The sequence below is a fragment of the Medicago sativa genome, chromosome 6 (genome assembly GCF_051527215.1).
Source record: "Medicago sativa cultivar Bolivia chromosome 6, Bolivia_mono, whole genome shotgun sequence".
Lineage (NCBI taxonomy): Eukaryota > Viridiplantae > Streptophyta > Magnoliopsida > Fabales > Fabaceae > Medicago > Medicago sativa.
The window spans coordinates 62,690,787-62,762,875 of NC_140754.1; the positions used below are offsets into that span (position 1 = coordinate 62,690,787).

Below are 72,089 nucleotides of genomic sequence, written 5' to 3' on the forward strand. Positions count from 1 at the left end.
ATAATTTAAGCTAAGATTTGTTCATTGTTTGTGTTATTCATGATGTTCCTTGCAATTTCCATGCTCTTATGTGATATCATGCCAAATCGAAATTCTGCACTTGGAGCTCAAGAAACTCGCTAATGGCTAACTTTTTACGCCATTAGCAAAATTTCCCAGAAAACTCCAGCAAGCTACGCCATTAGCGAAAATAGCAGCAGAGCAAAATTTCCATTTCGCTGATAGCAAAACAGTCGGGAAAAATTCTGGACTTTTCACTATTTGTAACCAATACGAATGCTTTTGCTATTGCTGATTCTAGTAACTTGTTGGGACATCATCATACTACTTGAGTTCATCTGTAAAACTTTCTTTAACCAAGTGTATAGCCTCAACACATGAACATATGAATTGCAACCCTAAACAAACTTTAATATGAAGGGAAACTACTTGGTATGAATAGCACATAAACCCTAGCTTTAATGAAGTATATTGGGAGGAACAATTTGTTTATGAAAGGGTAGTGGAACTAAGTATGTATGGAAAGATTAGAGCCTCGACCTAATGGTTGAGAATGAATGTAGGAAACACAACTTTGACGTATTATATATGATTACGATAATTGCTTGCGTATGTATGAAATGATGTAGGTGTAGCGGCTCTCGTTATCTACACTTGAGGGAAGCGAGTGGTTTCCTTATGAAAATGGGATAAGCTCTGTAAGGGGGCCCCCACGGCACTGAGGGAGTCCAATTGCCTTAGCTAGGTATTTTCGGATATGTATGGAATTTGTCTTCGGGGTTACTCCACCCAGAAAAATCCGTAAAACGAACTCAAATAATTGTTTGTTACACACTATTATGTTATTTATGAAATGATATTGCAAGTAAATGTATGTTAGGACATGATTTGAATATAGATGTAAAGAAGCGACCTAGTACCCCACACGGTCATTTAGGTTTATAATAAGCTCACACACGTATAATCAACCTATCGGTTGTAAAATAGGCACGTGGTGTTCTGGACCGACCCAAAAGATCTTTAGCCCATTAACTTAGTCCCAATATCTTCCAACGCCCAAACTCATCGTTTGGCAACATTGCTCGCAACATACCTCCTCCCCGCAAGGGGGGTGCACGAAGCAAACGAGACCAGTTGAAAAGAACTCCAACGTCTGTTTGCACATTCTGCACGTTCCCGCAATAAACTCCCTGGCGGTTACACTTGCCATGATTTCGTAACCGCCAGGGCCAGGTGTGCCACCACAACGGCTCTCCAGTCCTCCACCTCTATAAATAGGGGACTCAATGCAGTCCCCAAGGTAGAAATTTTTCCCCCTCTAAAACCCTCACTCACTGAATCTCTACTGACTTGAGCGTCAGAGTGCCTGCAGGTACACACCCCCCATCCGCTCCAACAAGCATTTCAACACATAACAACCACCGCATCTGGAGCACCGGCATCACCTTCTGGTTAGGTACGATCAGTGGTGCCGTCTGTGGGAAATACATAAGCTCCCCCATTTTTATACCCCTAAAAACCAAAGCTTTCTATAAAAAACTACCATGACTACCAACGGTGCTCATTCCCAGTTACGAAGTGAGGTGCACATTTTTCAACAGGACGACATGACATCTACACCTTCACCTGTGGAAACTAATAGGGAGGAACTAACTCACATTATTCCTCTCCAACAAAGGCCTCTATAGGGTCCCCCACGACCTACAGAGACACCCGAGGATGCCACGCCAACCAGCATCCTCTTCGGCAACCTGATCTGCACGGTTCAATGACAGACGTCGTTAATCGAGGAACAAAACCGACGCTTGTTGGATCTAGAGCAGGCGCGTCACATCGTCTCCACCATGCGAACTCCTTCCCCAACACATAACAGAAGGGGAACGAGCCCTCATAGGCCCCGTTCTAGATCCCCTCGGCGCTCCGTTAGCATCAGATCTCCGAGTTATACCAGGAGGTCATCAAGGAGATCACCAAGATGATCTCCCCCTAGGCGATCACCGCCAAGACGATCTCCTCCGAGAAGATCTCCCCCGCGAAGATCCCCGCCTAGGCGAGGCAGAAGCTCTTGGTCTCCTTCCGATTCTGAGGACACTCGGAACGTAACGCTTATGGTCCGTTCACGCGACGCATCCGGGAAGCTCCTATTCCTCGCGGACTGGAAAAGCCTCCGCAAATGGATTCATACGACGGGACGACCGATCTGGATGAGCACATCGAGAACATCGAAGCAGTTCTCACTTACAGGTCGGTGCGAGGCGCCGTTAAATGTAAGCTCTTCGTCACCACTCTGAGACGAGGAGCGGTCACATGGTTCAAGAACTTAAGGAGGAACTCCATCGACTCATGGATCGACCTCTGCAACGAGTTCACAACCTACTTCACGGCTTTGAGGACGTAGCCAAAACCGGTGGCATCCCTGGAAGCCATTGTTCAAGGAAGAAGCGAACCCCTGCGAGACTACATCGAGAGGTTCAACAAAGAGGTCGTCCAGGTACGAGGCGCCAACGAGACGACGAAGCTATACCTCATCGCCAAAGGTCTGCACGAAGAGACCGACGTGAAGAAAGTGAAGGGATTTTAAGAGAGGTTTTTCAAAAATTTATAATCCTCTTAGCGGAACAAATCCCATTGAAACGGATCTTGATTAAATCATTAATCACAAATCAAACAGAACACATGCTTAAACACTTTAAGGATTCATGTGTTTACCTCTTGAAGCGCAGAACCTTTGTAGAAGAAATATCTCTGATCACGAGCAAAGCAAAGCAGCGATGCCTCTACTCAGTCCACACGAACAGAACTTCTCCGATGACCGGTGCTAGCCAATTCCAACGGAGATTCAGAGAGAACAAGGTTTAGAGAGTGGCGGCTAGGGTTTCACAACTTTTGTGAATCAGGTTAAGCACTCACAAAAAGTTAGTAATGCTTCAGCACAAGGGTTCTATTTATAGAACCACTTGTGTGGTCAGCAAGACATCACTTAAGTACACCGTACCTTACGGTGGACCACGTTTCTCTATTTTTCGTAAATTAAATAATAAAGTCATATTTAATTATTTAATTACTAATAAGTCTTACTTATTATTTTATAAATAAGTCTTACTTATTTATTTCTCTCTTCTATCTGTCCTTTGTGTGTGACCCTATAGGTTCTCATAACGTTGGCAATAATATTAAATCACATCTTTAATATTATAAACAGTGAGCGGTATCTAGCAACACATCACTGCTACCCAAGTGACGAGAATGACATGTGATCTGACGAAACCTTTCTGTGATAATGATCATGTGTATAATTACCCTTTTGCCCTCATGTCTATATTGAACACATGGCATAGACTGTGTCATCCTTGTCTAGTTCAATATTGGGCCCGTAGACATTTCTCCTGTTATGTGGAGGGACAAATTCCATCTAGGTCACTCATGTCCCTCATCATGATTCATGGAGTACCCATCAACCAACTTTATAGTTATCCTGTTACGGTCAACGTTTGAATGGTGACAAAGCACTCGACTCCAACATCTAGGGTACATAGTGGTTTCAGGTCGAAGGGTGGAATACACCACTATCACTATGAGAATATCTTATGACACTTTTCATAACTTTTACTATGTAGTATTCTCATAGCGGGTCAATCCAATATAAATATTACTCCTAATATTTATATCTATGTGAAGACTTGATAACTCTTTTATCCATGATCTGTGAGATGTGATCATCAGTCTACCCACATAATAGTCTCTATGCTTTAATGATATCCCATTTCTCAATAAAGCTTGACTACGGATACTTTAAGAATAATTTCCTTATGTTTAACGGGGTCTCACAATTAAGTTATACTTAATGTTCCATTAAACGGACTAACTATTCTAGGGACTTTAATATTTTGAAACAGAACAAAATCAATAAAGAAATGCCTTATTATTATATATTCACAATATATACTTATATCAATATCATGATACAAAGCCAAACCCAATCAACATAGATTGGCTATTAGGGCTTACTCCAACAATCTCCCACTAGCACTAAAATCCAATCAAATATTAACTCAATATTTATTGCTCAAGTGTTAGCATCAAGCACACTCTGGGCATGATACTATTCTAGTAGATAAGGAACCCTTTCCTATGTTGGTAGGCTACATTACTTTCAATTTACACTTTCGATTTTCCATCGAAAAGAAATTGAAGTGTCAAAGTATACATTTAGATCATTGGTGAGATCAAGTTTTCATTGCTTGCAGGATTTAAACCAATTTTACCTCAGACGAGATCAATGGAATCCGCAACGCAAGAAACACATGTTTTCACTCAGTTTTGAGCTAAACAATCCAAATCATACATATTTGACATCTGTAATAAAAACAACAACTATATGAAGCTTGTACTTTTACAAATTTCATAGTTGATATCCTAGCATAACATTTATTCCAAATTACGATCTGGATATACTGTACACCCATATGAAAGTCAACACCATTGTAACTCATTTACAGTGTTTCTTTCATCCGTGTTCAAGAAACAATCCAATGTCCTTTAAGACATCCAAGGATATTTTTTTGAAGGTATTCTAGTGTCGAACACTATAATCAATTTTGGTACATATTAGAAATAATTTTCTAACCATGTCTTACATATGTAGATAAATTGTTTTGGTGACTAGTATGTCATCTACATACTCCACCAAACTAATATCAATGCTCCCACTAATCTTCTTATTTGCACAAGATTTCTTTATTAAAAAAAGTTTTCATAAAACTTCGTTAATAAAATAAACAATTCAACTTTGAGAAGTTTTCTCTAATTCATAAATGAATTTTGTAATACATGTACCTTTCTAGCATCTATTGGATTAACGAAACCCTACATATATGTCAAAAGCATATATAAGGTCATTCTAATTAAAGAATTCAACGTCGTTATCCATCTCCTAGAATTCGTATTATACAACAATGACAAATGGGATTGTCAGATTTAAGCATTACGATGATGTAATAGTTTCGTCATGATTTGCATCATGAGTTGCATGAAACCTTCTACAATCAATCACATCTTAAAGGTATTCATAATACCATCCATGTCAATTTTCTATAAGAAAACTCACATTCATCTTATGAGTCGTACTCATTTGGATGATATAACCAGTATCCATATATGGTTTGTGTACATGGATTCTTTATAAGATCCCATGGCATCTAGCCACTTCTCAAAATCAGGCCATTTACGACCTTCTAGTAAGTCAGGTGCTTATCTTCCATGAGCATCATATCACCTTGTTGAGTCATGACAAATCATGTTTCTCATCCTAGTGTTATGACATATCAGACTCATCTAGATCATGTGCTACTCGAACTAGCGATTTACCAACAACGCTTTGTTGAAATGTATTTTGTGGTAGTTAACTTAATTCAAGTTCTACATCACTCCCACTAGCTCTTGTAGAGTTATACTCCTTGAAAAAGAATACTCCAGTTCTAGCGACAAACAACTTTTGTCAAGGAAGAAGATGTAGAAATAGTATCCTCTAGTTTCCTAAGGGAACCTCCACAAGTATACATTCATTTAATTTGAAGTTTAGTTTATCTAGTAAACCATATAACCTCAAATTATCATAAAGTCAAAAATAGGTACTCTTACCTCCATATCTAATATGGCGCCTTTATGATTGCTCAATTAGAACTTGTTGTGGGTGAAGAATAACTGTAATTTAATTAATTTAAAGAGTCTTTGAGTTATAATCAAACTATTTTAGATCGAGTCATGTCAAACATGAAACGATATAAATAATCATTATACTCATTAATCAAGTATTTACCATCACGACTAACTCGTATAGTCTTTATACTTTTCAAACTTATTCCTTTTACTTCATTGTTAAAATCTTTGAACAATTTCAAAGTTTTCTTGAATCGTGTCAAATACACTTTGCTTATCTACTAAATGATTTAGTAATGTTAGATGAAGTAATGGAAACAATATATCTAGCAAATATGTTTAGTTCTGCATATACATCTCATATGTATATAAACTCAAATAAATTACGTGTCCTTTCACCTTTGTTGGTGACCGGTATACTAATCTATTTTGAAAGATGGGGCTCACATCCTTCAAATGATGTAAAATCAAATGAGTCCAATAGTCCATATCCATAGATTTTGGAAATGTGAATCACACATGTTTGTACTAAACAGTAATGCCAATGATATACAAAAGGTTCAAATCTCATTTGATCCCTTTTCACATATGTTATAGATCAGCTTATCAAGATCATGGAACTCAATTCCATTATTTGATTAACACACTTTTATAGAAAGCATTATTCGGATAATAGGACAAAATTTGTCTTTTATTCAACTACACAATCCTTCTCTTGTCAATACAAAATTTAGGACGTAATGCTTCTATATTATATGGAATTTAATAACAATTATTTGGTTCCATATCAAATTAAGTTTAAGTCCAAGCATAAGCTCTTATAATCAATGAAACTATTTGTTCCGTTCTAGACGTAGGTGGACTTCACTTATAGTTAATGTTCTACTTCTTTAAAACTATATTTCAACAAATATAAGATTAATCATCAAGTATCATATACTTATGATGCAGAAGTAGAAATTTAACTTTATATAACTATATGGGTAAATAAGAAGTCTTACTTCTTTCTTATTTTGACTCTTACAAAATTACGAGCAATTTTGTTTTTCAACTTTTGAAATAATTGCTTCCCTATTTAGCAACCATGTTTAACCTTCCAAGGTAGAGAAACAAAGTTTGAATTTTATTCTTATCCATTTCCATCTACTTGATAGGTTGAAACTCTTTATCGTATCTTGCAGTTATAACATTGAGGTTAATGATCATATCATTATCTGTTGTCATTACCACTATAGGATATCTTATATCCACTCAATCGACCTGATGCTTCTGACAAGCATTCTTTTCGAATTTAAAGCTGCTAGGAAATGGTTGCTCGAAATTATACAGTTTTCCTTATTCTTAAGAACAATTCTTAATTTTGTACCAATTCAGAAACTCCTTTCTGAAGATTTTGTTCTTCATAAGAACATTTAACAGTATAATAAAAATGTATATGGCAAAGAAATTCTAAATACAGAAAATAAATAAATTAAATGTATCATGATTTAAAAACATAATTAATTAGGTCTTTAATTAAATATGCTCCCACTATTTTACTCAAATCAAATGACCTTCAACATTTGAATCGGAAAATCACATTGGAAGATTTTCTAGTGGGTTGAAATCCATATTTCACCTTGCTTTAAGTCAACGGGGGCTGTACTCAAAACTCAGTTATTTAGGTAGGAACTCCTTCCAATTGTATCTCATACAACTTTCAAATCATTTGAGTGAATAACTCCTTACTCTAATCTATCATATAGATGTTCCCAAACATTGCTTCTAAATTTATTTTAATCTCATTAAAATTAATTTAGTTAAGTTAAACCCAAAAGAATAACACTTGGGTAAATTGGATTACCGCACCACAACTTACTAGTATAAAATATGCGCTTCACGGAGGCAAAACCCACATATTCGATATTAGTCTTGAAGGGTGTTAAACTTTTGGAAAGCATTAAACTTAATATTTTATTTGAAGTAAATATATATATTTTAATCTTATTAAAATAATCTAGTTAAGTTAGATCCAAAAATAACAGTCAGTAAATAGAATTACCGCACCACAACTTACTAGTATAGAAAGTGCACCTCGCGGAGGCGAAACCTACACATTTCGATATTAGTCTTGAAGTGTGTTATACTTTGGAAACCAATTTACTTCATATTCTATTTGAAGGATTTTTATTTAGTTTAATCTCATTGACATGTGTATCTCATACACGCGTCTTTAAAGATGCATGACATTCATACTCATAGAAAGCAAGTATATAAAACATTTAAAACATACATGCTAACATACATCTAAAACATGTTAAGCATACATCTCATACATGCGCTAAATAAATATACATTTCATGCATCACATACATAAAATAATAAATAAGATTAGGTATATAGTTATGACCACCTAACGCGCGTAAGACAAAATAAAATAAAATAATTACAAGTCTTCGTTCTTTGAGTTGACTTCTCAAGCCTCTCCATTGACGTCCTTGTTTGGCGTTGCTTCCCGTCATCACGAGCAATTACAATTATTTAAAATAAATAAATATCACGACACGCAGGCCGTATTTTAAATTAAACCACGACACGCAGGTCGTATTTAAACAAAATAAAATAAAACGCCAAATACGCTCTAAGGTCATAACTATATACTTCTAATAATTAATTAATCAAAATTAATTAATTATATTGAATTATTTAGGCAGTTCACAATTTAAATTATTCAAAGCCTTATGGATTCAGTATATCGCACATATCAAAACAAATGCATCAAAATGATATCAATTAAAAGCCAAATCAATTTTAATTAACTAGCAAATCATGTAACATTTACGGTGATAAGCATTCAACTAAAAATTGATTTCTTTATTCAATACTGAACTGAAGTCAAAAGAAAATCGTTTTTTTTTTTTTTTCTTTTCTTTTCTTCTCGTTGGATTCAAAATTGGAATTAAAATAGTACTGATGCTTTTATATATATAAAAAAAAATGGAAACAATTTCGATTTACTTAATTATAATAATATTGACCCTCAATAAATATTATAACTAAATCTCTTTCAATGAAGTGACCTGATTTGTTTCTAAAACAAATAATCATGATCCAATCATCATACGACAGTAGTAGCATTTGTTGGCACTGATTTAGAAACAAGCCAATAAAATTGGAACAACTATATCGCAATTAAAACAGGAATTGATGGGTTCTAAAATTAAAGACCATCAATTACGTCGCCGAAAAGTTTCATTTTGAATTCTCTAATTCAAAATACCCATATCAAATATGTGTCTAAATATACCAAAACTTCACAAAGAAATTTTAATCCAAATTGAATTTGATTATAAATTGCCCAGACTATTAACTTTTGATGGAATAACCAATGATGTTAACTACCCAATTACTTGGCATCAAAATCTCTTTTAATGAAAATCAAATTGATGGCTACGTAATTACAGAATAGTGCATCGCATAAACATGTATTTTGGTACCTTTAAAAGAATGCATCACATACACTTCACAAGGCATATACACGAAAATCTTTGCAAAACATGTGATACTATTTTCACAAATAAAGTATACGAGGTTAAAATCGCTGTTGAAACCAAAAGGGACGTATAGATATTCTTTTAAGTTGAATCAAAATCAAGCCATTAAAACAACGTGCCTATCGTGTACCCGTAGTGTCAACACTTGACAAATACAAGCTCTCTTGAATCAAATTCAAAGGCAAAGGAAAATTGGTAACAACGAAATCATTCACGCATTTAAAAGATATGATCAAACAAATTTAATCAAACAGATGCGTATAAATCTTGAATACATCATCATGTAATCATCAACATGCATCAAACGATTTGAATATAATGATTTAATCAGAACCAATGCTCTGATACCACTGAAGGGATTTTAAGAGAGGTTTTTCAAAAATTTATAATCCTCTTAGCGGAACAAATCCCATTGAAACGGATCTTGATTAAATCATTAATCACAAATCAAACAGAACACATGCTTAAACACTTTAAGGATTCATGTGTTTACCTCTTGAAGCGCAGAACCTTTGTAGAAGAAATATCTCTGATCACGAGCAAAGCAAAGCAGCGATGCCTCTACTCAGTCCACACGAACAGAACTTCTCCGATGACCGGTGCTAGCCAATTCCAACGGAGATTCAGAGAGAACAAGGTTTAGAGAGTGGCGGCTAGGGTTTCACAACTTTTGTGAATCAGGTTAAGCACTCACAAAAAGTTAGTAATGCTTCAGCACAAGGGTTCTATTTATAGAACCACTTGTGTGGTCAGCAAGACATCACTTAAGTACACCGTACCTTACGGTGGACCACGTTTCTCTATTTTTCGTAAATTAAATAATAAAGTCATATTTAATTATTTAATTACTAATAAGTCTTACTTATTATTTTATAAATAAGTCTTACTTATTTATTTCTCTCTTCTATCTGTCCTTTGTGTGTGACCCTATAGGTTCTCATAACGTTGGCAATAATATTAAATCACATCTTTAATATTATAAACAGTGAGCGGTATCTAGCAACACATCACTGCTACCCAAGTGACGAGAATGACATGTGATCTGACGAAACCTTTCTGTGATAATGATCATGTGTATAATTACCCTTTTGCCCTCATGTCTATATTGAACACATGGCATAGACTGTGTCATCCTTGTCTAGTTCAATATTGGGCCCGTAGACATTTCTCCTGTTATGTGGAGGGACAAATTCCATCTAGGTCACTCATGTCCCTCATCATGATTCATGGAGTACCCATCAACCAACTTTATAGTTATCCTGTTACGGACAACGTTTGAATGGTGACAAAGCACTCGACTCCAACATCTAGGGTACATAGTGGTTTCAGGTCGAAGGGTGGAATACACCACTATCACTATGAGAATATCTTATGACACTTTTCATAACTTTTACTATGTAGTATTCTCATAGCGGGTCAATCCAATATAAATATTACTCCTAATATTTATATCTATGTGAAGACTTGATAACTCTTTTATCCATGATCTGTGAGATGTGATCATCAGTCTACCCACATAATAGTCTCTATGCTTTAATGATATCCCATTTCTCAATAAAGCTTGACTACGGATACTTTAAGAATAATTTCCTTATGTTTAACGGGGTCTCACAATTAAGTTATACTTAATGTTCCATTAAACGGACTAACTATTCTAGGGACTTTAATATTTTGAAACAGAACAAAATCAATAAAGAAATGCCTTATTATTATATATTCACAATATATACTTATATCAATATCATGATACAAAGCCAAACCCAATCAACATAGATTGGCTATTAGGGCTTACTCCAACAATCTCCCACTAGCACTAAAATCCAATCAAATATTAACTCAATATTTATTGCTCAAGTGTTAGCATCAAGCACACTCTGGGCATGATACTATTCTAGTAGATAAGGAACCCTTTCCTATGTTGGTAGGCTACATTACTTTCAATTTACACTTTCGATTTTCCATCGAAAAGAAATTGAAGTGTCAAAGTATACATTTAGATCATTGGTGAGATCAAGTTTTCATTGCTTGCAGGATTTAAACCAATTTTACCTCAGACGAGATCAATGGAATCCGCAACGCAAGAAACACATGTTTTCACTCAGTTTTGAGCTAAACAATCCAAATCATACATATTTGACATCTGTAATAAAAACAACAACTATATGAAGCTTGTACTTTTACAAATTTCATAGTTGATATCCTAGCATAACATTTATTCCAAATTACGATCTGGATATACTGTACACCCATATGAAAGTCAACACCATTGTAACTCATTTACAGTGTTTCTTTCATCCGTGTTCAAGAAACAATCCAATGTCCTTTAAGACATCCAAGGATATTTTTTTGAAGGTATTCTAGTGTCGAACACTATAATCAATTTTGGTACATATTAGAAATAATTTTCTAACCATGTCTTACATGTGTAGATAAATTGTTTTGGTGACTAGTATGTCATCTACATACTCCACCAAACTAATATCAATGCTCCCACTAATCTTCTTATTTGCACAAGATTTCTTTATTAAAAAAAGTTTTCATAAAACTTCGTTAATAAAATAAACAATTCAACTTTGAGAAGTTTTCTCTAATTCATAAATGAATTTTGTAATACATGTACCTTTCTAGCATCTATTGGATTAACGAAACCCTACATATATGTCAAAAGCATATATAAGGTCATTCTAATTAAAGAATTCAACGTCGTTATCCATCTCCTAGAATTCGTATTATACAACAATGACAAATGGGATTGTCAGATTTAAGCATTACGATGATGTAATAGTTTCGTCATGATTTGCATCATGAGTTGCATGAAACCTTCTACAATCAATCACATCTTAAAGGTATTCATAATACCATCCATGTCAATTTTCTATAAGAAAACTCACATTCATCTTATGAGTCGTACTCATTTGGATGATATAACCAGTATCCATATATGGTTTGTGTACATGGATTCTTTATAAGATCCCATGGCATCTAGCCACTTCTCAAAATCAGGCCATTTACGACCTTCTAGTAAGTCAGGTGCTTATCTTCCATGAGCATCATATCACCTTGTTGAGTCATGACAAATCATGTTTCTCATCCTAGTGTTATGACATATCAGACTCATCTAGATCATGTGCTACTCGAACTAGCGATTTACCAACAACGCTTTGTTGAAATGTATTTTGTGGTAGTTAACTTAATTCAAGTTCTACATCACTCCCACTAGCTCTTGTAGAGTTATACTCCTTGAAAAAGAATACTCCAGTTCTAGCGACAAACAACTTTTGTCAAGGAAGAAGATGTAGAAATAGTATCCTCTAGTTTCCTAAGGGAACCTCCACAAGTATACATTCATTTAATTTGAAGTTTAGTTTATCTAGTAAACCATATAACCTCAAATTATCATAAAGTCAAAAATAGGTACTCTTACCTCCATATCTAATATGGCGCCTTTATGATTGCTCAATTAGAACTTGTTGTGGGTGAAGAATAACTGTAATTTAATTAATTTAAAGAGTCTTTGAGTTATAATCAAACTATTTTAGATCGAGTCATGTCAAACATGAAACGATATAAATAATCATTATACTCATTAATCAAGTATTTACCATCACGACTAACTCGTATAGTCTTTATACTTTTCAAACTTATTCCTTTTACTTCATTGTTAAAATCTTTGAACAATTTCAAAGTTTTCTTGAATCGTGTCAAATACACTTTGCTTATCTACTAAATGATTTAGTAATGTTAGATGAAGTAATGGAAACAATATATCTAGCAAATATGTTTAGTTCTGCATATACATCTCATATGTATATAAACTCAAATAAATTACGTGTCCTTTCACCTTTGTTGGTGACCGGTATACTAATCTATTTTGAAAGATGGGGCTCACATCCTTCAAATGATGTAAAATCAAATGAGTCCAATAGTCCATATCCATAGATTTTGGAAATGTGAATCACACATGTTTGTACTAAACAGTAATGCCAATGATATACAAAAGGTTCAAATCTCATTTGATCCCTTTTCACATATGTTATAGATCAGCTTATCAAGATCATGGAACTCAATTCCATTATTTGATTAACACACTTTTATAGAAAGCATTATTCGGATAATAGGACAAAATTTGTCTTTTATTCAACTACACAATCCTTCTCTTGTCAATACAAAATTTAGGACGTAATGCTTCTATATTATATGGAATTTAATAACAATTATTTGGTTCCATATCAAATTAAGTTTAAGTCCAAGCATAAGCTCTTATAATCAATGAAACTATTTGTTCCGTTCTAGACGTAGGTGGACTTCACTTATAGTTAATGTTCTACTTCTTTAAAACTATATTTCAACAAATATAAGATTAATCATCAAGTATCATATACTTATGATGCAGAAGTAGAAATTTAACTTTATATAACTATATGGGTAAATAAGAAGTCTTACTTCTTTCTTATTTTGACTCTTACAAAATTACGAGCAATTTTGTTTTTCAACTTTTGAAATAATTGCTTCCCTATTTAGCAACCATGTTTAACCTTCCAAGGTAGAGAAACAAAGTTTGAATTTTATTCTTATCCATTTCCATCTACTTGATAGGTTGAAACTCTTTATCGTATCTTGCAGTTATAACATTGAGGTTAATGATCATATCATTATCTGTTGTCATTACCACTATAGGATATCTTATATCCACTCAATCGACCTGATGCTTCTGACAAGCATTCTTTTCGAATTTAAAGCTGCTAGGAAATGGTTGCTCGAAATTATACAGTTTTCCTTATTCTTAAGAACAATTCTTAATTTTGTACCAATTCAGAAACTCCTTTCTGAAGATTTTGTTCTTCATAAGAACATTTAACAGTATAATAAAAATGTATATGGCAAAGAAATTCTAAATACAGAAAATAAATAAATTAAATGTATCATGATTTAAAAACATAATTAATTAGGTCTTTAATTAAATATGCTCCCACTATTTTACTCAAATCAAATGACCTTCAACATTTGAATCGGAAAATCACATTGGAAGATTTTCTAGTGGGTTGAAATCCATATTTCACCTTGCTTTAAGTCAACGGGGGCTGTACTCAAAACTCAGTTATTTAGGTAGGAACTCCTTCCAATTGTATCTCATACAACTTTCAAATCATTTGAGTGAATAACTCCTTACTCTAATCTATCATATAGATGTTCCCAAACATTGCTTCTAAATTTATTTTAATCTCATTAAAATTAATTTAGTTAAGTTAAACCCAAAAGAATAACACTTGGGTAAATTGGATTACCGCACCACAACTTACTAGTATAAAATATGCGCTTCACGGAGGCAAAACCCACATATTCGATATTAGTCTTGAAGGGTGTTAAACTTTTGGAAAGCATTAAACTTAATATTTTATTTGAAGTAAATATATATATTTTAATCTTATTAAAATAATCTAGTTAAGTTAGATCCAAAAATAACAGTCAGTAAATAGAATTACCGCACCACAACTTACTAGTATAGAAAGTGCACCTCGCGGAGGCGAAACCTACACATTTCGATATTAGTCTTGAAGTGTGTTATACTTTGGAAACCAATTTACTTCATATTCTATTTGAAGGATTTTTATTTAGTTTAATCTCATTGACATGTGTATCTCATACACGCGTCTTTAAAGATGCATGACATTCATACTCATAGAAAGCAAGTATATAAAACATTTAAAACATACATGCTAACATACATCTAAAACATGTTAAGCATACATCTCATACATGCGCTAAATAAATATACATTTCATGCATCACATACATAAAATAATAAATAAGATTAGGTATATAGTTATGACCACCTAACGCGCGTAAGACAAAATAAAATAAAATAATTACAAGTCTTCGTTCTTTGAGTTGACTTCTCAAGCCTCTCCATTGACGTCCTTGTTTGGCGTTGCTTCCCGTCATCACGAGCAATTACAATTATTTAAAATAAATAAATATCACGACACGCAGGCCGTATTTTAAATTAAACCACGACACGCAGGTCGTATTTAAACAAAATAAAATAAAACGCCAAATACGCTCTAAGGTCATAACTATATACTTCTAATAATTAATTAATCAAAATTAATTAATTATATTGAATTATTTAGGCAGTTCACAATTTAAATTATTCAAAGCCTTATGGATTCAGTATATCGCACATATCAAAACAAATGCATCAAAATGATATCAATTAAAAGCCAAATCAATTTTAATTAACTAGCAAATCATGTAACATTTACGGTGATAAGCATTCAACTAAAAATTGATTTCTTTATTCAATACTGAACTGAAGTCAAAAGAAAATCGTTTTTTTTTTTTTTTCTTTTCTTTTCTTCTCGTTGGATTCAAAATTGGAATTAAAATAGTACTGATGCTTTTATATATATAAAAAAAAATGGAAACAATTTCGATTTACTTAATTATAATAATATTGACCCTCAATAAATATTATAACTAAATCTCTTTCAATGAAGTGACCTGATTTGTTTCTAAAACAAATAATCATGATCCAATCATCATACGACAGTAGTAGCATTTGTTGGCACTGATTTAGAAACAAGCCAATAAAATTGGAACAACTATATCGCAATTAAAACAGGAATTGATGGGTTCTAAAATTAAAGACCATCAATTACGTCGCCGAAAAGTTTCATTTTGAATTCTCTAATTCAAAATACCCATATCAAATATGTGTCTAAATATACCAAAACTTCACAAAGAAATTTTAATCCAAATTGAATTTGATTATAAATTGCCCAGACTATTAACTTTTGATGGAATAACCAATGATGTTAACTACCCAATTACTTGGCATCAAAATCTCTTTTAATGAAAATCAAATTGATGGCTACGTAATTACAGAATAGTGCATCGCATAAACATGTATTTTGGTACCTTTAAAAGAATGCATCACATACACTTCACAAGGCATATACACGAAAATCTTTGCAAAACATGTGATACTATTTTCACAAATAAAGTATACGAGGTTAAAATCGCTGTTGAAACCAAAAGGGACGTATAGATATTCTTTTAAGTTGAATCAAAATCAAGCCATTAAAACAACGTGCCTATCGTGTACCCGTAGTGTCAACACTTGACAAATACAAGCTCTCTTGAATCAAATTCAAAGGCAAAGGAAAATTGGTAACAACGAAATCATTCACGCATTTAAAAGATATGATCAAACAAATTTAATCAAACAGATGCGTATAAATCTTGAATACATCATCATGTAATCATCAACATGCATCAAACGATTTGAATATAATGATTTAATCAGAACCAATGCTCTGATACCACTGAAGGGATTTTAAGAGAGGTTTTTCAAAAATTTATAATCCTCTTAGCGGAACAAATCCCATTGAAACGGATCTTGATTAAATCATTAATCACAAATCAAACAGAACACATGCTTAAACACTTTAAGGATTCATGTGTTTACCTCTTGAAGCGCAGAACCTTTGTAGAAGAAATATCTCTGATCACGAGCAAAGCAAAGCAGCGATGCCTCTACTCAGTCCACACGAACAGAACTTCTCCGATGACCGGTGCTAGCCAATTCCAACGGAGATTCAGAGAGAACAAGGTTTAGAGAGTGGCGGCTAGGGTTTCACAACTTTTGTGAATCAGGTTAAGCACTCACAAAAAGTTAGTAATGCTTCAGCACAAGGGTTCTATTTATAGAACCACTTGTGTGGTCAGCAAGACATCACTTAAGTACACCGTACCTTACGGTGGACCACGTTTCTCTATTTTTCGTAAATTAAATAATAAAGTCATATTTAATTATTTAATTACTAATAAGTCTTACTTATTATTTTATAAATAAGTCTTACTTATTTATTTCTCTCTTCTATCTGTCCTTTGTGTGTGACCCTATAGGTTCTCATAACGTTGGCAATAATATTAAATCACATCTTTAATATTATAAACAGTGAGCGGTATCTAGCAACACATCACTGCTACCCAAGTGACGAGAATGACATGTGATCTGACGAAACCTTTCTGTGATAATGATCATGTGTATAATTACCCTTTTGCCCTCATGTCTATATTGAACACATGGCATAGACTGTGTCATCCTTGTCTAGTTCAATATTGGGCCCGTAGACATTTCTCCTGTTATGTGGAGGGACAAATTCCATCAGGTCACTCATGTCCCTCATCATGATTCATGGAGTACCCATCAACCAACTTTATAGTTATCCTGTTACGGACAACGTTTGAATGGTGACAAAGCACTCGACTCCAACATCTAGGGTACATAGTGGTTTCAGGTCGAAGGGTGGAATACACCACTATCACTATGAGAATATCTTATGACACTTTTCATAACTTTTACTATGTAGTATTCTCATAGCGGGTCAATCCAATATAAATATTACTCCTAATATTTATATCTATGTGAAGACTTGATAACTCTTTTATCCATGATCTGTGAGATGTGATCATCAGTCTACCCACATAATAGTCTCTATGCTTTAATGATATCCCATTTCTCAATAAAGCTTGACTACGGATACTTTAAGAATAATTTCCTTATGTTTAACGGGGTCTCACAATTAAGTTATACTTAATGTTCCATTAAACGGACTAACTATTCTAGGGACTTTAATATTTTGAAACAGAACAAAATCAATAAAGAAATGCCTTATTATTATATATTCACAATATATACTTATATCAATATCATGATACAAAGCCAAACCCAATCAACATAGATTGGCTATTAGGGCTTACTCCAACAGAAAGTTGTCCTCTTAGATCGCCCAAGGACCCTCAACGAGTTCCTAGCGATCGCAAAGATCTACATCGCCTACGAAGAGGCTCTGTACGCGAACAGCCTCAACAAAGTCAGGAAGGAGGAGCCTGCTGCCGAATCCTCCAAAAAATCCCTTCCACGAGAAAAAGAAGGAAGGCAAAGCTACTCGGGAAAGCAAGAGGCCCAACGGCCACTTCACCGAGTACACTCCTTTGGCCATGTCAAGGGAGAAAATCCTCGCTGAGATCGTTGTAGCCGATTTGGCAGAAGTTGGCATCAAGCCACCAAAGCCTCCATCTCAGGAGAGAAAGGGGATCGACAAATCAAAATAATGTCAGATCCACAAGTTCCACGGACACACCCCCGATGACTGCATCCATCTGAAGGATGCCATTGAACTCCTCATCCATAGGGGACGTCTCAAGCAGTACGTGAAAAATCCAGAAACAGAAATGAAAGTCGTCGAGCTTATCGGGGATGGTTCTGAACATGGAAGAACCATCGCCATGTCCGTGGAGCACCTCGGCGATTTCCCAGACAACGTGGAAATCACCCCCTACTCATGCACCTGGGAGCAGTTCCCCACCGCCAATATCATCACTGGAGGAACGCTGAACATCTCCATGGGAAGCATGAAAAGGAAACTTGAAGAGCTCATAAGCGTCAATACAATGGCTCCCTCTAGTCGAGGAGGAAGGCCACCATTGGCGTTCTACGACTCCGAACTACCTGGTGGGGCTTCAAATTCCGCCATTCCTTTGCTCGTGCAAGCATCGATGGCCAATACGGATGTCAGACGAGTCCTGATTGACACAGGGGCCTCTTGCGACATCATGTACACCAACCTATTCAAAACTCTCCAACTAATGGAGAAAAACCTTTCTCCCTACATTGGGGATGAACTCTACGGCTTCAACGGCTCGTCCACTCAACCATGGGGGTACGTGGAGCTACTGGTCACCTTCGGTGAAGAGGAGGCCAAGAAAATAATAAAAATCCCATTCTTGGTGATCGACTGCCATTCTCTCTACAATTGCATTATAGGGAGAACCGAGCTTGCCCAGCTAGGGGCCGCATGTTCAACCGCTCACCTGAAGTTGAAATACCATGCAAAGGATGGCATCATCGCCTCCCTCATCGGAGACATCGAAGCTGCTAGAAGATGTTTCATCCAAGCCAACAAATCCCAGAGCTCGGTTTCCAGTCTGGCAAGCCAGCTGAAGACAAAGGGAAAGCTGCTCCGAGCCCTCTGGAGGCCAACTTGGTCGAACTTGACCCCAGGTTCACGAAGGAAGACCTGAAGGAACAAAAAAGGGAGAAGAAGGATCCGCTCAACGCGAAACTTCTTAGACCTATTCCTGATGGTGAGTTCGAGCTGGTCCCTTTCGGAAGCGACCCCTCAAAAAATTTCAAGATTGGCAAGGATCTCCCTGAACTTGTCAAGAACCAGCTGATCGCCTGCCTCAGGGAGAACACCGATCTGTTTGCATGGAGCGCGGCCGACATGCCCGGAATCGACCCTAGCGTCGCTTGTCACCAGCTACCAGTAGATCCTGAAGTTAGCGTTGTAGCCCAACGACGTAGAAAGCAGTCTCTTGAAAAATCAGAGGCTCCAGAAAAAGCTGTAAAAGACCTCCTCGAGGCAAATTTTATTTCTGAGGCCAAATACACTACTTGGCTCTCCAATGTTGTACTTGTCAAGAAATCTAATGGAAAATGGCGTATGTGTGTTGACTATACCGATCTTAATAGGGCCTGCCCTAAAGACGCATATCCACTTCCTAACATCGATAAACTCATAGATAACTCCTCCTACTATAGACTTTTATCCTTCATGGACGCCTATTCCGGGTACAACCACATACCCATGGTTGAAGAAGATAAAATGAAAACAACCTTCATGACCGAATCATGGAACTATTACTACAATGTAATGCCCTTCGGTCTGCGAAACGCAGGGGCTACTTATCAACATATGACGAACAAAGTCTATGACAAGACACTTCTGGGCGACATTCTCGAGGTTTACATGGACGACATGATTGTAAAATCCCAACAAGATGTGGATCATGCCGCTCATCTCAAAAGAGTGTTCGAGCAAACTCGGAAGTACAACATTTGACTCAACCCAGAAAAATGTACTTTTGGGGTCCAAGTGGGAAAATTCCTTGGTTTCTACCTGACCGAAAGAGGAATCGAAGCAAATCCAGATAAATGTCGCGCATTTACCGAGCTTCGAACACCCCACTCCAAGAAGTGCATCCAAACATTCAACGGAATGCTGACTGCCCTCTCCAGATTCGTGCCCAAGTCTGCTCAACACGCACTTCCCTTTCTCAAACTCTTGAGGAAGGAAACGAAGCTCGATTGGAAAGAGGAATGCGAGAATGCTCTGAGGAACCTCAAGGACACCCTATCAGCGCCGTCCGTACTCTCACGACCCGACCAGGGTGAAACGCTATACTTGTACCTATCCGTCTCTTCTGACGCGGTAAGCGCCGTGCTCATCAGAGAAACGACGGAAGGACAAAAGCCAGTCTACTTCACCAGCAAAGCCCTACTGGATCCAGAGACGAGGTGGCAGAAGATCGAAAAGATAGCTCTCGCACTCCTCACAGCGGCCCGAAGGCTAATGCAGTACTTCTTAGCCCACACTGTGGTGGTCCGAACGGACCAGCCCATCAGACAAATCTTGGGCTGCCCGGATGTAGCCGGTCGGATGATGAAATGGTCACTCGAATTATCCGAGTTCGATATACATTACGAATCTAGAAAGGCACTTAAGGCACAAGTGTTCGCGGACTTCCTCGCCAAGATGACTTTCCCAGCAGAGGATAGCCTTGAGGATTGAACCGTCTTCTTAGATGGATCATCCAACTCCAAGGAAAGCGGAGCTGGGATAATCGTAGAAGATAACGAAGGTATCGTTGTCGAAATCTCCTTCGCTTTGTCTTTTCCTGTTACCAATAACACTGCAGAGTATGAGGCCTTCTTAGCTTGCTTGCGAACTGCCAAAGACATGGGTGCCCGAAAAGTGAAAATCTTTACCGACTCGCAACTCGTGGCTTCCGAAGTCACCAGACAGTTCCAGGTAAAAGAAGACCACCTCCAAAAGTACGTCCACTTGGTACTAGAGAAAATGAAAGAGTTTGAAACTGTCGAAGTAACCCACGTTCCTCGCGAACAGAATACTCGGGCGGACATTTTTTCGAAACTCGCAAGTACACGAACTGCGAACAGAAACAAAACAGTCATACAGGAGGTTCTCAGCGAACCGAGCATCCAGGATAGAGGAACTCTCCCTCAAGAGATCAATACGATCATCGGAATGGAAGACTGGAGGGGACCCATCTCTCGATATATAGAGAACGGGGAACTCCCTTCTGACCCGCAAGAAACGACAAGGTTGAGGAGAAGGGCCTGCTCATTCACTTTGATGGAAGGAACTCTATACAAAAGAGGCTTCATCATTCCCCTAATCAAGTGTTTGGACCCAAAGAGACCCAAGAAGTCCTTGCCGACGTTCATGGCGGCATATGCAGACAACACCTTGGTGCCAAAGCTCTCGCAAAGAAGGTTGTCGCGTCATTTTTCGGCCGGTCAAAGACCCACTTTTGATTTCACGACTGAACATTTAATTCTTTTCAAAAGAAAGTGGAAAAAGGTTCAAATACCACGTTTTTAAGGGATTAAGGGTTCGGGGGTTAGTTATATTTAGGGAAGGTTTTAAGCACCCTAAATATTCGTAGTACTCTACGAGAACCTCTTGATTTTATTTAACTTTTGTGCTATAAACTTGCTTGCTTTTAAAAATGGAATTTGAAATGATAAAAGAAAATAGAGACCTAATTATCTACATTTTTTATTGATTTGGAAGGAAACATATCCTCTGCCTACGTACCCGTGAAGGATCAAAACCTCGTAGTTCGGGGTTGAAAATTGACGTTTGATTTGTTTTGTGTTTTTTAATAGTTTTTGACAAAGGTTTTAAAAAGAAAAACCAAATGGCAAATTGGAATTTGTTTGTATTTTTTATATTAAAGAAAGAAGACTCAAAATAGAATTAGCATTGATTGATGATTTGATTAAGAAAGGAACATAAAAAGACGATCACTTGATTTAAGATCAAGATTTATTTATGAAAATATTTTTTTTGTTTAGACATATTTGCATGTTTTTTGTTATTTTTGAATAATGATTGAAGTAGAAAATGAAGCTAACGGAGCGAGAAAATAAAGCGTGTGGACTTGTAGTGTCGTTAGACCGCCACATAGTCCCTAATAATAACATATAAAACGATAAATAAAACGCACGCACACCCACTATTTTTCATTATTTTTGTGTTACATTTGACCTAAGTACATTCTACATCTTGCGATAAAATAAGTGACATAAATTAAATATGCATAACGACATAATTTATAAATACTAAGATGTGATGAGAGTAAAAAATGCATGATAACGGAAATAAAAAACGCTAAGAAAACTAAAATGCATGAAAGAAATGAGATAAAATGCAGGTGGATGCAAACAGTAGTAAAAAGGGGGGTGCCGGGAGTAAATCTGTTGAGAAAGATGAAAACAGAATAATAAATGGAGTTGGGCCAAGAGCAAATTCGTTGGGCCCAAGGCTTAAGAGGTATAAAATTGATTTTTTTTGCTGTTGAAACCTCATTTGCACTTGTATTTCTCTTTCTTCACTTCCTTTCCCAAAAATTTTCTCTCTTCCCTCTCATGAACAAACAACAACCTTCCGGCAGGGTTCTTATGAACCCAGATTCCGGCGACGGTGATTGGCCGGCCAAAGTGGCGGCGCCACCGCGCCGGAAGGTCAAACTCACCCTTTTTTTTATATTTTTTTTCCTTTGTCCTTTCTTCCTCTATACTATAAAATTTAACAGCACACACCCACAAACTTAGATCTAAATGAAAAGAAAATACTACCTCTTGGAGTTTAAAGTGGTTCAGTTATGGTGATGAGAGTACGGATTTGTGTTTGAGTTTCGGTGCTTGTGATGTTTGTGTGATGTTTCTTTGTGATTTAAAATTGATTTTGTGATGAATTTTGTGTTGTGGTTGTGACTGTGATGTGCTGTTTGTGTGATTGAAAATGCGTGAGTATTGTGTGGTTTAATTTATGGCTGCGGTTTGTAAGTGTATGGTTGTGGGTTTATAATATTTGGGTTTTGATGAAGTTGTGTGTGTGGTTTTGTATGATGGATTTTTGTGATGGATTCTCTATGTGTGTTACTGTAAAAAACCCTCCTCCGTTGTGTTCTCTGCAGGTTCAATTTATAGTGTTGTATTTGTGAAAATGGCAGACAAAAGTGGCTTGAATTGGGGAGGAAAAAAAATGCTTGTTTGCTGGATGTTTGTAGTAAATGGGACCCAAATGACTTAAACAAATAAATAAATAAAAATGAAAAAAAAGAAAGTTATATGAAGGGAAAAAAATGTCACTTACGATACACACATATATATAATAAATAATAAAAAAACTAAATATAAAATAAATGAAAAAAAAAAAGAATAAAGTAAAATAAATAAAACAAGAAAATAAAATTGTCTCTTTCGGTAAATGATGTATTTTAAAATACATATCTGCCGAAATTTCAACTGAAAAAAAAAAAACTGAGATTGGTCGGGGTCAAACGACACGTGTCGGAGTATGAACGTATGATCCTTAGGTCAAAAATTGGGGTATGACAGATGCCCCTATTTAAGTTTCTTCGTCCGGAGACTTGAAGATGAAGTCTTTGATTTGACGGACCGAAGATACTTAAATACAAAAGTACACCAATTTTGGACCTAAGATGTTGTGAAATGCTCATGATGCAAGTATGAATGCAGGATAGCGATGACGATTTGACTAGGGTGGGGAAACAACAAACGGGATACCCAAATTCGTTAAAGAAAAGGGATCCGACTCCGCTGGGGAATTATAGTTCCACTGGGGAAGAGATTGTCTGCTACCGTATCGGTTTGGAACGATAGCTTAATGAAGACAAAACTTTTTAGTGGCATCTCTTGAACAGTTAAACTAGGGATGACACTGAAGAAAAATGAAATGTGATTTCAAACTGAAATGTGACGAAAGATAAACCCAAGCGATCCGTTGTTTTGGACTTGCAGCTTGAAACGAGATAAACTCAAGCGGTCCGTTGTTTAGGACTGGCAGCTTGAAACGAGATAAACTCAAGTGGTCCGTTGTTTAGGACTGACAGCTTGAAACAAAGACAAAAAGGTAAACTCAAACGGTCCGTTGTTTAGGACTGGCAGCTTGAGACAAGACAAACTCAAGCGGTCCGTTGTTTAGGACTGGTAGCTTGAGACGAGATAAACTCAAGCGGTCCGTTGTTTTTAGGACTAGCAGCTTGAAATAAGACCAAAAGGGAAAATTCAAACGGTCCGTTGTTTTGGACTGGCAGCTTGAAACAAGACAAAAAAGGTAACTTCAAACGGTCCGTTGTTTAGGACTGGCAGCTTGAAACAAAATGAAAAGGTAAATTCAAGCGGTCCGTTGTCTAGGACTGGCAGCTTGAACCGATTGAGGACTGAGACGAGAGTGCACGACCAAACAAGACTTTGGGTGACTGATGCAACCATGTGTGAATTGATATTATGTATATGCTGTGTATGAATATGTGAAAGTGTTAATGCATGAATGTATAATTGCATGAATGTATGAATGAATATATGAATGTAACTTGTATGACCGTGTATATTGTATGTGATAGGTGGACTCGATGAGACTAGAAAGGACTGGTAAGGTGGGAAATGGACCGACATTGCAGCACTACACACTCAGCAAACCTCATTGGGGACAAAGTAACAGCTGATGTCTTCTATTGAAAATCGGGAAGAAATCGCCATTTTTGTAAACTGACACAGAATGCTCTCTCATCGACATATTTTAGTCGTCGTGACTTTTCTTTTTTTTTTTTTAGGCTTCCCATAGTGTCTAGCCATGCTTGTTGAGTAAGGTTTAACCACCCTTGAAGAGAATGTTGACGCACACTTCTTTTACTCTCTAACCCTATAATGCACTTATTCGTTTATGCTTTTTAAGAGATGTGAAAAAGTTTTAAGAATTTTGCTTCTAAATATTATCATCAAAGAAATAGAAGAAACTTTGGAAGAACGAAATAAATGAGAATTCCAAATAAAAGGGCAAAGGTTCAAATTTCATTGATTGAATGGTGGCCTGCCAATGGCGACTCCATAGATCTTTACAAAGTTTGAAAAAAATGGTAATTTAAAAGTGGAAGAGGTACATTGAACTTCATAACTCTACATTCCCTAACAACTTTGAATTCCGCTGCTTTTGATGCTTCAGATTGGAGATTCTTTGATAGCGGGTATGCCCTAAGTGGATTGTGCTAGACTGGATGCAGTTACTTTGTCTCTTTTTTTTTTTTTTTTTTTTTATAGACCGTCCTTTCGGGTTTTCAGCCTATCAGGATGGTCTTCTGTTTAGTGTCTCTAACTTTTGCCTGGACCGCCCTTGCGGGTTTTCAGTCCACCGAGACGCTCATTTTTGCCTAAGCCGCCCTTTCGGGTTTTCGACTTACCGAGCTGTTCTTATGACTTTTAGACAAAGTATTTCTTGACTGCATCCGTGTTTACAGTACGTGTAAGTTCTTCCCCATCCATGGTTTGAAGAGTCATGGCACCACCAGAGAAAGCCCTTTTGACAACGTATGGACCTTCATAATTAGGCGTCCATTTGCCCCTGGAATCAGGTTGGAAAGTAAAAATCTTTTTGAGCACAAGATCACCTTCTTTGAATTCACGGGGACGAACTTTCTTGTCAAAAGCCTGCTTCATCCTCTTTTGATATAGTTGACCATGACACAGGGCAGTCATGCGCTTTTCCTCAATCAAATTCAATTGATCATACCTACTTTGGACCCATTCAGCCTCTGATAACTCAGCTTCCATCAGAACTCTCATTGAAGGAATCTCAACTTCTACGGGAAGTACAGCCTCCATACCATATACCAAAGAGAAAGGAGTTGCCCCTGTTGACGTGCGTATGGAAGTACGATATCCGTGTAATGCAAAGGGAAGCATTTCATGCCAATCTTTATATGTCACCACCATTTTCTGGACGATCTTCTTTATGTTCTTATTTGCAGCTTCGACAGCACCATTCATCTGAGGTCTGTAAGGCGAAGAATTATGATGCTCAATCTTGAAATCATCACATAACTCTTTCATCATCTTGTTGTTTAGATTTGTCCCATTGTCTGTAATGATTCGGTTAGGGACACCGTAGCGGCAGATAATATGATTCTTGATAAACTTGACCACCACTTGCTTGGTCACATTAGCATATGATGCTGCTTCAACCCACTTGGTGAAATAGTCAATAGCCACTAGAATGAAGCGGTGCCCGTTTGACGCTTTTGGCTCAATCCTTCCAATCATGTCAATGCCCCACATAGAGAAAGGCCAGGGAGACGAAAGAACATTGAGTGCAGTCGGCGGCACATGAATCTTATCGGCATAGATCTGACACTTATGACATTTCCTGGCGTGTTTGTAACAATCAGCTTCCATCGTCATCCAATAATAACCCGCTCTCAATAGCTTCTTAGTCATTGCATGCCCGCTTGAATGAGTTCCGAAAGAGCCTTCATGTATTTCATGCATCAATAAATCAGCCTCGTGCTTGTCCACACATCTGAGCAATACCATGTCAAAGTTTCTTTTATACAAAACGTCCCCGTTCAGGAAGAAATTGCCAGACAGTCTTCTTAGAGTCTTCTTGTCTTTATTGGATGCCCCGAGTGGATACTCTTGACTCCGAAGGAAACACTTGATATCATGGAACCATGGCTTGTCATCAACAACTTCTTCAGCAGCGAATACATGAGCAGGTCTTTCAAGACGTCTGATACGGATCAAAGGCACTTCATTCCAACGATTTACTTGGTACATCGAAGACAGGGTAGCGAGAGCATCTGCCATCTGGTTCTCATCACGAGGGATGTGGTGTAGCTCGACTTTGTTGAAGAAGGTCAGTAATCGTCTTGCATAATCTTTGTAGGGAACCAAGCCGGGGTGACGAGTCTCCCATTCTCCTGTGATCTGATTGACTACGAGGGCTGAGTCACCATAAATGTCGAGAATCTTGATTCTCAAATCAATGGCTTCTTCGAGACCCATAATACATGCTTCGTATTCTGCCATGTTGTTTGTACAGTCAAATGTCAGTCTGGCAGTGAAGGGGATATGCGCCCCGGTAGGAGTAATAATGATTGCCCCGATTCCGCTTCCATAAACATTAACAGCTCCGTCAAAGATTAGACCCCATCTTGATTCAGGATCTGGACCTTCTCCAAATAACGGTTCGTCACAATCTTTCATCTTCAGATACATAATTTCTTCATCAGGAAAGTCGAACTTGATAGGCTGATATTCCTCAACTGGTTGGTGAGCTAAGTGATCTGCAACGATACTCCCTTTGATTGCTTTCTGGGTACGGTATTCGATGTCATATTCAGATAGCAACATCTGCCACCGGGCGATTCTTCCCGTTACTGCGGGCTTCTCAAAGATGTACTTGATCGGATCCATTTTAGAAATCAACCAAGTAGTATGATTAATCATATAGTGACGAAGGCGTTTGGCAGCCCAAGCCAGAGCACAACAAGTCTTCTCAAGCATGGAATATCGAGACTCGCAGTCAGTAAACTTCTTGCTCAAATAGTAAATGGCGTGCTCTTTTCTTCTGGTTTCATCTTGTTGTCCGAGCACACAACCCATGGAATTTTCTAGCACAGTCAGGTACATGATTAATGGTCTTCCTTCAACTGGAGGGATAAGAATTGGAGGCTCTAGTAAATACTCTTTGATACTGTCGAAGGCTTTCTGGCAATCTTCTGTCCACACAACACCCTGCTCTTTACGGAGTAGCTTGAATATCGGCCCACATGTTGCAGTCATATGAGAAATAAAACGGGAGATGTAATTCAGTCGTCCGAGAAACCCTCTTACTTGTCTTTCTGTTTGTGGAGCGGGCATCTCTCTGATAGCTCTGACCTTGTCGGGATCTACTTCAATACCTTTCTGGCTGACAATGAAGCCCAGAAGCTTTCCGGATCTTACACCAAAGATACACTTGTTAGGATTTAGACGGAGTTGATACTTTCTTAGCCGTTGGAACATCTTCAGCAAGTACTCGACATGTTCTTCTTCGGTACCTGACTTGACAATCATATCATCCACATAAACCTCGATCTCTTTGTGTATCATATCGTGGAAAAGAGTGGTCATACCTCTCTGATAAGTAGCACCCGCATTTATTAATCCAAATGGCATTACTCTGTAGCAGAAAGTGCCCCAAGGTGTAATGAAAGATGTCTTCTCTCTATCTTCGGGTGCCATCTTGATCTGATTGTAACCGGAGAAACCATCCATGAAGGAGAACACTTTGGATTTGGCAGTACTGTCAACCAATACATCAATGTGAGGCAGTGGAAAATCATCTTTGGGACTAGCCTTGTTCAAATCACGGTAATCAACACACATTCTGACTTTACCATCCTTCTTCGGAACAGGCACAATGTTGGCTAGCCACTGAGGGTATTCTGATGTGACAAGGAAACCTGCATCAATCTGTTTCTGCACTTCTTCTTTAATCTTGAGGGCCATGTCAGGACGGGTTCTCCTCAACTTCTGCTTGATTGGCGGGCATTCAGGTTTCAACGGCAAACGGTGCATCACAATATCAGTATCTAGGCCTGGCATATCTCTGTACGACCAAGCAAATATATCAACATATTCTCTGAGAAGTTTTATTACTCGCTTCTTGACACTTGCTTCAAGTGATGCCCCAATCTTGACCTCCTTCTTGTCTTCTTCAGTACCCAAGTTGATCACCTCTATTACTTCCCCATAAGGCTGAATGGCATTTCTTTCTCGTTCAAGTAACCGAGAGATTTCATCGGGAATCTCTTCATTCTCTTCCTCTTCCGCCTCAAACACAGGGGATTCAAAGTTGGGAGAGATCATAGGGCTATGTTGTTCAAAGGGTTCATTGATGTTTAATCTGCACACATGATTGATGATTTTAGAAAATAAGTACATGCAGATTTTTTGAAGGTAAATTATATTTTTTTTTGGTTTTTTTTTTTTACCATTTTTTCAGAAAAAGCACAAAAGAAAAATAAAACAAAAGTCGGGAACAAAACGACATTGTTATTTAAATGATGATAATTTCTTGAAGCAAAGGGCCCTAGATAGATTCACTTTCGCTTGGTGCGGGGCGAAAGGATTTTTTTTTTGAAAAAAAAACATAAAAAACAAATGCATTACTTGGTCAAGTGAGCAACGAAAGGAACATCTACAGCGACCCAATTGTGGCTAGACCCTCCGTGAGTCACGAAGCTTTGTGGTATCCCCTCAGGATTGTCTTCAATGATATCATTGGCTTCTGACATGGCATTAATAAAGCCCGCACTGTGGAAAGTATCTCTTGCTGTCACGACGACATTCCAAGGCAAATCAGTTGACGGAGAGAAACCCAGACCTTCTCGACGCTTGTTCTCTGGCAATTCTATCAACTTCCCCCAGCTTGCAGATCCTCCAGCTTGTACTATGCTCTGAGCATCTTTTAGAGAGGAAATAGATGCTTCACTCTTCTTGGTATTCTCTTTTTCCACGGCAAGCCCCTGGAATGACGTCCCCTCAACACTGTCGGCCTTGATAAAAGAGAAAGACGACAAATGGCTTACTAACAGGGCTTCTTCCCCATTCACAGTTATCAGCTTCCCATTATGCACAAACTTCAGCTTCTGGTGTAATGTAGAGGTTACTGCCCCAGCTTTATGAATCCAAGGGCGACCTAGCAAGCAACTGTATGATGCTCGGATGTCTATCACTTGAAATGTAATCTGGAAGATCTGCGGCCCAACTGTAATAGGCAGATCCACCTCCCCATGGACATCCTTCCTCGAACCATCAAAAGCCTTTACCATTACCTCACTTCGTCTTAAAGGTGTACCCTTGTAAGAGAGCTGGTCATAAGTTGTTTTGGCCATCACATTTAGAGACGAACCGGTGTCTATCAGCACATTTGACAAAGTGTCGGTCTTACAATTCACAGATATGTGCAAAGCCAGATTATGGTTCCTTCCTTCTTTCGGAAGTTCCTCATCACTGAAACTCAGGTTGTTGCATGCAGTGATGTTCCCCACTATTCCTCCGAATTGACCAACAGTCACATCGTAGTCCACAAAAGCTTGTTCCAGGACCTTCATTAAAGCCTCCTTGTGAGCATCAGAATTCAGCAGTAGCGACATTATAGATATCTTTGATGGAGTCTGCATCAGTTGATCAACCACCTTGTACTCACTCTTCTTGATTAGCTTGAGAATCTCATCAATCTCAGAATTTGCATTGGTCCCACTAGACTGACCGATATCTTTGACTGCACTGGGATCTTTAGCTTGGGTCTCCTCGATTACCGGAGCACTAGCTTTCTTTGGGAGCACCACAGGAACAATACGCCCATTTCTTAGCACTCTACTGACTTCAGCGACCTTCCCTACAGACGGCAAAGGTGGTATTGGAACTTCACGACCGTCCTCTATCATAGTGGCATTGTACTTATAAGGAATGGCTTTCTCAGAAGCATAAGGCATCGGACCAGGCAAACAGATCACTAGAGGAGCAGCAACTGACTTTCGACTGTCGTAGAATATCTCCAAAGGCTCCTCTGAAGTTATAACACATACATCATCACACTTTCTTTCAACAACAAGTTCTCCTTGGTCTAAAAGTCCTTGAATATCATCTTTTACTTTCTGACAACCTTGAGGATCTAGAAGACACACTTCACAGGCGGCATGATCATGTTCAAAGAGAGACGCTTGACACATCTTGGTATGTATAGGGACCAAAGGTGTCCGGATGTGTTGGACGTTCAGGATGAGATGAGTCTTCTGGCAATCTTCGATCATGTTGACAGTTGCGGTACCATGGTTTGGCAACGGATTGGTTCGAACATTTGGTGCTGAGTCTGTGAAGGTTATCTTATTGTCATCGATCAGCTTCTGGACTGCATTCTTCAAGGCATAACAGTTCTCAGTATCATGACCTGGGGACCCTTGGTGAAAAGCACAAGTCTGGTGAGGTTTATACCATGCCGGTGGTTTCTCTGGCACTGGAAGAGGTGCTCTAAGTTGAACCAAATTCTTACTGAGCAACCCTGGGAGTAACTCTGCATATGTCACAGGAATTGGGTCAATTTTTAATCTGGTATTTTGTGGCCGAGGCTTTTGTTGTTGGTATGGTTGTTGGGGATATTGTTGGTATGGTTGTTGAAGATATTGTTGGTATGGTTGTTGGGGATATTGTGGAAGGTATTGTTGTTGTTGAGGATATTGTTGATGTTGGGGATATTGTTGTGGGGGATATTGTGGGAATTGAGGTTGTTGTGGATATTGTGAGAATTGTGGTTGGCCATTTGGTGGTTGGATGGTATTGGTAGCAGGTGTGATGGCAGCAATGTGTTGATAGGCTGGATAATTTTGTTGAGGCCTCCCATGGGCCACCATACCGACCTCTTGTTCTTTCTTTTTCGGGAGGTGATTCCCAAACTTCTTGGTTCCACTTGCAGATGTCCCTTCTTTTACTAAACGTCCTTCTCGGACTCCTTCTTCCAACCGTACACCCGTAGCAACCATCTCAGCAAAGTCCTTGGGAGTACTTCCGACCATATTCACATAATAAAACTGATTGAGAGTTTTTAAGAAGAGCTTGGTCATCTCCTTCTCTTCTATGCGCGGGCTGACTTGGGCAGCGGCATCCCTCCACCGCTGGGCATACTCTTTGAATGTTTCTTTGTCTCCCTGAGTCATAGCTTGTAGGTCACTTCGATCTGGGGCCATATCCACATTGTAACTGTATTGCTCCACAAAAGCATCACACAGATCTTGGAAAGTTTGGATATTTGTTTTATCTAGATTCATGTACCATTTTGAGGCAGGACTAGCCAAACTTTCATGAAAGAAATAGATAAGGACCTTGTCATCCTTGGCATCCTTGGCATATGCTGACATCCTTCTCACATACATTGTCAGATGCTCCTCAGGGCAAGATTTCCCTTTATACTTCTCGAAATCCGGGACTTTGAATTTGTGGGGTATTTGGACGTCCGACACCAAACAGAGATCGTAAGCAGTCTTCCCAAACCTTTTCTTTCCATGGAGGGCTTTCACATCTCGCTGAATTTCATCATATTTTTGTTGTAAGTCATTGACTCTATCATAGGCTTCCATATCCCCTGAATGGTAGATGGGCTCTTCTTCTTGTGGAATGGTATGCATCACAGGTGCTGAATAGGTCATAGCGGCTGGAGGAGCTCTTACAAGAGGCGGAGGAACATAAGCTGCATTTTGCTGAGTAGGCATCGGAATTTCTGAAATAACAGGGCGAAATACTTCACTGAGACATACAGGCACACCCCAAGGACGACCTTCTGGCATAGAATTCGAAGCTTCACAAGCAATGGGGCGGAGTATTTCACCAGCAGTAAAGGGCGAGAACTGAGGTGCAGAGCGCTGCGGAGCAGAGGGTGTTGGAGTATTGGCACATATGGTCCATTCAGGGGCTGCAGATGTTTCAGCCTGAGTTCTGATAGGAGGAGGAGGCGGTGGTGCTTGTGCTTGAGCTAGTGCTTGAGCCAACGCTTGGGCTTGGGCTTGAGCTTGTGCTTGAGCTTGGACTTGAGCTTGGACCTGCGCCTCCGCCATTGTCTTCATTACTTCAGCCATTTCGTCCATCTTAGCCTGCATGGCTGTCATTTCTTCACGGAGCACTCGGTTTTCATGTTCGAGAGAATCCATCTTCTTCCTAACGTTTGCTCGAGTGTAGATAGTGCGGGTAGGCTTGTAGATGATACGTGGGGCCACCTTTTGAAATGGACTGATTTTTTTCTGGAAAAGAAAATTTGTGTGAGACTTTGGTTTTGAGACCATGAAATGCAAAATGATGCATGATATGTTTATGCGAAAATGCTAATTTTTATTTATCGAAGGACTTATAAAAGCAAATTTGTAAACATCATAATTGAAAATTCCATTGAATAATCAAAGTACTACAAGATAATTCCCTTTTAACAAAACCGAGCCAAGGGATAGACTCCAAAGTACATCACAAAAAGCTAGAAAATAACATAAAGTGGTGAAACAACTGGGAATCTCTTGAGCTCTTGTAGTGGACTACTCCTCAAAATCTGGGTGTGGACTGTCAAACAAATCCATGGAATCCATGCGCTGCTTCCTAGTGATATGCTTTTTAAGCAGCCTGTCCTTCTCCTGGAGTAGATCATCTCTCTCGATCATCTGTTGCCCTAATTTGAGAATCACACTTTCTTGCTTCCTTATTTCTTCATTTTTATCTTCCATCATGAGCATAGCCTCGTCATATTTCCTTTTCCAAGTGGCAATTTCTCGGTCTTTATCAGTCAATTGTTCTTGGTGCTCTCCCAGAGTCTTAGAGGGTAAAGGTAATGATGAAGATGGAATTGTTGCGGATACAAGCCTTGGTAATGTGTAAGGCATCTGATTCTGGATAGCTTTACTGATGACCCACTGAGTGTAAGATCCATGCAGAAAATTGTCCCTTTTTCCCAGTTGGTTCCTGTTAAGTCTGTGAATACTCCGCCAAGCTTGCACAAATTCCTCCCTTTTACCCAGGTGATTACCGTCATTGCAGTAGAACTCATTGGTTAAAGCCAGGTTACTTGGTTGTGTCTTCATCGGGTATCCCAATTGATGTCGGGCAAGGACGGGATTGTAGCTAATTCCTCCCTCCAGACCAATGAGAGGTACATTGGGATAGTCACCACATCTGATAATGACTGTCCCATCATCCCAGGTTGGATGGTACCAAACTATATCAGCTGTTGTTAAGGCCATGATTTTTTTAGACCAGGGAGTACCTTCAAGGTTGGCTATGAAAGAGCGGGGTTGAGGTAGATGAGAGACGAACCATTTGTAGAGTAAAGGTGCACAACAAAGGATAGCTCCACGAGTTGCAAGAGTTCGATCATGGATGGAATGGTAGGTGTTTGCTAGAAGAGTAGGGACGGGGTTTTTGGTAAGGAAAACTTGGATGGCACGGATGTCAACAAAATTAGGAATGTTCGGGAAAAGCACAAGACCATAGATAAGTAAGGCTAAGACAGAGTAAAAGGCATGGTTTGCGCCAGACTGTTCAAAAGTGGAAGCCTGATCGTAGAGGAAATCGGTGGAGAAGCCTGAGGGACCCCCTTTGGTTTGGACAATAAGATTATCTCTTACGATGGAGGCTTCAAGATGGAGGGCTTTAGCAATGGTTGTGGCTTTGGGATTGGGTTCAAGGCCGCTGAAAGGTACTTTGTTAAGCACGGTTATACCGATCAAATGAGAGTACTCTTCTAGTGTAGGGACAAGCTGATAGTCTGGGAAAGTAAAACAGTGACAATGACGGTCATAAAATTGAACCAAAGTCTCCAAGACGCCTTTCGTAACATCTACCTTGAGGATATCCAGCAGTTTCCCACGAAGTTCGCGAAAATCATCCTGGCTAGCTACCTTCCTCCCTAGCTCCCTTAATTTAGCCACATCTGGCTCCTGGAAAGTATACTTCCTAGTGTTTCTTGTAGGAATTTCCATCTATGATGTTTACAAAAGAGAAAGTTCATATAAGTCCTTCGATATTTTGATGATGAAAAAGAAGGTTTTATGAATGAATGCATGTATGCATGAATATGCTACACAAACGGTGAAAACACAGTGAGGTTAGGCCCATAATGATGGAGTCAAGGGTAAAAACGCCATTGGTGAGGACTATGGTTTTCAAATGTACATGTATCACGGGTTCTACCAAGTTCCCAGAGTTATCAACCACTTCCGAACACTATCAGGTTACGGAAATACTTCCATTCCAATAATATTCGTAAGAAAGTCTCGTCTGAGTGTGGTATCGCGTGTCGACTAAACCAAGATTACTCATGATTAGCCACCGCACCACGTCCTAAAAGGCCAAGAGGGGTTAAAGGTAACTAAAGGTCCTCAACTTTCGACAGTCACTTGAAAATAACATGCCAAACACGAATACTCATGCCAACATAGTATACTTCCAAGATTCCTAAGTTGAGTGGGGTTATCACATGTGTCGCAAACCAAAATTCACTCTTGGCAAGGCACTATGATTATACCACCGTCCTATCTTAAATTTCTCTCAAGTCCGGGTGTAGGACTTATTTCTCCACTCACGTTAGAAAGGAGAAAGAAGAAGGATGAACAGATATACACGTATTTCCATCTTTTATATTTTATTTTTTTAAGCAAGTTATAGCAAAAAAATTAAATAAAGCCAAGTTAGGCTCAACCCTCTAACTGCAAGTCCCCAGTGAAGTCGCCATTTCTGTCGCGTCATTTTTCGGCCGGTCAAAGACCCACTTTTGATTTCACGACTGAACATTTAATTCTTTTCAAAAGAAAGTGGAAAAAGGTTCAAATACCACGTTTTTAAGGGATTAAGGGTTCGGGGGTTAGTTATATTTAGGGAAGGTTTTAAGCACCCTAAATATTCGTAGTACTCTACGAGAACCTCTTGATTTTATTTAACTTTTGTGCTATAAACTTGCTTGCTTTTAAAAATGGAATTTGAAATGATAAAAGAAAATAGAGACCTAATTATCTACATTTTTTATTGATTTGGAAGGAAACATATCCTCTGCCTACGTACCCGTGAAGGATCAAAACCTCGTAGTTCGGGGTTGAAAATTGACGTTTGATTTGTTTTGTGTTTTTTAATAGTTTTTGACAAAGGTTTTAAAAAGAAAAACCAAATGGCAAATTGGAATTTGTTTGTATTTTTTATATTAAAGAAAGAAGACTCAAAATAGAATTAGCATTGATTGATGATTTGATTAAGAAAGGAACATAAAAAGACGATCACTTGATTTAAGATCAAGATTTATTTATGAAAATATTTTTTTTGTTTAGACATATTTGCATGTTTTTTGTTATTTTTGAATAATGATTGAAGTAGAAAATGAAGCTAACGGAGCGAGAAAATAAAGCGTGTGGACTTGTAGTGTCGTTAGACCGCCACATAGTCCCTAATAATAACATATAAAACGATAAATAAAACGCACGCACACCCACTATTTTTCATTATTTTTGTGTTACATTTGACCTAAGTACATTCTACATCTTGCGATAAAATAAGTGACATAAATTAAATATGCATAACGACATAATTTATAAATACTAAGATGTGATGAGAGTAAAAAATGCATGATAACGGAAATAAAAAACGCTAAGAAAACTAAAATGCATGAAAGAAATGAGATAAAATGCAGGTGGATGCAAACAGTAGTAAAAAGGGGGGTGCCGGGAGTAAATCTGTTGAGAAAGATGAAAACAGAATAATAAATGGAGTTGGGCCAAGAGCAAATTCGTTGGGCCCAAGGCTTAAGAGGTATAAAATTGATTTTTTTTGCTGTTGAAACCTCATTTGCACTTGTATTTCTCTTTCTTCACTTCCTTTCCCAAAAATTTTCTCTCTTCCCTCTCATGAACAAACAACAACCTTCCGGCAGGGTTCTTATGAACCCAGATTCCGGCGACGGTGATTGGCCGGCCAAAGTGGCGGCGCCACCGCGCCGGAAGGTCAAACTCACCCTTTTTTTTATATTTTTTTTCCTTTGTCCTTTCTTCCTCTATACTATAAAATTTAACAGCACACACCCACAAACTTAGATCTAAATGAAAAGAAAATACTACCTCTTGGAGTTTAAAGTGGTTCAGTTATGGTGATGAGAGTACGGATTTGTGTTTGAGTTTCGGTGCTTGTGATGTTTGTGTGATGTTTCTTTGTGATTTAAAATTGATTTTGTGATGAATTTTGTGTTGTGGTTGTGACTGTGATGTGCTGTTTGTGTGATTGAAAATGCGTGAGTATTGTGTGGTTTAATTTATGGCTGCGGTTTGTAAGTGTATGGTTGTGGGTTTATAATATTTGGGTTTTGATGAAGTTGTGTGTGTGGTTTTGTATGATGGATTTTTGTGATGGATTCTCTATGTGTGTTACTGTAAAAAACCCTCCTCCGTTGTGTTCTCTGCAGGTTCAATTTATAGTGTTGTATTTGTGAAAATGGCAGACAAAAGTGGCTTGAATTGGGGAGGAAAAAAAATGCTTGTTTGCTGGATGTTTGTAGTAAATGGGACCCAAATGACTTAAACAAATAAATAAATAAAAATGAAAAAAAAGAAAGTTATATGAAGGGAAAAAAATGTCACTTACGATACACACATATATATAATAAATAATAAAAAAACTAAATATAAAATAAATGAAAAAAAAAAGAATAAAGTAAAATAAATAAAACAAGAAAATAAAATTGTCTCTTTCGGTAAATGATGTATTTTAAAATACATATCTGCCGAAATTTCAACTGAAAAAAAAAAAAACTGAGATTGGTCGGGGTCAAACGACACGTGTCGGAGTATGAACGTATGATCCTTAGGTCAAAAATTGGGGTATGACAAAGGTCCTACGAGCAGGGTACTATTGGCCCTCCATGTTAAAAGACGCCCTAGATTACGTAAACCTCTGCGATAAATGCCAGCGACATGGGGACATGCATCTAGCACCTCCCGCTGAGCTAACGTCTTTGGTGTCTCCTTGGTCCTTTGCTTGGTGGGGCATCGACCTTCTGGGACCGTTCCCTAAAGTCGTCGGACAGCTAAAATACCTCGTAGTCGCATCGACCACTCAACAAAGTGGATCGATGCCGAACCACTGGCTAAACTCACAGCTAAAAACGTACTCCGTTTCTTCAAGAGAAACATCCTAGCAAGGTTCGGAGTACCTGCTCTAGCCATATCCGACAATGCTACACAGTTCACGGACCAAAGGTTCCAGGACTACCTAAGGAATATCGGCATCAAACAAAGCTTCACTTCCGTCGAACACCCTCAAGCCAACAGCCTCGCCGTGGCTGCAAACAGGGTCATTTTACGGGGGATACGAAGAAGGCTGGACAAGGCCAAAACTGAGTGGGCTGAAGAGTTACACGCGGTCCTTTGGGCTTATAGAACTACTCCCCATTCCACCACTGGCGAGTCACCTTTTCGACTCACATATGGGACAGAGGCAGCTTTACCCATTGAGCTAACCGAACTCACATGGCGTATGGACGCCAGCACTGACTTCCCGGCCAATACGGCAAATCTACGTGAAGAACTCGAATTCGTTGACGAAGTTAGGATCAGGGCAACCCTACGAGAGGCAGCGCTAAAACAAAAAATAGCCGCTCGCCACAGCAAAAAGGTCATAAAAAGAGAATTCGAAGTGGGCGACCTTGTCCTCCGGCGAAACCATAAGGATTCTGAAGAAGGGAAACTCGTCGCCAACTGGGACGGCCCCTACAGGATCCGGATGAAGACCGAAACGGGGGCTTACAGACTCGAAGATCTCCACCAAAACGCAATTCCAATGACTTGGAATGCAGAAAAACTCAAAAGGTATTACACTTAGATGGTAGACAACGCCAATTTACTCTAGTGTACATACCCAGTTCGACACAACGAACTTTGTGCTCTCAAACGAGCAAATAAACGGAGGAGGAAAGTCGTGCCACTCCAAATCCAAAAAGAAAAAGGATGAGAGGAATTTACACAATAAGTTCTTTCACTCCTCAGTATGTACGCTTACCGCTACGACATCACTGCTCGGCATGTTAGGTAGAACCCCAGCTCGCGATGGGTGATTCACGCCTCAGTGCATTGAACTTAGAATAATTTCTTCGTTCATCCGCTGTTACACGTCCATAACTTTGGACACACATTCAGATAAACAATCTCTTGGATGTACAGTACTTCCGACTAATACTCCGCGTAAACAGTCGGAAACCTTCTGCCCGAGCTCTTCCATGCAAGACAATGCAAAGGTAAAACTTTCCAAACAAAGTAACTAACTGCCTAGGAAGAAAAGGGCAAAGCGTTGATCAAAGTCAAAGTGACAAGAAGTTAGGTGGGCATGGTAAACTTTCCAGTCATTAAATCACTTCGTCGAAATAATGACAGCCGGGGGTAGTCCATCCCACCACAACAAAACAAACTTCGGCTTAAGAGCTCCGCACTTCAGAGCGAACAATAATACAAGTCATACAGTTAAAGAGCATACAAATTATTGCAGTCTGTGAAACACACAAGATAGATAGTTCGCTCTAAACATATACTTCAAACAGTGTTAAAAAGCCTTATACTTGAAAATAAATCATGCATTTCAGAACAAATATCAACAAAATAAGCAAAATACATACGAGCCACAAAGGGCCGTATAATGTTAATGGCGCAAAGGCCGATCAAGCAAAAGAATTACAGGCCAACACACGCCCGGGCTTTTCAAACATGCCCATCATCATCCTGCTCAACGATCTCGCCATTCCTAACATACTTCAAGAAATGGAGTCCATCCACGCAGAACTGTACACCAGGGTTCACCACCTTAAGCTGCTCTATAGCATTGTTGAAGCCATGACGTGCAGCACCAACGAGGTTCCTCTTTAATTCTTCAAGCTTGTACACCAACGTCGGACGACCTAGCACAGCTGTGTCCTCAGTCTTGTCCTCTCCAAACTGGGTGGCATCACGGAGGGCATCCTCAAGGGCTTTCTTCTCAGCAGCAAACCTGGCACGAACCTCGTTCAGTTCACGGTGGTAGCGAGATGCCGATTCAGCTTGTTCCTCCAGCAAAGCAATCCTCTTCTCCTTGACTGCAGTACTAGCCCTCAAAGCGGCCACCTCTGTTTCAAGGGCAGTCATCCTCTTGGACGCTTCCTCCCACTCACGAACAAGGGCGTCAGCACGCACAGTCTCCTCCATGGATGAGTTGTTAAGGAATACTGCAACGTCTAGAGCCCTCATCGCCCCAACGACCCCCTCGTTCACTGCATGCGATTGACCAGCGGGCCCCAAGTCACGGATTGCTTTCAGCTCGGAGTCGCCAAGATAAAGCGACGCTTGAGGACCGAAACGACCAGACTGGGACCATACCTTGGGAAGATGGAGCAGGCCTTCGTAGGCGTGCGGGACACCTCCAGAGGGAACCACATCCTGGGTTTGGACTTGCTTGCCTTTGTCAAGAGCCGCGACCTGATAGGCCAAACCGCAAGTGCACGGTCTATCGAAGTAATAGTAGTAAGCGAGAGTATCGTTCCACTAGGGAGTTATGAATTTAATTAATTTTTAAAGAATGATTAGAAGAGAAGAAATATTATAAAAGGAGGTTTAATTGCTAAAGGTAAATAACAATAATAATAAAGAGCCTTGGGATTATCGGTTTGTCATAATAACAAATCTTTCACTAGACAAGACTTTAACATCTAATTCCATGGTTTACACCTTAATTTCTAAAGACCAGTTTCCCTTTAGCCCCTCACCTTTCCGATGAAAGTCCGGTGAGAGTTTACCCCTATTAACCAAGCCTATTTCGCTGACTTGATTACTAGAAGATGCTTATAAGGATTGAAACTACTTGTGTCTCAATAATTGCAAAGACTATTTCGCTGCCTTTGCAATTATTGTCTAGATTCACTTGTTCCAACATCAAAGCTCTGCTCTCGCTTTATGAATTGATGTTTGGGATGATGGATTAACAATTATCAAACCCTCCACTTTCGCTTCTACAGTTTGATAATGGTTAATCCATGTTAAAACGGTGAATCTAAATTAGAAATTACGGTTACATAGAATTAGGGTTAAAGCTTGGTTCGTTAGGATTATATCATTAGACTTTCCCAACAATCCTAAGACAAAGAAGAGTCTACTCACTAATGTTCACTGTAGACATAGAGAAGAAGGAGAAGAAGAATATAAAAACAATAAAGTGAACTTTTATTCCAAGAACAAAAGATGAATGTTTATGATGGAGTGCTACTCTATTTATAGCTTTACAATTGACTTAAAATCTAAGCAACTATAAGGGCTAATCAGTAAAACTACAACAGAGTAACTTGGGCCCGAAGAAAAAGCAGCAAAAGAGGTTCTGGGATGTGGCACGGCCGTGCCACATGTTGGCACGGGCCGTGCCAAGCTTCACTTTGCGAAAACATATTTTTGTCTCCGTATCTTCGTATTTCTGCACTGTATTTGCTCCAGTCCTCTTTCTTTTGCTCCAAGACACCTTCCACCATATATTCATTCCTGAAATAAAATAAAATGCAATTTAAAGTAAAAGATTCAAAAAGGAAATATTATTGCAATAAAAGAAATTCAAATCTAAATAAAACTAAACTAAATAATGCATAAAAATAGACTAAATATAGACTCATCACGACCTTTCTCCTTTTAAGAGGAACCTCTTCCTCCTCCTCGGCTGGCTCTTCAGTCACACGGACAAGAAACCAGGCGTCTGCCGTCCGCTCACGTTGCTTAGCCCTCTTCATGATGCTACTGCCTAATCCACCAACATTCTGGCTAACCTTGCTCACTAGGGAATGGATGTTGGACCTTTTTCCTGCACGTGGGAACAAAGGCAAATCATTAGTCAAAAACTCAAGCGAATAGAGAAACAAGAGCAAACATCAGTTCCAGCATACCTAAAAGAGTTAAGGGATTCTTAGAGAGCACCAAAGATTGGGTGTCGATCAAACGAGGTTTAGTGACCTCACAAACTCGATGATCCTCGCGAGACTTGTCTGGTCTCGATCAATCAACCTATCATAATCACGTCGGTACATAGCAGGATCGTGCTTGAGATGGTCGCGACTCCAGCAGAAATGGAAACGCGGGACTCGCGTCGGCACGACGCCGACTCCCTTGCGAGAGCATTCTACCAATTTCAGAACGCTGTTGATTGCCGCCTCAGTCTTAGGTCTTACCAGGAAGAACCTCTCATGAAATCTAGAAGTGCCGCTATTAAAAGCTTCGAATAAAGGGGTACGTTGGCGAAAAGACACCCAATTGCATCCGCCGTCCCCATCCAAGCTTCGATGAATGGAAAAAATGGTAAAGAAAAGGTCTTTGGTGGCCGGGAGTTGCAGAAAGTGGCACACCAATTCGAAAGCCATCAGATAGGCAAAGGAATCTGGTCTCAATTGAGAAGGACGACAAGCCCAACTCACACATCAGGGAGATCAAATCCCGGCGAATAGACCCAAAGGCTTATAGACGAAGTCTAAGCCTGTCGCCAATGTTCTTCTGAATGCTAATAGTAAACAGACAACACATTTGCAAAGACTTCCGATATCCCACGGCGGAAACCACCGAGTCGGAAACACTTCTGCCCTAAGGGCATGCATTCCTATGGTTTCTAAAAAGACCAGAAACTAAAGGAAACACAAGTACAAAAACAAAAAGATGAGCATCAGAAGGTTACCTGTTACGATGGATGGTTTGGACTTGAAGTAGTGATGAGTCATAAATTAGTCTATTTTAATGCATTATTTAGTTTAGTTTTATTTAGATTTGATTTTATTTTATTTTATTGCAAATTTATTTCCTTTTTAAATCTTTTACTTCAAATTGATTTTTATTTTATTTTAGGAACGAATATATGGTGGAAGGTGTCTTGGAGCAAAAGAAAGAGGACTGGAGCAAATATAGTGCGAAAATACGAAGATACGAGACAAAAATATGTCTCCCCCAAGTCAGAAGCTTGGCACGGCCCGTGCCAACATGTGGCACGGCCGTGCCACCCCCCAGCATACTCTTTTGCTGCTTTTCTTCAAGCCCAAGTTACCCTGTTGCAGCTTTACTGAATTGCCCTTATAGTTGCTTAGATTTTAAGTCAATTGTAAAGCTATAAATAGAGTAGCATTCCATCATAAACATTCACCTCTTCTTAGAATATTTTAGTGAATTATTTCAATAAAGTTCCTTTATTTCTTTTATTTCTTTCTCGCAATTTATTTTATCGCTTTCTCTCTTCTTACCCCATGTCTACGATGAACATGAGTGAATAGACTTCTTCTTGTCTTGGGATTGTTGGGAAAGTCTAATGACATAATCCTAACGAACCAAGCTTTAACCCTAATTTCATGTAACCGTAATTTCTAATTTAGATTCACCGTTTAACATGAATTAACCATTATCAAACTGTAGAAGCGAAAGTGGAGGGTTTGATAATTGTTAATCCATCATCCCAAACATCAATTCATAAAGCGAAAGCGGAGCTTTGATGTTTGAACAAGTGAATCTAGACAATAATTGCAAAGGCAGCGAAATAGTCTTTGCAATTATTGAGACACAAGTAGTTTCAATCCTTATAAGCATCTTCTAGTAATCAAGTCAGCGAAATAGGCTTGGTTACTAGGGGTAAACTCTCACCGGACTTTCATCAGAAAGGTTAGGGGCTAAAGGGAAATAAGTCTTTAGAAATTAAGGTGTAAACCATGAAATTAGAAGTTAAAGTCTTGTGTAGTGAAAGATTTGTTATTATGACGAACCAATGATCCTAAGGCTATTTTTATTATTGTTATTTACCTTCAGCCAACTAAACCTCCTTTTTACAAACTTTCTTCTCCTCTAATCATTCTTTTAAAGTTAATTAGATTGACCAACTCCCTAGTGGAACGATACTCTCTCTTACTACTATTACTTCGATAGACCATGCACTTGCGGTTTGGCTCTATCAAGTTTTTGGCGTCGTTGCCGGGGAGTTAACTAATTTAATTGACTTTTTCTTTTTGATTAGAATTCTTTTTCTTTTTCTTTTCTTTTCTTCTTTTATTTTTCTTTTATTCTTTTCTATCAAGTTATTCACCATTAACTTCTTGGAAAGCACAAAAATAATACTGACATGGCTGAAAAACGTGCTCTTAAGGAATACGTGATTCCTTCAACGGAAGAGCCATATGCTATTATCGTGTATCCAACGGTTGAGGGTGAAGATTTTGAAATTAAGCCTGCCCAACTTAAGATGGTGCAACAATATTATTTTTCGGGATCCCGCGATGAGGATCCCAATCTCCATATCTCAACTTTTTGGCGGCTCACTGTAACATATAAGGCAAACCAAGAAGCCTTAAGACTGCATCTCTTCCCTTTTTCTCTAAAAGACAAGGCTCTTACTTGGTTCCATTCCCTAAGAGTTGGCTCCATCACCTCATGGGATCAAATGAAGCGAGAATTTCTCATCCGTTTCTTTCCCCCATCAAGAATCGGCCGACTAAGGGCAAGGCTTTTCCAATTCACTCAAAAAGAAGGGGAATCTCTTCATGATTCATGGGAGCGCTTTAAAGAAATTCTTAAACCTTGCTCCCTCCATGGATTAGAGGAATGGTTAATTATCCACACTTTTTACAATGGTTTGTCATATGCTACTAAAATCTCTGTTGATGCAGCTGCAGGTGGTGCTTTAATGAACAAGAACTTCGAAACAGCTTACGCCTTGATTGAAGACATGGCTCGAAATCTATTTCTATGGACCGACGAAGAGGTCGTTACAAAGTCTTCATCCCCCAAAATGAAGGCAGGTATGTACGAAGTGTCTAACTATGATCACCTTGCTTCTAAGATTTATGCACTAACCCACAAATTTAAAAAACTGAATGTTAGTGCTAGCACCTCTACTTCTAGACCTCCCTCTGTAAAATATGCGGTGAACGCAAACTAGGTAGTGTTGAACAAATAAATTTTATTCAAAACGACCAAGGAGTAAGTTTTAACCAAAGCCTTAAGAGAAACCCCTGGGTCCAAGAAACAACACCACCTAGTTATGCAAATGTTCAAAAAGTCATTCAAAAGTCTAATCTTGAACTTTTAATGGAAAAATATCTTTTTAATCAATCCGAACAGCTCAAGGAGCTTATGGATCAAACTAGACTTTTGAATGACTCTCTTGCTACGCTTACATCAAAAGTAGACTCTATTTCCTCTCACAACAAAATCTTAGAGACTCAACTCTCCCAAGTTGTCCAAGAAATTTGCCAACCTAAAATGAACGCTGTTACACTTAGGAGTGGTAAGCAACTAGAGGACCCCTTAAGAGTCAAGCCTAGTGAGGTTGAGAATGAGAATAGTGAACCACAAGGTGAGAAAACTAGGGAGGAGGGAGAAAAACCACAAAGTGAGGAAGCTACACCACCCCCTTTCAAACCAAAAACTCCCTTCCCTCAGAGATTTGCCAAGTCTAAGCTTGATGAGCAATTTAAAAAGTTCATTGAAATGATGAATAAAATCTACATTGATGTTCCCTTCACCGATGTCCTAACTCAGATGCCTACCTATGCTAAATTTTTAAAAGAAATTCTTTCAAAAAAGAGGAAAATTGAGGAGAGTGAAACGATGAACCTTACGGAAGAATGTAGTGCCATCATCCAAAATAAATTGCCACCAAAGCTTAAAGATCCAGGAAGTTTCTCCATACCCTGTGTCATAGGCCCTGAAATAGTAAAAAAGGCAATGTGTGACTTAGGGGCTAGTGTCAGTTTAATGCCTTTATCTCTTTATGAAAGGTTGGGATTGGGGGAACATAAGTCAACAAGAATGACCCTACAATTAGCAGACCGTTCCATTAAGTATCCAGCTGGAATCATAGAGGATGTCCTTGTCAAGGTAGGAGAAATATATGTCCCTGCAGATTTTGTTGTGATGGAAATAGAGGAGGATAACCAAGTACCATTACTTTTGGGAAGGCCCTTCCTTGCTACCGTTGGAGCTATAATTGATGTTAAGAATGGTAAGTTAGCATTTAATGTTGGTAAGGAAACTATTGAATTTGAGCTTGCTAAATTAATGAAAAATCCTTCCATTAAGGACTCTTGTTGCATGTTAGATATAATTGACCATTGTGTCAAAGAATGCTCATTAGCATCAACTACGCATGATGGCTTTGAGGTATGTTTAGCAAATGATGCAGGTACAAAGTTAAAAGGAGATGCCAAAAAGTATGAGAAGTTGTTGAATGAAAATCCTCCAATGGAAGGTATGGGCGTGGAAGAACTAATGGAAGAAGAACCAGCTCTTCCACCAAAAGAGACACCAAAGGTGGAGCTTAAACCGCTCCCACCAAGCTTGAGGTTTGAATTCTTGGGCCCTATTTCAACTTACCCTGTTATTGTGAATGCTAAGCTAAATGAGGTTGAAACTGAAAAATTGCTTTATGTCCTCAAGAAGTATCCTAAAGTTATAAGTTATACCATCGATGACATTAAAGGAATAAACCCCTCATTGTGTACACATAGGATATTACTTGAGGAAGACTATAAGCCCTCTGTTGAACATCAAAGAAGGTTGAACCCTAACATGAAAGAAGTTGTGAAAAAAGAGGTCTTAAAACTCCTAGATGCAGGTGTTATTTACCCAATTTCTGATTCCAAATGGGTTAGCCCAATTCAAGTAATGCCTAAAAAGGTTGGTCTCACAGTTATTAAAAATGATAAAAATGAATCCATTGCAACTAGAACCGTCACCGGTTGGAGAATGTGTATTGACTATAGGAAGCTTAACAAAGCAACCCGTAAAGATCACTTCACACTCCCTTTTATAGACCAAATGTTAGAAAGGTTAGCTAAACATTCACACTTTTGTTACTTAGATGGTTATTATGGATTCTTCCAAATACCTATTCATCCTAATGACCAAGAGAAAACTACTTTCACATGCCCCTTTGGCACTTTTGCCTATAGGAGAATGCCTTTTGGTCTTTGTAATGCTCCCGCTACTTTTCAAAGATGCATGATGTCTATTTTTTCCGATTTTGTTGAAAATATAATGGAAGTTTTTATGGATGATTTTTCTGTGCATGGATCTAGTTTTGATAATTGTTTGACTAACCTGGAAAGAGTTTTGGAAAGATGTGAACAGGTGAACTTAGTGTTGAATTGGGAGAAGTGTCACTTCATGGTAAGAGAAAGAATTGTTCTAGGACACTTAGTCTCTGAACGAGGTATAGAGGTAGACAAAGCAAAAATTGAAATTATTGAAAAAATGTCTCCTCCTACTTCGGTCAAGGAAGTAAGAAATTTCCTAGGGCATGCGGGATTCTACCGTCGTTTCATTAAAGATTTCTCTTCAATAACTAAGCCACTAACAAGCTTGCTCCTAAAGGATGCAGATTTTGTGTTTGATGATGCATGCCTAAAGGCATTTTGCAGGTTGAAAGAAGCTTTGGTAACTGCCCCAATTATACAACCACCGGATTGGAACTTACCTTTTGAAATAATGTGTGATGCAAGTGACTATGCAGTCGGGGCTGTGTTGGGACAAAGAAAATACAAGAAGATGCATGCCATTTATTATGCAAGTAAGACCCTTGATGGGGCACAGGTAAATTATGCTACAACAGAGAAAGAATTGTTAGCAGTAGTCTATGCTATTGACAAATTCAGGCCATACTTGCTAGGATCAAAAATCATTATTTACATAGATCACTCGGCAATAAAGTATTTGTTAAACAAAAAAGATGTCAAGCCAATATTGATCCGATGGATTTTGCTCCTCCAAGAATTTGACATTGGAATAAAAGATAAAAAGGGCATTGAAAATGTTGTAGCTGATCACCTGTCCCTCCTGAGGGAACCCAATGAGGACGAGTTGCCTTTAGATAATTCTTTCCCGAATGACCAACTATTCTTATTGGCACAAACTAACGCACCTTGGTATGCAGATTTTGTTAATTTTCTTGCAGCAGGAGTATTACCACCTGGATTGAGTTACCAACAAAAGAAGAAATTCTTCCATGATCTCAAGCACTACTATTGGGATGATCCTTACCTCTTCAAAAGAGGCTCGGATGGAGTTTTCAGAAGATGCATCCCTAAAAGTGAGGTAAGTAGAATTCTTCACCATTGTCACTCCTCTTCCTATGGTGGCCACGCTAGTAGTCAAAAAACTTCTTTCAAAATTCTTCAATCTGGTTTCTGGTGGCCATCACTTTTTAAGGATGTGCATCTCTTTGTTTCTAAATGTGACAAATGTCAACGCACCGGTAATATTACTAAAAGGAATGAAATGCCTTTAAACAACATCCTTGAAGTTGAAATTTTCGATGTATGGGGTATTGATTTTATGGGGCCATTTCCTTCTTCTTTCGGTAATCAATACATATTGGTGGCTGTTGACTATGTGTCAAAATGGGTTGAGGCCATTGCCTCCCCCATCAATGATGCACATGTTGTTTTGAAATTGTTCAAAAAAATAATCTTTCCGAGGTTTTGGGTGCCAAGGGTTGTAGTAAGCGATGGAGGGTCTCACTTCATTTCTAAACATTTTAAAAAACTTTTACAAAAATATGGAGTGAGACATAAAATTGCGACACCCTATCACCCACAAACTAGTGGACAAGTTGAGGTCCCAAATAGACAAATAGAAGCCATACTTGAAAAAACAGTTTCTAACTCTAGGAAAGATTGGTCAAGCAAACTTGATGATGCTCTTTGGGCCTATCGGACGGCCTACAAGACTCCCATTAGAATGACTCCTTTTAAACTAATTTATGGAAAATCTTGTCACCTCCCGGTTGAGCTGAACACAAGGCTTATTGGGCGATAAGGAACCTTAACTTGGACCCAAATTTAGCGGGTCAAAAAAGAAAACTTCAATTAAGTGAGTTAGAAGAACTTAGGATAGATGCCTATGAGAATGCTCGCATTTATAAAGAAAGAACAAAAAGATGGCATGATAAGCATATCCTTAAAAAGGACTTCAAAATTGGTGACCTCGTGCTACTTTTTAACTCTAGGATGAAGCACTTTCCAGGAAAACTAAGGTCTAGGTGGTCTGGTCCATTTCAAGTCCGCAAGGTCTATCCCTATGGGGCAATTGAAATCTTTTATTGACCCTCCTTAAAATTTTCTTTTGTCAAGCTAATGACGGTAAAAGAGCGCTTCGTGGGAGGCAACCCACTCATTTAATTGTTTTTCCTGTTATTTCCTTTGTTTTGTAGGTAATTGTCAGACTATGATTCGAAAAAGCAAGAAAAAATTGAAGATGGGAAGTCAGAATGGTGACACGGCCCGTGCTGGTGTTGGCACGGCCGTGCCGAGCTGAAACTTCAAAAATAATGAAAATGCCAGAGAGATGGCATGGCCCGTGATGGTGTTGGCACGGCCGTGCCAGCCTGAGAGTCCCCCAAAATTCAATTTTTCGTTTTCTTCGGCAAATTGTGATCTTTCCGCATCCCTTCTTCTTCTACTACTTCTTCTTCTTCTCTTTTAATTTTCTTTTTCTTTTGAATCATTGAGGACAATGCTTCCCCTAAGTTGGGGGGGGGGGGGGGGGGCACAATAAAGTGTCTAGAGTCGTAGTGTTTCCAAACTCCCTTGAACTTTATTCTTTTGTTGTGTTTTTATAGCAAAAGGCATGATTAGTAGCTTGTTTTTAATGTAAAATTTGGCATAAATTTTTTTGTTTTGTCTCTTCTTTAAAAGTTGTTTCTTGTACATGAAAGTGGTTTCTTGTGTTCTTGCTATACCCACATCTTGTTTTATTGTGAAAATTCTCCAATGAGAAAAGCACCCAGTTGCAATCTTTAAGCAAGTGTATGAATAGGTATTTTAAGGAGCATGTTCTATCTTTAGTGTTAACTTAGACTCTTCAAATTCTTTAGAGTAAAAGTAGTATAAGTTTGTGTGGGAAATTAATCAATTGTGCCTTATTGTTATATTCTCTTAATTGTTAAAAGTAAAATGGGGAGGGAGAATGGCACCAACATGTGGGGGAAAGGACAATCCCTAACTTCCTAATTGTGGTGGTGACTCCCTAATTTGAACTTAAGTTCCAAATCAATTCATCAATGCTAGGGGGAAAGGACAATTACATCCAAAAAGACATCCTACGCGGAGATGAAATAAAGATTTTTGCAGCACCGCTTAGGGTGATTTTGAATCTAGGGGGAAAGGACAATTACATCCAAAAAGACTTCCTGTGAGGATAGATAGCCCCTAAGCACCTGCAGCCCCTTTGTGCTTAAATTGTTAATTTTAATTTAATTTTTAACCAAATTCCCATCACTCTTATATGAAATGAAGAAAGGACTTTTCTCGGTTACTTTAGCATTAAGGATAGAACCTATTCCTCATAATATCTGTCTTATACAGGAGCAAGAAAAAGGGTTGGACTGCACACACACACACACTCACTTATGACTTGATGTTGGGTTGAATAGGTTCACGAGGAATGTTTGAAATTGTGATTAGTGTACTTGAAACAAAACCATCAAAGAGACATGTTGTTTTCAATTGCATTGCCATAATTAATCTTTTGATTGCTACTATGTCCATTGCCTTTTGCTTGAGGACAAGCAAAGATTCAAGTGTGGGGGAGTTTGATGAGTCATAAATTAGTCTATTTTAATGAATTATTTAGTTTAGTTTTATTTAGATTTTATTTTATTTTATTGCAAATTTATTTCCTTTTTAAATCTTTTACTTCAAATTGCTTTTTATTCTATTTTAGGAACGAATATATGGTGGAAGGTGTCTTGGAGCAAAAAAAAGAGGACTGGAGCAAATACAGTGCGAAAATACGAAGATACGAGACAAAAATATGTCTCCACCAAGTCAGAAGCTTGGCACGGCCCGTGCCAACATGTGGCACGGCCGTGCCACCCTCCAGGATACTCTTTTGCTACTTTTCTTCAAGCCCAAGTTACCTTGTTGCAGTTTTACTGAATTGTCCTTATAGTTGCTTAGATTTTAAGTCAATTGTAAAGCTATAAATAGAGTAGCATTCCATCATAAACATTCACCTCTTCTTAGAATATTTTAGTGAATTATTTCAATAAAGTTCCTTTATTTTTTTTATTTCTTTCTCGCAATTTATTTTATCACTTTCTCTCTTCTTCCCCCATGTCTACGATGAACATGAGTGAGTAGACTTCTTCTTGTCTTGGGATTGTTGGGAAAGTCTAATGACATAATCCTAACGAACCAAGCTTTAGCCCTAATTTCATGTAACCGTAATTTTTAATTTAGATTCACCATTTTAACATGAATTAACCATTATCAAACGGTTGAAGCGAAAATGGAGGGTTTGATAATTGTTAATCCATCATCCCAAACATCAATTCATAAAGCGAAAGCGGAGCTTTGATGTTTGAACAAGTGAATCTAGACAATAATTGCAAAGGCAGCGAAATAGTCTTTGCAATTATTGAGACACAAGTAGTTTCAATCCTTATAAGCATCTTCTAGTAATCAAGTCAGTGAAATAGGCTTGGTTACTAGGGGTAAACTCTCACCGGACTTTCATCGGAAAGGTGAGGGGCTAAAGGGAAACCGGTCTTTAGAAATTAAGGTGTAAACCATGAAATTAGAAGTTAAAGTCTTGTCTAGTGAAAGATTTGTTATTATGACGAACCAATGATCCCAAGGCTATTTTTATTATTGTTATTTACCTTCAGCCAACTAAACCTCCTTTTTACAAACTTTCTTCTCCTATAATCATTCTTTTAAAGTTAATTAGATTGACCAACTCCCTAGCGGAACGATACTCTCTCTTACTACTATTACTTCGATGGACCGTGCACTTGCGGTTTGGCTCTATCAAGTAGAAAGTTGAAAGACTGGAAAGATTTCGCCTTTGATAAACTCCGAGGAAAACTTCTAACTCTTTGAGAAATTGAAATGAAGTAATATTCCAAACAACGTTTAGGCTATTTATACTCGTCTCTAAAAACCACTCAAAAGTCGCGACTTTCTATCCAATACAGCCCTTCACATACGACTCTACTTCCCTGTAGCATTCCTATGGTCCAGATCTGATCAAACCATTCATCCAAGGGCTCTGATTGTTGGTAGCGGTTCATGGAATGTCAGGATTGAATCAACAGTTATGATGACACCTCGGAAACACAAGCCGAGAACACTCTACAGACTATAGGTACTCAAGTACTATAATAGCCTTTACACGTGTCATACAGAAACCAAAGGTCATGTATCTTTAACTTTTCCCTCGAAACGGGAGCATTAATTGCGGAATGACATTCGACCAAACTCTCTAGCGAAGGAATCTTTCTGTCCGATCCTCCATTCCGAACATCAAGATGTCGAACATGACTCATCAAATCTGGCAAACTCATTAAAGCACAAGGCGAACAGGGCTAGGGAAGAACGAGTCTGCACGTCTTACCCTACTAACGCTCTGGACTGCCCGCGCAAACTACACTCTGAATCAAAAAAGTCTTTAGGTCTGGCGAGCGAGACTCTTTTTACCCTTCAATCGGAAAGATGCTCGACAAGATAATATCCTCCAAGCGGTCGGTCGCCAAAGATCAGATGCCCGAACTTAAGTCATCACTCTTAGTCAAGAGCAACGACTTGGGGGGCTACTGTTCTGGACCGACCCAAAAGATCTTTGGCTCATTAACTTAGGCCCAATATCTTCCAAAGCCCAAACTCCACGTTTGGCAACATTGCTCGCAACATACCTCCTCCCTGCGTGGGGGGTGCACGAAGAAAACGAGACCAGTTCAAAAGAACTCCAACGTCTCTTTGCACATTCTGCACGTTCCCGTAATAAACTCCCTGGCGGTTACACTTCCCACGATTTCGTAACCGCCAGGGCCAGGTGTGCCACCACAACGGCTCTACAGTCCTCCACCTCTATAAATAGGGGACTCAATGCAGTCCCCAAGGTAGAACTCTTTCCCCCTCTAAAACCTTACTCTTTGAATCTCTACTGACTTGAGCGTCGGAGTGCCTGCAGGTACACACCCCCATCCGCTCCAACAAGCATTTCAACACATTCTACCACCGTAGCAACCACCGCATCCAGAGCACCGGCGGGCACCTTCTGGTCAGGTACAATCACGTGGTAACCGTAGGTTTTCCCCAAAGTTATCACTAGCCTATGAAATAGGAAGAACTCACTAAGACATTATGTCTCACTCCTCTCATTATTTGTTCAGGTTCACAGGTTTCTCGAGGAAAAGGTAAAGAAAAAGCTTTGGAATGATTGTTCTTGCATGGAATCTCTTTAGTGTTGAATTAAGAGATGCATATGTTATATTATGAGTTGTACTTTGGTGAACTTTGTACTAGACTTTGTATGACAACTTTATGTGTAATAATGTAACATAGAAGCTTTGGATGTCGATGTATCTAAATTCTCGACTTAAAGTCGTTTATGTATTGTAAAATTAATGTATCCAATATCATTTTAACGCACTTTTGAATATTCTAGACATTTTTAAAGTGGGCGTTACACATTCTGACTCCCATGGATTACTAGCGGCCATTGCGTATTGGTTTTATGCATAATACTTGAAAATATAGTAAACCTCTTGAACTCTCCCGACTCATTCAAAACCTGTTTTTTGTTGTTTTCAAGATGGTTTAGTTTTATCGACTTAAAACCTAAGCAACCTTATGTTATAAATAGCGACCCTTAAAAACTGTTGTATTCATTCAAAAACATTGACGATTGAGAGCTAGGGTCAAGCATAAAAGATTCAAGGAGGAATTTCTCCTCCTTGAGCAAATTGTGTAATCTAAGTGATTATAGTGAAATGTCTTGGAAGTGCAAGGGAACTAGATTACTCCTGTGTTGTAGGAGGAACCAGTATAAATTTATATATATATATATATATATATATATATCACTCTTTATCTTTTTGTATGTGTGTTATGTATTACACTGCAACCAGTTTCTGAGTCAAAATCTGCAACATCAGATTATGTCCAGGTTATGTTTAACACTTAGAAAATGAAATCATTGAACAGGCCAACACAATTCAACCCCATTCTTGTGTGTTTTTTTCACCTTCAGACAATGGATAGACGGAAATGTTATGCCCCATAATTCCTATAGTATATTATAAAATGAATATAGGATTTTTGGGTAGTTTATTATTATTTACACTAGCGTCCAAACGTGCATTCATGTGCCCGTATGTCCGCTCTTTCTACAACGCTAACACATGTAACTCATAAACAATATGTTTTTCAAAATCAATGTTGGTTTAGTCTTTCTTGATATATCTTGGAGAAGATTATTAGAATTAAAAGAATGATCAAGCTTGATCAAAAACAGAAGGATTAAACTTGATAAAAAAATGTAATATATGTAAATCATGCACTTCTTTAACATGGAGTTACTTCATATATACTTAGTTGTGTGATGCATAATCATCTATCTACGGAGGATTAATATTCATGAAACATGAGTGACAATTATGGGGTGGGTTTGATGAAGACATTAAATCATTCCCAACACTAACACAATTTACAGAAACCATTACACATTTGCTCTATATTATTTCTCGAGCCATTTGAGATTTTTACAAACTATAAAATTAGGAAAATCTAAGTCAAACCAGTAGAAGAAATAAAAACAAAACTTTGATAACACATCCAAATCTTGCAAAGGACGAAGACATTTCAAAAAGAGTGAAAGAATATTTACATATTAGTCATATCATTATTCATACTTTGAGATGTTTTTATTGAAAAAGTCAATGTAACAAAGCAAGTGGAATATCAACTAAACTGTGGCATATAAGTGATGTTCTTGTTTGAGAAATCTTGGAGAAATAAAAGGCAAGTGCCCCTGCATACAACCACCCCTTCCCTATCACAGGATTCAAATATCTCTCTCTCATGGCCACATATGACACAACCATACAACTGTTTTGTTCACCTATCTCCCAAATCTTTGTTCAATTGCTTAGCTACACGACCATAGAACCAATCATTTTCTCGATTCATCAATTATTCAGTGCAGTTTTTAGAGACATTTTTTTTCATATAAAAACAAGTGAGGCACGTACAGAAGATAACGATAGAAACCATATTTTTATATGCGATTATCGGTGGCAAAAAAAAAAAACCAAATCCCCTCTTTTATACTTCAAGTCATAAATTAACCGATTTTCATGAGTCTAAGATACAACTTTGGGTCAACACATTCGTGAACTAAGAAGAGCGTGTTGAATTTAGGGATTTGCGCTTTTGAAGCGGATAAATCCTTAAGGACAGTGACTTCGTCATACCTCAGGTTATATAGCAGTCTATTATAGATTTCAAATGAATTGTTGGTGGAGGATATTGATAGGACCAAGACATACAACAATTTCTAGCACAAGTAAGTTTACTTATATCTCTTTCGTTTATTTTCTTTGGTATTTAATTCTTGCTCAGTTTTATATGTTTGTTATTTGTAGTTAATTTATGTCAATATTATTTTGATTAGACTTGGTCTAAGTTTGTTTTGCTCATTACTTTGCCTATGTTTTACTTGTTCATGGCATCACTATCATGTGCTTCCTTTACTTGTTAGTGAGTCAAAGACAATTTTTGTTAGCTAATTTAAGCTTTTATAATTTCTTATTCAACAAATATTTTTTGGCTATAAAAATCCGAGGACTCGCGTACAACATAAACTTCTTTTTTATTTGCAATTATCGGTACTAATAACAAAATGCCCTCTTTTTTACATCAAGTCATAAATTAACTGATTTATCACGAGTCTGAGATGCAACTTAGGGTTTGTGCTAAATCCTGGAGAGGATTTGCGCTTTTGAGACGGATAAACCCTTAAGAACGGTGACTTCGTCACGTCTCAAGTTATATATACCAGTATATTATATGAATTGTTGGTGGAGGGTGCACATAGTACATTAATGCATATACAATAATAGAATTCCCAACTCTAGTAAGAAGGATTGATCATTTTAATGCCAATCGATATGTTGTCTATTCAAAGAAAAATTGTAATGTATCCACAATTACAAAGTTAGAAATTCTATTAATCGAATTTCCAGCATTATACTTGTGGATATATTACAATTTTCCTTGCAATATACAACAAACTGATGCACGTTAAAATGATCAATCTTTCTGATGAGAGGGGAAATTCAATTACCATATATAAATTATATTGTGCAATTGTCTTGGTCGGATTGGATTGTATCTGATTGTTGAACTATAAGAAAGGATTTTGAATTGTTGTGTTATGGCTACTGATTCACCTACTCTTACATGATAAGTATGTTTCGTTGTTTTTTTTTCTAAGGATTTGTTATTTTTTTAAGGAGTTTATTATTAATTCTTTGGGTGAGTTAATGCCCCAAACGTCTAGAGACAAAAAAAAACTTGTTGACCAATGCATGACATAATTACAGTTTCGATGAATAAATGTGCGACACGTGGCCTGGGAGGCTGTCTTGCGACTGCAAGTGGCATGGCGTGACATCGCTACTTACAAAAAAATAAAAAATAAAACTTGAAAGACTAGGACACTTTGATTAATAAAATTCAATGTAGGTCGGACGGGTCATTTATTTTCTTTTAACAGGCAGAAAAAAATTCAAAAACGTGTGATTCTTACAATCACATTTGCAGCCTTGCCATTCACAAAAATATACTCATACAAGTAATTCATGATGAGTAAGAGAAGTGGGAAAGAAGTCGTGAAACCCAAAGAGGCGGAACAAGATGTCACGTCTGTTCATTCTCCTTGCAAACCTCCCCCTTCCTCTGCTTCCTCTCTCAAGGTCTATCTCTCTCTCTTTCTCTAACTTTCATATTTAATTTCAATTTAAATTTATCTGAATTTGAATTTGATTTATGATCATGGTGATAGGATCTGGACCAGGTTGAATTGGAGCTTCAGCTATTGATAGCTTTTGAATTTTATCCTCCAAATAAGCTTCAAGGTGGTAAAATTTTTATTTTTTATTTATTTTATTTTTTTTCATGTACATAAATAAGAGTATGATGATGAATTTAGTGTTAAGTACCTAATTTGATTGGTGAACTAATATATGCCAATTAGTTTTAAGTCGGTGGTTTAGAGTTCAAACCCTAAAAATTAATATAATCTCTAATTTACGAATATTTGGTCACAAAAAAATATATGATAGTCGATTGCTCGAGAAGGCTTCTCTTAAGTGAGCAATTCAATAAGTAATATCAATTGAATCAATGCATGGTATTATATATACCGACATAACAAATCATGGGAGGATACCGTATCAATCTTTGATTTCCGTACTTTGATAATTCCTCACTTTAGAGGAGTTTAATCGAGTTTCTCCATGTATGCTTGATATCTTTTTGTTTGTGTGCAATTGCCAGTCACGCCTTATGGGGAAATGCAGTTAGACCGATTTTGATTCCTCTTGCCTTTTTATATGTCATCCTTATTTTGGTTTAATGTCATATGTATTCGTGCAGAGTATTAGAGACAACTTATGAAAACAATTTATGATATGTCAACCTTATTTTTAGCTAATATCGGTAAGCTACAAATAGCAAAGGAAGATTCTTACAACTTATAATGAAAAAAATGTAATCATATTTCATCTTTGATTATTGTAATATTTAATACATAAGTTCTTATATATTAAGATTTTATTTATTGAACGCTAAATTAAGTTGTTTATTCAAACACACCCAAAGCAAACTGATATTTAGCTACAATTTGGACATTACGTATAACAATATGAAATCATCAATTACTTGTCTTTATTAACTGAAAACACTTTTGTTCACTTTTGAGGCTACAATACATGAACAATAATGAATAGAGCATCATTTATTGAACTTATTTTCATATATGAACCTGTCACATTTGAACAGTGCTTGTTTCGTTTTTATTTGTTATTGTATATTTGAGTAGTTGTGCTAAGACTGAGGACCACTTTTTTCTTGTGAATCTTTTCTTTGTTAGATAGTTTAAGACTAGTAATAACTCATAAGAGATCACGATTCTTCGTATATTTATTTTTTCTTCGGTTTGAGATTCATCCATTTTTATGCTTACAATTAATATTCATTTCATGTAGGAGTTCATCGTCACTTTGTCCTTTATGGTCTGATGGAATATCTAAAAAGGAGGTTTGTTTTTCGTCACACTTTTAAGTTTGTTTGATATACAGATCGTGATGTGCTTGATATCTATATTCTTACATATGATCTTACAACTATATATGCTTCATTCAGTTTTAACAGACACTTCACTGCTGAAGAGGTCCTTGAATTGGTGGGACGGTTCTACAACATAGAAATGCTGGTATGCGATCAATAAGTTTCAATTATATATTCACATTCAAGTAACATGTTAGTTTGTGGTTTATGTTTTAACATGGTACTTTTGATTTGTTTATCATTTAACCTCAGAAATCAGACGACGATGAGATCGATGAGCTTAATAATGAAGAAGATTTTAGCTTGCCGCAGAGTTTCTTTGCCAAGAATGAACCCTGAGCTACAATTTTTGTAATACTGGTTATTATTATATTCTGTCATTATCTTCTCTCCTCATTTTGGGTTGGATTATGTTTTGATGGTGTTTCTTTATAGTTTCTGTTAACTTATGGCAGTTCTTATCTCGTACATTTATCATGTTTGCATGGTGGTTGTGATAATTCTGTCCTTAGTATAATAATCTCAGTTTTGAATCTTGCATCTAACATTCAATTTTATTTTCTATGCTACCGCTTAGACCCGATTCCAGTTTATTGGTATGATTTTTTTTTTGTCGCTAAGGCTTGGAGGAAAATGAATTGGGGGAGTTTGGAGGATTTTGAATAATTTGTTAAATACATTAGTTTTCTCAAAATAAAAACAAATTAGTCATAAGTATTTTTCATTTCACTCCCTTCAAAAACACTATTTAAAAAAAAAAAGAGTGAGGAATACCCTATCTCTCAGTTTTCACCATTCCTCGAAAGTTCTCCCCTCTTTTTCCTCTCAACTCCCGAACAAAACCTTAAGAGACATTTGGTGCAGAGACATGTGATCATTGACATTAGACATAGACCTAAAAATTGAATGGTCGTCTTGGATATGTCATCTAAATCGGCGTTTAAGATAATTGTCTGTGTTCTCAATTGGAAGATAAACCAGAATGGCATCTCTTTAAGTCTCTTTTCCTTCTCAATACAAATCCACTACTTCAAGGGCAATAAGAATGAACAGATACTTCCTGTTTCAACAATGGTTTTTCAAATGACTATTCAACAGAATTATCCATATCAGGAAATGGATCAATGTCCTTGATTTTCTCACTACTTGGGACATGATCAGAAGCACTTCAAAGCAGAATTTTGCCTATAAATAAACCTTGAAAACTCAGTTGAAGGCACCAAGCGTTTTAGAGAGAAATTTAGTGATTTAGAAACTGATTATTTTGCACGTTAGTGTAATCAAAGCACTAGTAGAAAATATACATTTAACATCATGGGGGTTTTAGTTTTCACATCAGCAGAAAAAATACTTGAGGGGAAAAATACAGACGGTGGAAATTTTACAATTTTATTAAACTTTGGTTTGTCTTTCACATCAGTGGACATAAGGACCTAAGGGGAAACTTATTAGCATAAAATATTTCACATCAGTGGATAATTGGAATGAGGGGAAAAAAACACGGTGGCATTTTCGCAATTTTTGTAAACTTTGTATCTAACTGTTTTCACATCAGTGGAGAGAAACACATGTGGGAAAAAATAATTTTTCATTCTTATCCTTTTGCTATCTCGTCAAATACGTATTCTCAGATCTCGTTTTCTTTTCACCTCACGCTCGTCGTCAAACACTCACTATGCGTTTCACCGTCATTTTCACCATCCTAAATCAAATATTCTCAGATCTCAATTTCCCTATCACCTCTCTCACTCACCGTCGTTTATATCAATCGGTAAGATTGTCAGATTTTATAGGTTTGATTTTTTATCTCTTTAGTTAGGTTTTGATTAAACAACAAAAGTAAAAATTGGTACCCAGAAGTAAAATTGGTACGCAGACGTAAAAACTGCTATGTCGCGTTGCAACGTAGAGAGTAGTCGTGATTTGTGAACTTCAATTAAAACCCTTTATTTTTTTAATATTTGGTTGAATTTTTTTTGATAATGTATATGGTTTGATTAGATGGGTTGAAGCATCTTACATGGCAGTAGAGTTAAATTCCCTCTATGTGACTTAAATTCCTAATTGATTTTAATGGTAGTATTAGTTGCATTTGACTGTGATTCTCTTTGGAATCAATATTGTAATGTTGATTTAAAACATTGGTGATAAGCAAAATTTCAATTGAATATTTATGTCTGATTTTTTTTGTCAATTTATATTTTTCAGTTAATCAGCTTTCAGAAGAACTGGAAGGATTGCTGAATTCGTGTGATTTAACCAAGTCTTTTGATGTGCGTGGAGTAATAGCCCGTAAGTGAATGTATTAGACTTCTAATGTAACCCTTGATTGAATACTTAAGGGTCGGATGTTGATTTTAGTTAGGTTTTGATTGAAAAATTGGTACCCATGTGAATAGGCATAAGGCTTAAAGAGATTGAGTATTATTTATAAATTGATTCAAATGTTGAAATTCCCAATTAGGGATAGCAGCACCAAATGAAACACAACTAAATGCTTATAGTTAATTGATAGCAGCAACTGTAACACCCTATTTCTATTAAGCGGTAAAACGCGCGAATACATCAGAAATATTCTAGAAATAGATGCTACGTCTCAGAATAAACCACAATACATACATGCATAAAGATCATGTTACACAACATAGCAGCGGACATACTTAAAAATCATAAAACATCTCCAGATCTCAACAAAATACAATGGTAGTCTCCAAATCTCAAATAACAAAATATCTCAACAACTCCAAAATACATAGTCAAATAAACATCATGCAAAGACTATCCTAGATCAGAGCCCTAATCTAGACACTTGCATGAAAAAGAGGAACTCCACTCCTCGGCATCAACAAGCAACAACTAAGCATCCTGCACGCCGTCTACCCATCCATACAGAAAGGTAGGCGGTCCACCACAGACCACTGAGGGTTAGCATTACATCATCATAATCCACGAAAAACATTTATCATGAACATTGGAAATGAAAGATATATTCAAGAATACAAAACAACAAATCATACATGTATTCACAAGTATTCATGATTCTCATACCATTTAAAACCGTTCAATATCATCCATCCAAGTTCATATCAACAAGTGTATCATACACGTATCACATATACATAACCCTCCCTCCTAGAACACCAACATCACATGATTATTATTATCCCCCATCACTTACATTTCAAGCTATCACATTATTATCATAGCATAGCATGCATATTCAACCTCTAACCAAGTCATCGACAAAAGCTCATCATTTATCAACATCAATCAATTATCACATCACTTACCTCATTACTCAATTTAGCATGCTTAATTCAACAAGCACAATTCATCATTTCAAGTTACAAGAAATCAATCATCATCATCAAAGAAATCACCACATCTTATGTATATACATATACAATTCTCACCTCATCATTATCATCCAATCAATCATCATCAAATAGATTCACCGAGTGTATAAGTACAAACAAATAAGACATGCAATTAGAGCATAAATCAATTATTCACAACCATCCACAAAATCCACCAATGTACTTATACATCAATCCACACAATCACAACATTCACCAAATTTCACCAACACACAATTCACCAAGTCATATATTCAATTATGACACAACTCATCAATTATTCAAATGCATGCAATGTTCTAGACTCTTCTCTAGATGCATGTGGTACCAAATCACCTCAAGGTCGTCACCTTCGATGCAACAAAAACATCGTACTCACCTCAATTGGATATAAAATCCACCACCATCAGTCTTGGATATAAAATCCACCACCATCAGTCATGAATGCATGAACATATGACTCAACTACAAATGCATATGTTCATACAAACAATAAATCACCTCACCATCACCAATACATGTATATATGCAATCATCAACAATTCATCACCAAACACACATATACATTCACCAACAACATCAAATTCAAACAACATAAATTGTCACATAATTGCACCACCAATCATCTTCACATACCATATAACAATTCTCCATAAAGGATTCACAATCAATTGATTCACAAAAGTCATCTTTAGTCAAGTTTGTCTCTCAAAATCACAACAATGAATTAATTGAACATTTGAGTCAAAACCAAGTAAACAAGTTCAATTGCCTATGCCTTGTATTCTCTCAATTCACATATGTGTGCAGTAGAGGTTACATAAGCATTTCATCGGCCAAATACGATTAATTCATGAAAATCACAAGGTTCGTCTCCCTTTATCACTTTTCACAAAAATTTCCATTTTCAAATCAAAACAAGTTAGATTCACCACATCATAGTTTAAATACCATTAAACACCTTTATTAAACTCATAAAACTCAGGTTTCGAAGTTTAGAAGCAATCCATAAGGTTGGGGTCGACTTAGAAATAGTTATGCGGGTTTTTCGTAAAATGTCGCTAAGACCTCCTTGGAGTATATTCATCATAACTCAAAAACCAAAAATCATTTTCAAGTCAAACCAAAGTCATTGGAAAGCTAACAAAATTATCTACAACTTTCATGTTTACACCAAAAGCCAATTCAAAACGAAAAAGGGTGAAAAACGTGAATATTTCCCAGATTTGCCTGACAAAATCGGTGGCCGATTTTGGGAAATCGGTGGCCGATTTTTCCCTAGTCAAAACTGGAAAATCAACCCAGAAATCGGTGGCCGATTTTGGCAAATCGGTGGCCGATTCTGGGCTTCACAGCAGTTCAAAATGTGACGGTTCCAACCCCTTTTTACCCCAAAATCCCAATTTTGATCATCCCAACCCCAAAACTCAATCCCAAAGATGTTCATAGGTCACATACACTTCAAAACACTTAAACTTGCATAAGTTTTGAGATTAACACATCAACACATCAAATTCATCAACATAACCAAATTCACCAAAATATCATCACTTCCTCAACTTTCAACAACAACCCAAAATCTCTTCATCAAATCATCAATCTTAATACCCAAAGCACCAATCCAACAACATCATGTTTCAAATCAATAACAACAACTAATGAACACAAATTCATGCAGAATTCATTATCACAACTTAATTTCTCATCAAACTTGCTCAAGAACACAAAGCACCAACAACTATGCATTTAAACATGTTAATTCACATACTAACATGCAATTATCATATAAATCATGTTCTCAAACATAACAACAACAATTATGCACGAATTTTACAACAATTAGATTCAATTCATCAATTTAACAAAATGGGTAAAGAGAAAAAGATATGAATTATGGTTGAAATCTAACCCTCTTACCTCTAACACCAAGAATCTCTAACCCAAGCTTCAATTTAGCTCCTAGATGATGAATCCCTCTTCTAGCTCTAGCCTTCCTCTTCAATCTCTTCAAACCCTTTCTTCTCTCTATCTCTATCTCTTCTCTCAAATGAAATGAAATGATAAATGTTTGTAAAACCTAGTTTCACCAACAACTAGAGTTTATATACTAGCTCTACTCAATTGGGCTTATCTCTTAAACATTAATGGGCCTAACCCATTTCTAATTCAACCTCAAAAATGTTACTACTCACTTACCGGTAAAATATAACACTAACGGTCACTCAACGGTAATTAAAATAATTACTACACCCTCTCTACTAACTAGGTAAAATAATAATTTCCACTAAACACTAAAAAAAAAATAACTTTCTGCAAAATTACAAAATTGCCACTGCCCTCAAAATGACCAAAATGTTCTTAAGTCCAAAATGACTAAAATACCCTTCAAACACCGAATTCTACGATTCCCAACCAAAAATACACACAGAGGCAAATAATCACATAAGAGCACATATAACACACATAAATAAATAATAAAATAAAACTAGCGAAAATCGGGCTGTTACAGCAACACCAAGGGATGTAGGATTTGTTGAAGAAACATAGAGGGATATGGCTAGGCATTCAATTATCCGAGAATAGGTATATTAATTGAATCAAATGAAATAGCATTTTCCTATTTCTGTTCCATTTTAAGGTGGTCACTAGTTTCAAATAAGTGATTGTGACTAATGCAATGCCGCAAGTGATTGAGAACACATTGGTATGTGCTTCACATGATTGATAATCTCATCCTAAATTTGTTTATTAGTTTTACTAACATTATTTTTTGAGTATTTTTATGTCATGTACTTGTATATTACACACAATGTGAATTGCTTTAAGTAGTATACAAGAACTTTCTCTCGAGATAAAACACTTTTTATTTATTTTCTTTAAAGAATGTAATCACTATATAATATATATACAATTTTAGAATATTGAATTTAAAGTCAGCTACAATTCTAGCATGATTGATATGTAACGATGAATGAGAAAGAAGACAATGAATATTTTTCTGAAGCTGATAATTCTATGTCAACTATGACAGTTTATGTGATAAAATCCATGTTTGACCATTATTTTAGCCTTCTTTGGTTAATTGATTGGTAATGGGAGACACATTGGGTAAATGTGATTCTGTCAAAGGGTAAATGTTTGTCTATGAGCTTTTGTTAAAATTTAATGGGAACTTTATACCATGTGAAGGATGCCTTGGCTTTCTTTTGTTTTCCGCCTTTATTATTTTCTCACTGCATGTATTATACAAGTCTCATTTTATTTCCTTTTTTCCCTCAATTCTCACCGTAGTTGTTTTCTTCTCTCTTATTTCTTCATTTTTTGTTTAGTTTTCTTCTTCTGCTGTTCTATATTTTTCTTATTTTTGTTTGTTTAGACATGTCATATTTCAGATCATGATACAAGCAATGAGTCAGCAAAATGATGGATAGTTGCAGCTACAAGGCGCAATGGCAAGTGAGTGGAAAATTGTCCTGCGGAGGTGCACTATGTTCTAACCAATACTTTCATGTCTTATACCTTAAATAATCACCAATTATGAAGTAAAGCCGATATGAAAATCAGACATTTATTGTCGGTGCTTATATTTGATTTATTTTCTAAACCAAATTCTGTCATTGAGATAACTTTTTCAATTGAATTTTTTTCTTTTGATTAATTTTTTTTTTTGCAGATGAAAAATGGTAGTGAAGATATTTATGGCTAAATGATGTTGTTGTGGGGTGGTTATGCTTTATAGGGGTATATATTATGATGAATATTATGACCAAAAGATGTATTTTTAAGGATTCTGCCCAAAGATTTTATGTGGCTATATGTTGATATTGTATTCATATATATGTACTTTTTTATTTTATATATGGAATATTGATGTGGAGAGTTTTGAAGATTGATGTAATATCAAATTAGATTGACTAATATAATTTCCTTTCGGTCATTAAAAATATCCATATTTGTTTTCATATTTTTAATATAAAATAAAAGAAAATAGTGCGAAGCTTATTTTGTAAGCTTATTTTAATGAGGACCTATTACATCAGTGGGGAGAGAGGGCGGATGTAGAAAGTTAGCTATCACATCAGTTCGGACCTGATGTGAAAGAATGTGGACATACTACATCATGCTACCTTACATCAGTTGCCACCTGATGTGAAAAGTGATTTCCAACTGATGTAAAAACTCCATTCTGTAGTAGTGAAGTTTTCAGTTTTCTTTTTTCATTCAAAGCTTGTTGATACAATCTCTGTTATAACACATAAATTAATTTTTAAGTACTTTTCCCCTTTCAATTTCAATTCCAGTACCAACTACTCTATCAAATTTCAATTACCATTTCCCACTTATTATTATTATTAGTCATCCAAAATCCATTTGTTTCTAAATTACTACTACATACGCTTATTTCTAATAATTCAGAGGAGATTATTCTAATTGATTTTGATTTCTGCTACCGTATTCTTGTTATTCGATTTCAATTAAGTTGCTTTGTTGCTGCTGTGTTTGGATTATTGTTGTTATTTCTCTTTCCTGTTGCTGCATTTTCAAAGTGACGGTTCCATTCATTGCAAATTACTTGCTTGCTGCCATGGTTGTATTTCTAATTTAAAGTATCCAACAATTTCAGTTTCAGGTTCTGCTACTAAACAGTTTAGAAAATGTTTAGTAGCATGAGGAAAAGTATGCTTGTTATAACTACCATGTTTGAGTAGATTTTTATAGAGTCCGGAATGTGACTAACGTCGTACCATTGATATTCTGTTCAGTTGTATGATTAGTAATTGTAACAAGAATTATTTTTAAGTCTAGAAATTCTGATTTTTAAGGATAAATACTTAAAGTGAAAGCTGAAATAAAGTGATACCGATTTCATATCGAAAGAGTGAAACCTATATATGACCTTAGAAATTTCAAAAATTGATTTTGAAATACAGCGAAAGCGTTTTCTTTAATTGATTTAGAAATTACTAATTTTCAAAAAGGTATTTTAAACTTGTAGTCGGTTGCGCGAAAGTGGGCGTCTGTGACTGTGAGTTTAAAATACGGTTTCGGCTGTGTGAAAGCAAACGAGACCTGTAAATTAAATTCCTAGTAAAAATAACTTTTCAAGAGTAAATTGACTATTTTTCAAACGGAATTTTGAAGTTGTAAGGCGTGCCCGAAAGCGGTCGAATAGATTACAAAGTCAAAATTTGGTGTCGAACAAACGAAAGTTGACGACCCCTATAATTTGATCTTTTTTACGCACGAGAATATTTTCTTGTGATCGACCCCTATAACTTAACTAGTACTCATGGTCGACACGAATTGTATTTCAGTCTCTCGCAATTAAAATTAATTAAAAACAAAGTTATTTTTCCAATTTTGCAACTAAACTAATTAGCATCGCCTTAGATAAACAACATGACAATAGATAATGGTACTTGACATTGGTATCTGTGGGATTCGACAATTTTATACTAAAACCGATATTTCCGTGCACCTATGGACCTATCAGGACCTACTTCCATTCTCAGTTTATATGTTATTTTATACGCATGTCATCATATTCAATGAATCATCCAATCCAACATGAAAATTTGTAGAAAAAGAAAACAACAATGATTACAATAATACGATAATAATTAAATTTAAACTAAAACTCAACAATCTTAATCTAATGACTAATCATTATTGCTCTAGCTCTAACAACACATGTAGTAGCTTCAAATTTGGTCTATCCAACTAATGCATAACAAGATCCCCTTGCTCCGTTACTGAAGATCTAATGTTCTAGGTATGATTTACAGAATCCATGTCGCTGGAATACTAGCTTTTGCGTAAAGTTGGATAACATCACCAATCTTCTCTTTTCTTTCATAAAGTTGAACTTTTTCTTTATTTTTAGAGAAAGAGAACTAATATATGATCTATTTGAAGCTGCGATAGGTATGAGAATGATACATAATTATTTTCGTATTGGGGGTGTAGAGGCTGATCTACCTTATGGTAGGATAGATAAATGTTTTGATTTCTGCAATTATTTTTTAACAATGGTTATTGAATATCAAAATCTGATCACACGAAATCCAATTTTTTTAGAACGAGTTGAAGGCGTATGTGTTGTTGGTAGAGAGGAAGTTATAAATTGGGGGTTAGCAGGACCGATGCTTTGGGCTTCTGGAATACAATGGGATCTATGTAAAGTCGACAATTAAGAGTGTTATGAGGAATTTGATTGGGAAGTTCAATGGAAAATAGAAGGAGATACATTAGCTCGTTATTTCGTTCGAATTGGTGAAATGATGGAATCCATTAAAATTATTCAACAAGCTTGGAATTCTAGGTGGGCCATATGAAAATTTAGAAATTCGCTCCTTTGATAGAGAAAGGAGCCATAATGGGATGATTTTGAATATCAATTCATTGGTAGAAAATTGTCTCCGACTTTTGAATTGCCGAAACAAGAACTTTATGTGAGAGTTGAGGCCCCCAAGGGGGAATTAGGAATTTTTCTAACAGGAGATCATAATGGTTTTCCTTGGAGATGGAAAATTCGTCCACCTAGTTTTATCAATTTGAAAATTCTTCCTCAACTAGTTAAGAGTGAAATTGGCTAATATTATGACAATATTAGGTAGCATAGATATCGTTATGGCAAAAGTTGATCGTTGAAATGATAATTGATACAACTGAAGTCCAAGGTATAAATTCTTTTTCCGGAGAATCTTTCAAAGAGGTTTATGGAATTCTATGGATACTTGTACCTTTTTTTATTCTTGTATTGGGAATCACAATAAGTGTACTAGCAACTGTATGGTTAGAAAGAGAAATATTTGTAGGAATACAACAACTTATTGGACCTGAATACATTTGTCCTTTTGGAATTCTTCAAGCACTAGCAGAAGGAACAAAACTACTATTCAAAGGGAATCTTATTCCATCTAGGGGAGATATTCGTTTATTCATTATCGAACTTTCCATATCAGTGATATCAATTCTAATAAGTTATTCTATAATTCCCTTTGGCTATAACTTTGTTTTATCTAATTTCAATATAAGTGTTTTTTAATGGATTGCTATTTCGAGTATTGCTACCATTGGACTTCTTATGTCAGGATATGGGTCAAATAATAAATATTCATTTTTGTGTGGTCTACGAGCTGCTCCTAAATCAATTAGTTATAAAATACCATTAACTCTATGTGTCTTATCAACATCTCTACGTGCGATTTTTTTAAACCTAAAAAACTATTCGATGCAATTGCTATGCTCCTCTCTTTATAGTATTATATATGAAAGGAGTCGAATAAAATAAATAGAAACCTTCATTATCTTAATTTGATTTTTCACAATTTGGATTTAAGAACTAAATTAGATAGTTATATGAGTGAAATAAAACAAATTATATTGAATAAATTTTCATAATACTCTATTACTTATAGTTAACAAATAGTATGATGATTTTAATTGGCAATAAAAATGTTGAGTCTCATTTTCTATGTATAATAATGAAGTCAAATAAAATCAGTTATAAAGAGAAAAGAACATTTAACCCAAGATTGGATAGTATTTTTCGTCCTTTTTCAAGCGGGCTCAAAAGACCAACCTTATTGAGTTTTAGTTATCATTTGTATGATCATAGATGTATTAAATTAAAATTAATAAGGGTTTAATAAAAAAAAAAGGAGTGGATGGTTAGAAACAAAGATACACAAAGGATTAGTACCACAGTTTTTGTAAATTATCCAAAAGACAATTTACGCATAATAGAAAAAGAATACTAATTGGGGCTTTAAGTTGGTAGAAAAAATCAAGCAGTACTCCCCATAACTATGATCCAAATTATGCTTCCATCCACGGATTAAAAAAACTACTATCAGCAACAAAAAAATCCTTTAAAAAATTTTAAGTCCCTTTTTCATAACACAAAAAACAAGAATAGAAACATAAAAAGAAGAAGAAATCATAAATGAAAAGCATATCTTTTATTGGTTTATGATTTCTTATTTCACTGTTACACCGTTGTTACTTCTTAACACTAATATAACCTCGGCTCCAATCAACGTGTAGCCCTTAGGCTTGATTCCCCACGCAACCCAACCTTTTGGCGTTGGTGGGGATGCAACAAACACAACAGAGATAGTTGAGATCAAGCTCTTTGCAGTCGGGATAGTCTATAATCATAAAAGAACATCCCACACCTGATGAATTAGGCAGAGAAGAAGTAGGGTCTTCCAAAAAACTACATCTTTTGATCGCATTGGTGTTGCTGATCATAAACCCTACTTCTTCTCGGTTGATTCATCATGTGTGGGATGTTCACCTAATATTAAAGGCTACCCTAGCTACAAATAACTTGAGCTCAATAGAACAATTCACTTCACATACAACAGAGAGAACTCCACTTTCTCTATTATGTTTGTTGCATCTCCACCAACGTCGAACGATCAAGTGGGGAATCAATCCTAATGGCTCCAGGATGATTGGAGCCGAGCTTATAGCGGTGTTTAGAAGTAACAAAGGTATAATGAGGTCAGCTAATAGTTTGCCCAAGATAATATTGAGTTGATACAGACACATTACAAATACCCAAATTACACAAACTTCGCCCGATGACACTAAGAACTACTAAAAAGATAGGTATGCATAAACCAAATGTTTCTTTTTTACTAAAGGTATGTGCATAAATCAAATGTTGTTCAAGAGGATTTGTGCGATATTGAAATAAGTCAACTACTGTTATTCTAGAAAGAGATGTTTTTGGTATCAATTGATTTGTATAGCTGTGATTTACTTTTTAGTTTTAAAGCCTTCGATCAGTAAGGAGATACATTAGGAAGAGAAGTTGTATATATATATTTATGCCCTCTATGAATAAAAGACATATCATAATTTTATCTTTGAAACTATTCTATATACAAGAGGATTTGTGTAGTGTTAAACACCTCTATAAGATAAGATAAAAACAAATATCAAATACATCAAATCTTGACTATGTAAATAACATACCTCAATAAAATAAAGTTGGAGAATCATGAAAAAATGGCAATTAGCTACTTCATCTTCAAACCCTAAATATTCAAAGCAATAAAAATCAAAGACCTTGATTTCCAAAATTAAAAAAGGAAAGATTCATTAAACCAGTTATAGAAAAACAGTGACATTAAACAAATTATAGTTTAATGCAAATGCACATGTCCTATTGCAACATGAGATAGTTTTTCAAGATCTACTAATCTGTTCTCAAAATTTCCTTAATTAATCACCTTTAATACAAATTAACAATCACAAAATGGTTACAACTATATTAACTTCATTCGACTCTCAAACATATCACTTTTAATATAAAATTCCCAAGATTTCAGCTCAATTTAAAAGTAGGAAAAAGTACAACTGACATGATATTATTAACTATTAAACCGTAAAATTTTAATAGCTTTAAACACATATGGAGCATATCTAATTTACCACCACCGTATTGGATATGATTTATTGTCAGAAGTCTTGCAAGACCATAACTAACCGAGGCAGAATCCTTACGGTGGCTCTAATTTCGTTTAATTTCCATTACCGTTACAGAGGCTTCATCGCCGTAAAGGTTTGTTTGTTTTTTTATTTTTGGTTTGTCATAGGCGTTACGATGGGAACTCCATTGAAAACATCAGCAAAGAACAAGAATGACTATTGCAAGGCCCATGAAAAATGAGAAAATGAAAAAGAAAAAAAAAAACTTTTCGGCGATGAAGCCGGTCTCCTAAGAGAGAAGATTTTGCGAAAGTTGCACGTGTACTAGCAGGGCCGTCCCCATGTAGTTGGAGGCTCGGCTCTCATGTAAAAATAGGCCCTTGATAAAATAAAAACTTAATTTTTTTAAAAGAGCAATTATCTATTTAAATTGAAAATAAGATCCGTAAAGATAAAAAAAAAAATTATTGTAACTAACACATAAAAGATCAATATTCTAATCAATAATATAAAAAAACAATTTATGCGAATATCTTTATCAATCTTCTAGGTTATATTCTTCCTTAGTTTGTTTGTACAAAGCCAAAAATAAAAGGTTTGTAATGTGTTTGTATAAGATAGTTAAACTCTAACAATAAGTATCTTATACAATAAGTATGGGCCAAAAATTACAAGAAGTGTTCTAACAAAATAAGAAAGAAAAAAATTATACTATGTTTTCATTTGTAAATATATAAGCCAATATGTTAAGTAGAATTTGGCTAAATTGAAGAGAGGATAAATGAACCTCAAATCCATAATAAATAATGTTTAAATCAAAGTCCTCTCATACTAAAAATATTAATTAAAGAAGCAAAAAGGAAAAAAAGGAAAAACATAAGAAGAAAAAAGGAAAAGAAAAACATAAATCATGGGAGATGAGTGTTGAACTCGTGTTGAGACCCAAAGCAATGGCAACTTGCTTTGAACCGCTAGACAGCTTCAATAAGCGTGAACTATTAGTCGCGTTATATGTATTTATTACATATTTACTTGGCTATAATTATTTTTTGATGCCCATGCCTTGGGGAGGCCCAGCTCCATTGAGCTGTTTGCACCCCTCAAGGTCCGGCCTGTGTACTAGACTAGTGTAAAATAACAAAGGAAGTAATTTTCTGTAAACAGAACAATAGTTGATAGTGAAAAAAAATATTTATAAATTTAAAACACAAACAAATATATGCAGAACCATAAACCCGAAGACAAATGAAAAAAGCATGGTAGTGACCTCAAAGTCCAAGGGAACTGAACTCCAAACCTGCAGCCAAAAGGGTGTGATAACTCTTGTAAAAAAAATTCGATTCATACATATTATCAAAGAAATTAACTGCGGGAGTAAACTTTTTTTTTTGAAAAAACTGCGGGAGTAAACTTGTATCACATGATCTTCATGCTATGTAATTAATGCATACTAGACTTTTGACCCGTGCGTCGCACGAGTTTTCTCGACT

The 72,089-nt window shown here is 36.9% G+C and overlaps 5 protein-coding genes and 1 non-coding gene across 6 annotated transcripts; 3 read left to right on the forward strand and 3 right to left on the reverse strand.

The window, feature by feature from the left end:
- Positions 1-28,773: 28,773 nt before the first annotated feature.
- On the reverse strand, positions 28,774-32,917 carry LOC146916179 (uncharacterized). The gene has a single exon (XM_085718331.1). The coding sequence runs from the start codon at positions 32,832-32,834 to the stop codon at positions 29,298-29,300; it is 3,537 nt and encodes a 1,178-aa protein (XP_085574457.1). The 5' UTR covers positions 32,835-32,917; the 3' UTR covers positions 28,774-29,297.
- A 124-nt stretch (positions 32,918-33,041) lies between these two features.
- Positions 33,042-37,196, reverse strand: LOC146916180 (uncharacterized). The gene is made up of 2 exons (XM_085718332.1): positions 36,768-37,196; positions 33,042-34,646 (listed from the first exon to the last, which is right to left on the reverse strand). The coding sequence occupies exon 2, from the start codon at positions 34,644-34,646 to the stop codon at positions 33,210-33,212; it is 1,437 nt and encodes a 478-aa protein (XP_085574458.1). The 5' UTR covers positions 36,768-37,196; the 3' UTR covers positions 33,042-33,209.
- A 6,958-nt stretch (positions 37,197-44,154) lies between these two features.
- LOC146916181 (small nucleolar RNA R71) lies at positions 44,155-44,261 on the reverse strand. Its single transcript, XR_015017257.1, has one exon. It is a non-coding gene; the product is annotated as a small nucleolar RNA R71 (small nucleolar RNA).
- Positions 44,262-44,713: 452 nt separating this feature from the next.
- On the forward strand, positions 44,714-48,482 carry LOC146916182 (uncharacterized). The gene is made up of 4 exons (XM_085721563.1): positions 44,714-45,218; positions 45,264-46,343; positions 46,797-47,235; positions 47,599-48,482. The coding sequence occupies exons 1-4, from the start codon at positions 44,754-44,756 to the stop codon at positions 48,480-48,482; spliced, it is 2,868 nt and encodes a 955-aa protein (XP_085577689.1). The 5' UTR covers positions 44,714-44,753.
- A 7,746-nt stretch (positions 48,483-56,228) lies between these two features.
- LOC146916183 (uncharacterized) lies at positions 56,229-58,351 on the forward strand. The gene is made up of 5 exons (XM_085716903.1): positions 56,229-56,424; positions 56,514-56,586; positions 57,718-57,769; positions 57,875-57,944; positions 58,052-58,351. Exons 1-5 carry the CDS (start codon positions 56,311-56,313, stop codon positions 58,136-58,138), a joined length of 396 nt encoding a protein of 131 aa, XP_085573029.1. The 5' UTR covers positions 56,229-56,310; the 3' UTR covers positions 58,139-58,351.
- A 9,456-nt stretch (positions 58,352-67,807) lies between these two features.
- LOC146916184 (NADH dehydrogenase family protein) lies at positions 67,808-68,449 on the forward strand. The gene is given in 1 exon segment (XM_085721564.1): positions 67,808-68,449. A coding segment is annotated over 1 exon segment (642 nt).
- The last annotated feature ends 3,640 nt before the right edge of the window (positions 68,450-72,089 follow it).

What these genes read in the sequence shown, in the direction of transcription:
- LOC146916180 (XM_085718332.1), bottom strand. Translation starts at nt 34,646, where the DNA reads ATGGAAATTCCTACAAGAAACACTAGGAAGTATACTTTCCAGGAGCCA.
- LOC146916179 (XM_085718331.1), bottom strand. Translation starts at nt 32,834, where the DNA reads ATGGATTCTCTCGAACATGAAAACCGAGTGCTCCGTGAAGAAATGACA.
- LOC146916182 (XM_085721563.1), top strand. Translation starts at nt 44,754, where the DNA reads ATGGAAAAATATCTTTTTAATCAATCCGAACAGCTCAAGGAGCTTATG. An exon ending in TAACTCAGATGCCTACCTAT is followed by an intron (nt 45,219 to 45,263) that starts GCTAAATTTTTA and finishes AGGAAAATTGAG; the next exon opens with GAGAGTGAAACGATGAACCT. An exon ending in TTCAAGTAATGCCTAAAAAG is followed by an intron (nt 46,344 to 46,796) that starts GTTGGTCTCACA and finishes AGATGTGAACAG; the next exon opens with GTGAACTTAGTGTTGAATTG.
- LOC146916183 (XM_085716903.1), top strand. Translation starts at nt 56,311, where the DNA reads ATGATGAGTAAGAGAAGTGGGAAAGAAGTCGTGAAACCCAAAGAGGCG. An exon ending in TCCTCCAAATAAGCTTCAAG is followed by an intron (nt 56,587 to 57,717) that starts GTGGTAAAATTT and finishes CATTTCATGTAG; the next exon opens with GAGTTCATCGTCACTTTGTC. An exon ending in ATGGAATATCTAAAAAGGAG is followed by an intron (nt 57,770 to 57,874) that starts GTTTGTTTTTCG and finishes TGCTTCATTCAG; the next exon opens with TTTTAACAGACACTTCACTG.